Here is a 72,089-nt window from a genome sequence, read left to right on the forward strand (position 1 = left end):
TGACAACCCACTTCACTATTCTTGCCTGGGAAATCCCTGGCCAGGAGCCTGACAAGCTACAGTCCATGGGTTGCAAAAGAGTTGGACACTACTGAAAGACTAACCAATAACAACAACAATCAATCACTCAGCATGGCTGCTGTACATCTATATCTATGTATAGTATGTCAAATTTCCCACTTTCAAACTATGTAATTTAACAAAATGTATTAAGTAATATTTTCATATGTTATGAACCAAAAATATAATTTAATTATAAATATTAGCATACCATATATTTAAGTAATTTGGTGGCTCTGATCATTTAAAAAGTTGCATAATTTTATATTTACCATTTTTAATATTGACAGATTAACTGATAAACACATATTCATAAATGTTTGGGGCAAGCCCCTGTGAAAAGCAGATTAGCAGTTTTAGTTCTTAGGGCTTCTAAAATAGGCTTATACATTTATCATAATTAAAATAAATATAATAAGTGCTATAAAAATCTGTCAGACTATATGATTTAAATATTTCATGAGCAGCATCTACAGCAAGTGAAATATAAAATATCTTCAGATCATGGATACATGATTATTTTATTTTAAGAATTAAAATACTTTCTCCTGTTTTGAGTAAAGAATAGGATTTTATTAATTAGTTTATTAGACTCTTCCCTGTTCTTGAAGCACCCATACTCTTTTGCACCCAAAATACTAACATACTTTTAGCACTGCCTAGAATGGCTTTTATTCTCAACAACTTGACTTTCAACCTGAACTTTTACTTATCTTTTAAGGTCCCACTGAAGTATTGCTTATGTTTCACTATTTTCATATCTACAAAGCCAACTCAATATTAGAGAAAAAAAAAAAAGAAATAGAACTTCAAACAGCTTTGAATGAAAGAAAGATGAGGTAATGGAAACCAAGATTCAAACCTCAGATGAAATAAATAAAATAAAATAGAAAGGGGAATACTTCATGATGACATAAGTAAACATAAGCATAAGAACAAAGCAGAATGATAGCAGGATTTAACTAAGTTAATATGAACTTAATTATAAAGCAGATGGAATAAGAAAATTACGAAACAATAGTTTAAAAAGAGAAATCTGAAAAAAACACTTTTTTTTTTTTGAGGAAAGCTGAATCTCTCATATGTATTTTTAATTTCCAACTAGAGTATAGTTGATTTTCAATTTATGTTAGTTTGTATGTACAGCAAAGAGATTCAGATATATATTTATACTATATGTATGAAAATATGTATTTGTTTTTCAGATTCTTTTCCATTATAGGTTATTTCCACAAGGTATTAAATATAGTTACCTGTGCGGTTTATCTATTATATATATAGAAGTGTGTATATGTTAATCTGAAACTCCTAATTGATTCCTCCTTCCATTTTTCCCATTGGTAACTATAAGTTTGTTTTCTGTATCTGTGAGTCTGTTTCTGTTTTGTAAATAAGGTCATTTGTATCATGTTTTTTAAGATTCTGAACATAAGTGATATCATATGATACTTGTCCTTGTCTGATTTACTTCACATAGTATGATAATCTCTAGGTCCAACTATGTTTATACAAATGACATTGTTTCATTCTTTTTTTATGGCTGAGTAAATATTCCATTATATATATATAGTAAGTGTGTGTGTGTGTGTGTGTTTATATGTACAACATATCTTTCTATTCATTCATCTGTCAATGGACATATAACTTCCATATCTTGGCTACTTTAAGTAGTGGTGCTATGAACATTGGGATTTAATGTGTTGTTTCAAATTAAATTTTTCTCTTGATATATGCCCACGTGTAGCATTTCTGCATCATATGGAGAGTCTATTAAATTTTTAAGGAATCTCTATATTGTTCTCCATAGTGTCAACACAAATTTACAACCACACCAATAGTATAGGAGGGTTCCCATTTTTCCACACCCTCTAAGCATTTGTTATTATAGAATTTTTGAGATAGTTATTTTGATGGTGTGAAGTGATAACTCACTGTAGTTTTGATTTGCATTACTCTAATAATTTCTGCTGTTGAACATATTTCCAAGTTCTTGTTGGCCATCTGGAAAGTCTTTGAACATACTTCTATTTAGGACTTCTGCCCATTTTTTGTTTGGATTGTTTTCTGTTGTTATAAAGTTGTATAAGCTGTTTGCATATTTTGAAAATCAGGCCCTGACAGTGAGATCCTTTGTAAATACATTCTCCCATTTTGTAGGTTGTTTTTCTGTTTTTTATTTCTTTGCTTTGCAAAAGCTTATAAGTTTGATGAGGTGCATTTGTTTATTTTTGCTTTTATTTCATTTGATTTGGAAGACTGACTTAAGTAAATATTGCTAAAATTATGTCAAAAGTTTTGTCTATGTTCTATTTAAGAGTTTTATGGTGTCATGTCTTATATTTAAATTGTTAAGATATTTTGAATTTATTTTTGAATATGGTCCAAACAGGTAAAGGAGTACATCAAGGCTGTATATTGTCACCCTGCTTATTTAACTTATATGCAGAATACATTGTGAGAAACGCTGGGCTGGAAGAAGCACAAGCTGGAATCAAGATTGCCGGGAGAAATATCAATAACCTCAGATATGCAGATGACACCACCCTTATGGTAGAAAGTGAAGAGGAACTAAAAAGCCTCTTGATGAAAGTGAAAGAGGAGAGTGAAACAGTTGGCTTAAGGCTCAACATTCAGAAAACTAAGATCATGGCATCTGGTCCCATCACTTCATGGCAAATAGATGGGGAAACAGTGGAAACAGTGTCAGACTTTATTTTTGGGGGGCTCCAAAATCACTGCAGATGGTGATTGCAGTCATGAAATTAAAAGATGCTTACTCCTTGGAAGGAAAGTTATGACCAACCTAAATAGCATATTAAAAAGCAGAGACATCATTTTGCCAACAAAGGTCCGTCTAGTCAAGGCTATGGTTTTTCCAGTGGTCATGTATGGATGTAAGAGTTGGACTGTGAATAAGGCTGAGCACCGAAGAATTGATGCTTTTGAATTGTGGTGTTGAAGACTCTTAAGAGTCCCTTGGACTGCAAGGAGATCCAACCAGTCCATTCTAAAGGAGAGCAGTCCTGGGTGTTCATTGGAAGGACTGATGCTAAACCTGAAACTCCAGTACTTTGACCACCTCATGCGAAGAGTTGACTCATTGGAAAAGACTCTGATGCTGGGAGGGGTTGAGGGCAGGAGAAGAAGAGGATGACAGAGGATGAGATGGCTGGATGGCATCACTGACTCGATGGACATGAGTTTGAGTGAACTCTGGGAGTTGGTGATGGACAGACAGGCATGGCGTGCTGCGATTCATGGGGTTGCAAAGAGTCGGACACAACTGAGCGACTGAACTGAACTGAACTGATGGTGCAAGGGATCTAATTGCCAACAGGGATCTAATTGCCAACAGATATCAAATTGCCAACATCTGTTGGATCATAGAAGAAAGAAAGAGAATTCCAGAAAACATCTACTTTTGCTTTACCTACTGTGCCAAAGCCTTTGTTTTTGTGGATCACAACAAACTGTGGAAAATTCTTCAAGAGAAGGGAATACCAGATCACATTACCTGTCTCCTGTGAAACCTGTATGCAGATCAAGAAGCAACAGTTAGAACTGGACATAGAACAGACTGGTTCCAAATTGGGAAAGGGGTACATCAAACCCTGCTTATTTAACTTATATGCAGAGTACATCATGTGAGATATCAGATTGGAGAAAGCACAAGCTGGAATCAAGATTGCCAGGAGAAATATCAAAACCACAGATATATGGATGACACCACCATTATGGAAGAAGGTGAAGAGGAACTAAAGAACATCTTGATGAAAGTGAAAGAGGAGAGTTAAAAAGCTGGCTTAAAACTCAACATTCAAAAATGAAGATCATGGCATCCTGTCACATCACTTCATGGCATCCTGTCACATCACTTCATGGCAAATAGATGAGGGAACAATGGCAATAGTAACAGATTTTTTTTTCTTGGGCTCAAAAATCACTGCATATGGTGAACTGCAGCTATGAAATTAAAAGATACTTGCTCCTTGGAAGAAAAGCTATGACCAACCTCAGTTCAGTCACTCAGTCATGTCTGACTCTTTGCGACTCCATGGACTGCAGCACACCCAGGCCTCCCAGTCCATCACCAACTCCTGGAGTTTACTCAGACTCATGTCCATTGAGTCAGTGATGCCATCCAACCATCTCATCCTCTGTCATGCCCTTCTCCCACCTTCAATCATTCACAGCATCAGGGTCTTTTCAGATGATTCAGCTCTTTGCAACAGGCAGCCAAAGTGTTGAAGTTTCAGCTTCAGCATCAGTCCTTCCAATAAATATTCAGGATTAATTTCCTTTAGGATGGACTGGTTGGATCTCCTTGCAGTCCAAGGGACTCTCAAGAGTCTTCTCCAACACCACAGTTCAAAAGCATCAATTCATCCACACTCAGTTTTCCTTATAGTCCAACTCTCACATCCATACACGACTACTGGAAAAACCATAGCTTTGACTAGATGGACCTTTGTTGGCAAAGTAATGTCTCTGTTTTTTAATATGCTGTCTAGGTTGGTCATAACTTTTCTTCCAAGGAGTAAGTGTCTTAAAAGACACATGAAATTAAAATTTCATGGCTGCAGTCACCATCTACAGTTATTTTGGAGCCCCAAAAAGTAAAGTCAGTCACTCTTTCTACTGTTTCCCCATCTATTTGCTATGAAGTGATAGGACCAGGTGCCATGATCTTAATTTTCTGATTGTTGAGTTTTAAGCCAAATTTTTCACTCTCCTCTTTCACTTTCATCAACAGGCTCTTTAGTTCTTCATTTTCTGCCATAAGGGTGTTGTCATATGTGTATCTGATGTTATTGATATTTCTCCTGGCAATCTTGATTCCAGCTTGTGCTTCATCCAGCCCAGCATTTCTCATGATGTACTCTGCATATAAGTTAAATAAGCAGGGTGACAATATACAGCCTTGATGTACTCCTTTCCCTATTTGGAACCAATCTGTTGTTCCATGTCCAGTTCTAACTGTTACTCCCTGACCTGCATACATATTTCTCAAAAGGTAGGTCAGGTGGTCTGGTATTCCAATCTCTTTCAGAATTTTCCACATTTTGCTGTGATCCACACAGTCAAAGGCTTTGGCATAGTCAATAAAGCAGAAATAGATGTTTTTCTGGAATTCTCTTGCTTTTTCAATGATCCATAGGATGTTGGCAATTTGATCTCTGGTTCCTCTGCTGTTTCTAAGTCCAGCTGAACATCTGGAAATTCATGGTTCACATACTGTTGAAGCCTGGCTTGGAGAATTTTTAGCATTACTTTACTAACATGAGAGATGAATGCAATTGTGCAGGAGTTTGAGCATTCTTTGGCATTGCCTTTCTTTGGGATTGGAATGAAAACTGACCTTTTCCAGTCCTGTGGCCACTGTTTTCCAAATTTGCTGGCATATTGAGTGCAGCACACTCACAGCATCTTTTAGGATTTGAAAGAGCTCAACTGGAGTTTCATCAGCTCATTAGCTTTGCTCTTAGTGATGCTTCCTAAGGACCACTTGACTTTGTGTCCAGGATGTCTGGCTCCAGGCAAGTGATCACACTATTGTGATTATCTGAGTCATGAAGATCTTTTTTGTATGGTTCTTCTGTGTTATTCCCATGTCCTCTTAATATCTTTTGCTTCTGTTAGGTCCACACCATTTCTGTCCTTTATTGTGCCCATCTTTGCATGAAATGTTCCTTTGGTATCTCTAATTTTCTTGAAGAGATCTCAAGAGATCTATTATTTTCTTCTATTTCTTTGCTCTGTTCATTAAGGAAGGCTTTCTTATCTTATGACCAACATAGACAGCATATTAAAAAGCAGAGACATTACTTTACCAACACAGGTGTGTCTGGTCAAAGCTATGGTTTTTCCAGTAATCACATACGTATGTGAGAGTTGGACTATAAAGAAAGTTGAGAGCCGAAGAATTGATGCTTTTTAACTGTGGTGTTGGATAAGACTCTTGAGAGTACCTTGGACTGCGAGGACAGCAAACCAATCAATCCTAAAGGAAATCAATCATGAATATTCATTGAAGGACTGATGCTGAAGCTGAAGCTCTGATACTTTGGCTGCCTAATGCAAAGAACTGACTCATATGAAAAGACCCTGATGCTGGGAAAGATTGAAGGCGGGAGGAGAAGGGCACAACAAAGTATGAGATGGTTGGATGGCATCACTGGCTCAATGAACATGAATTTGGACAAGCTCCAAGTGATGCTGAAGGACAGGAAAGCCTGGCATGCTGCAGTACATGGGGTTGGAAAGAGTTGAATACGACTGAATGACTGAACAACACAACAAATGGTTCAAGGTGGGTGTTTTAACTTCATTGATTTACGTTCAGCTGTCCAGATTCCCAATGCCGCTTGCCAAAGAGACTTTTTCTCTGTTGTTTATTCTTGCCGCCTTTGTGAAAGATTAATTAACTGTAGGTTTGAGGGTTTGTTTCTGTGCTCTCTGCTCAGTTGCATTCATCCATATATCTTCTTCTGTGCCAGTATCACACTGGTTACTGTAGCTTTGTAGTATTTTTTGAGTTCTGAGAAGGATCTGCCTCTAGATTTGTTCTTTTTCCTCTGGATTACTGGGTCTTTTCTGGTTCCATACAAATTTTAGAATTATTTGCTATAGTTTTGTGTAAAATGTCATGGGTAATTTGATAGGAATTACATTAAATCTGTAGATTGCTTTGGTGTAGTATGGCCATTTTTTTTTTTTTTTTTTTTCTCCAATTTTATTTTATTTTTAAACTTTACATAATTGTATTAGTTTTGCCAAATATCAAAATGAATCCGCCACAGGTATACATGTGTTCCCCATCCCGAACCCTCCTCCCTCCTCCCTCCCCATACCATCCCTCTGGGCCGTCCCAGTGCACCAGCCCCAAGCATCCAGCATCATGCATCAACAGTATTAATTCTTCCAATACAAGAGCACCTTTCCACTTCTTTAAATCATGTTTCTTTTTATCAATATTTTACAGTTCTCAACCTTTAGATCTTTCACATCCATGGTTATATTTATTCTTTGGTATTTTTTGATGCATTTAAAGCAGGATCATTTTTACTTTCCCTTTCTGATAGTTAATTGTTAGTGTAAAGAAATGCAACAGATTTCTATGTATTAATTTTACATCCTCCTTCTTTGCTGAATTTATTACTTCTAGTGGGTTTTGTGTGCAGTCATTAGGGTTTTCTATATATAGTGTCATGTCATCTGCATATAATGACATTTTTGCCTCTTCCTTTCCAATCCGAATGCATGTGTGCCCAGTTGCTTCACCGTGTCCAACTTTGCAATCCTATGAACAGTAGCCTTCCAGGCTCCTTTTTCCATGGGATTCTCCAGGCAAAATACTGGAGTGAGTTGCCATGCTGTTTTCAGGGGATCTTCCCAACCCAAGAAGCAAAACTGCTTCTCTTATGTCTCGTGCACCACCTGCTAAGCTCCCAATTTAGATACAATTTATTTGCTTTTCTTGTCTGACTACTATTGGCAGTACTTTGAATACTATATTGAATAGAATTGGTGAGAATGGGCACCCTTGTCTTGTCCTAGATTTTATCTGGATGGCTTTCAGCTTTTCATTGTTGAGCATTATATTGACTATGGATTTGCTATAAAAAGTTTATACTGAGGCATGTTCCCTTTTTCCCACTTTGGTGAAAGTTTTTATCATGAATGGATGTTGAATTCTATCAAAGACTTTTCTTCATCTATTGAGATGATAAGTGTTTGTTGTCTTTTCTTTTTTTATTGTGGTGTATCATGTTAATTTATTTGTATATGATGAACCATTCTTGGGACCCTGGAATGAATTTAATTTGATCATAGCATATGATCTCTTTACTTATTGCTGCATTCATTTTTCTAATATTTTGTGAGGAATTTTCCATTTATATATCAAGGATATTGGCCTTTAATAATTTTCTCTTTTTTTCTTTCTTTTTTTTTTTTTTTTCCCAGTATCTTTGTCTGATTTGACATCAGGATGCTGGTGGCTTCTTAGAATGTCTTTAGGAGTGTTCCCTCCTTTTCAACCTTTTAGAATAATGCAAGAAGAACTAATATAAATTTTTTCTTTGTATATTTGGTAAAATTCCCCAGTGAAGCCATCCAGACCTGAACTATTATTTGTAGGGAGTTTTTTAAGATGACAGATTCTATTTCACTTCCAGTGATCATGCTCTTCAAATTATCTTTTTTTTTTTTTTCATAACTCACTTTGGAAGGTTGTACATTTCTAGAAGCTTGTTCATTTCCTCTAGGTTGTCCAATTTATTGACATAAGGATTCATAGTATTTTCTTATTTTTTAAAATTTTCTCTGGTATTGGTTGTTATTTCTCATTTTTATTTTTTAATTTCTTTTTTTAAATTCAAGCTCTCTTTTCTTCTTGGTGAACTTGGCTTGATTTTCTTTACATCTCAAAAAAATTTTATCTTTATTTCCTCTATTGCTTTTAATTTCTTATTTATTTCCTCTCTTATCTTTGTTATTTCCTTCCTTCTGATGACTTTTGGGTTTGTTTGTCCCTCTTTTTCTAGTTTTTTTAAGTGGTAGGTTAGGTTGTATATTTGAGATTTTCTTCTTTAAGAAAGTTCTGTATCCCTATGACCTTCCATTTTAGAACTGCTTTTGCTCAGTCCCATAGGTTTTATAAGGTTGTCTTTTCATCATCATTTATCTCTAGGTATTTTTCTGATTTTTCTCTTTCATTTCATTGCTGACCCATTGGGTTTTAGTATTGTGTTTTTAGCTTCCATGTAATCATTCTTTTATCATTTTATTTTATTTCTTATTTTATTTCTATTTACAGAGTTGTGGTCAGAAAAGATGTGTGAAATAATTTCTACCCCTTAAGGCATATTTTGTGTTCTAGTATGTGGTCTATCCTTGAGAATGTTCTATGTGCACTTAAAAGGATATTCTGGGGTTTTTGTATGTAATGTCCTGTAGATATCAATTAAGTTCATCAGTTCTATTGTGTCACTTAGATTCTCTGCTGCCTTATGGATTTTATGTCCAGAAGATCTGTCCAGTGATGTCAGTGCAGTGTTAAAAAGCTCCTACTATTATTGTATTCCCTTCAATCATTATTTTTATGTCTGTGGTGTTTGTTTTATGTATTTAGGTCCTCCTAAATATATTGGGTGGATATATGCTAACAAGTATAATATCCTTTTCTTATATTGATCTCCTTATCATTACATAGTGTCCTTTGTCTTTCATTATGAAATTTGTTTTAAAGACTATTTTATCTGATATGAATATTGTTATACCTGCTTTCTTATCATTTGCATTTGCATGTGCCATTTATCTTGTGGCTTATGTCTTCTTTTCCTCCCCTTCCCATTGTTTTGTTAGATATGTTTAAAAATTACCTTTTCTTGAACTGCAAAGTTTGACTTGGGTTTATATTGTGATATAAATATTCCTAGTGAAATATAGACAACTAGGCATGATTGAGGATTGGAGGATGAATTCATGACCGATTTGATGTGTGTGTTAGTCTCTCATTTGTGTCCAACTCTTTGTGACCCTACTGTAGCCCACAAGGCTCCTTTGTCCATGGAATTCTCCAGGCAAGAATACTGGAGTGAGTTTTCATTTCCTACTCTGACAGCATATTGGACATCTCTTGACATTGCCAATAGTTTTCTTCCAATCTTAGTCACATCACAAACCTCTATGACCCTGCCTCAATTTCATCCTAAGTTTCTGTTTTGAGCACTCAGGAAAATGCTGGATTGCAAGTAGTCTGAAGGTGGTTCAGTTTGGGGGTAAGAACTGACATTTTTCATATTGTAAAGACTAACAAAGTGAATCCTAAGGAGAAAACAGAAGTGGGAAGAAACTAGGAAAGTAAAACAAACTGATGGTGATCAACAGTGGACATGCCTGTGGTGACTCATTTAGTCTCTAAAGGTAGGAATGGGTGGATAAAAATTAAAATTACTAATGTTTCCTTCATTATAACAAAAAGAGAAGGGATGATGAGAATGTAAAATTTGAAGGTGTGTAGCTGGGAAGTGATGAGTTATCTGATATGATGAGTAGTTATTTAATATCTCAACCTATGTCATGATGATACATTTAATATTGTTTATATTTATCCTTTCAAAGGGAATTTATTTTTATCAGAGGAAATTTATACATTAAAATATTTATTTAATAAGATTAAAGCTGAATGTAAGAACTAAGGCAGAGAAAGGGAGATGGTATTTTGAAAATGATGGACTCTGTGCCAGGTACACTATGGTTGGCAATGCAGTAATTTCTCAGAATAATTAGGGACAAATATCTTTAAATATTTATTGAAAATGGGATTATGATTCATAGAACTTCTTTAATGACAATGGAAATGAAGTAATAAAGGATGTGAGGAAAAGGCATATGTACTGCCAAGATTTAGCAATCTAGTTTTAAAAGAAAAACTTGAAGTATTCTAAGTTTGCAATGTATATGATTGAGATGGAAGCAAGATAACTGCATGGGTGGTTAAACCTCAGTGTCCTCAGATCTTGTAGAATATGGAAATAATTTCTCAGAGGCATTTGAAAATTGAAAATATAAATAGCACACTTAGAGGTCCATCTGTCCTTTCAATTGGAGTCCAAAGTTTCCTATTTTCTGGAGGTGTGTGATAAGCTAAACTCTTTTCAAATAGCCCAAATGTGAGAATTTCCTGTTCAAACCTGAAGTGACACATTGATGACAAATCAACTTTTTCCACTCTCACTTCACTCTGAGCCTTCAAAGGGCAGTATGTGAAGGTCACAGACATTGTTTATTCTTGTCCTGGATTTATGTTTTTAAATTTCTCCTTTTATTACACAGCTATAGCAGGCCTCTTTTATGAGAGTAACCTGACCTCCCCACTAAAGGATGCACGACTTTCTGGCCAACAGAAGGTATGTGTCCCTTCTCGCCTGTCTCTCTACTAGACCATCTCACTTAGTGGGAACTAGCAAATGTTAGATGTGAAGTAACTGAAGTATAGTTAATATACAACAAAATCAAAGTATAATATTAGCTTAAAAAAATAACTCAGGGTAAAAAACAACCATAAAATATCAAATACGATGGAAGATTTCTCCAAGTATTCAAATTAGTGTCTGTAGAATGCTAGTCAAGTGCATATTTGGATTTGTATATCATTCTTAAGTGAAAGCTGCAGGCATCTTGACAGAGAACAACTAGTTTGGGATTTTATAATCAGTAGAAGGTAGGTTTCTTGTATAATAATATGTTAATATATATTTCTCTTGACTTCTATAAATAGATTCTTGGGAAAGAATTCATTGCATAAAAAGGCCAAACATAATTCTTTATATATGCACTTAGATTGAATAAAATCAGTTTTATTTTTAATAAAAATCGAGATGAAGTAGCTTCCTAAATACTAATATAACCTTAACTGTAAATAATGACAGGATTTTAAAAAATATTGAACAAACATTTCAGAAAAGATGTACTATACTAATTAAAGATACTCTTGTTTAAACAAATTGCTTTCCAGGCTCTAACTGATATGAATCAGAAATAGTAACACAGAAATTGTAACACAGAAATTGTAACTTAAACAGTAGTTAAAAACTAATATTTATAGAACATATAGGTACCAGATTGAGTGCTCAGTGTAACATGCATTATATATTACATATTATTTCCATGTTAGATTAATAATATAGGTTACTAGACACTAAGTAACTTTTAAAGAACACACTTCTTTAAGTTTCAAATCCATAATTAATTTCCAGATCTTTCTGACTAATGCATCCATTGACTGAATTATTAAGCTATGTTTTCTGGATTTTATAAGCAATTATCATCACTTATACAAATATAATGACCTTTACTAACTTTGACATCTATAAGATCTTTCTGGAAGTTTGAACCAACAGTGTTCTTCCATAAATGTCCTATATTTGTTTATCATTTTGTGAATTCATACCTTAGTCACTAAATCAATTATCAATTAGGTTTGTAAAATAAATATTTTTTAGTCTTTTTCTATTGTTTTATTTTTAATATTGTTTAGGTTATGTTTAGTTTGTCACGTAATATTTTTCAATATATGAAGTAGTACCTCAATTTTGAAAGTTTTCTAAGAATTCCTCAACCATTCAAAATAAAGAGCATTTGGTACCCTTTTTAGTAAATAAATGTCACCATATACTATAATTTAGTACAGGAAATGCCAACTTTATCCTCATCTTTAAAGTACTTCGTCTATAACCAGTGTTGGATTTCAAAATAATCAAAATTATAGTTGAATCTCTGTTGTATTACAAAATATTTTCATTTTAATACAAGCACTGTAATGCTGTTAAAATATTTCTGTGGAATCTAACTTAATAAGGATATTATTAGTCATGAACTTCTTTATTATTCCCTGATTTATTGCTTTTCATTGTTTAACCAATAATATATTGTCAAATATAAAATATCTTTTTTTTTAAAAAAGTGTTCTATCATGAAATCCTTGTTTGAAGTTCCAAGGAATTTAGAACCAGGCTTTAAGTTTGTTCAGCTGCAAAGTGAACACTAAGCTCTTTGCCCCGCCCCATGTTATTGCAGTAGGATTCTTGTCTTATATACACCATTCATTCCTCAGTTCACTTAGAGCACAGTCCTTGACATCACTCAGCTTCAGAGATGAATAACCAAGGAGTAATCTATGCAGAACTGAAGGGAGTCAAGAACTCAAAGAGACAGCGAATAAAACCTAAGGGCTCTAAAGGTTCCATTTCAATAGCTCCACAGGAATTAACATATGCTGAATTAAATCTTCAAAATGCTTCTCAGAATCTTCAAGGGAATGAGGAGAACTACCACTTCAAAGGTAAAACATTACCAGTCACTAGGTGGAACTGTTACAGGATATGCAGTTGGGGTGCAAAAGTGTGGAGAAGGAGTAAGGGATAAGTCACATATTTTTCATTTTGAGGAAGAGAGCTTAAAATCGGGTATGGTATTTAATGTGAAATCAGAGAACTACTTTCATTCTGGCATTGCTGAAATTTGTAGTCTTTAATCAACAACTAATGCAGCATTATATTTGCTGAAAATGCAATGGTATATTTTGAGAGAATATATATTTCTACATGGTATATTTCTACAGTTGTAGAAATTGAGTTTGGGGTCCAAGTTTATATACATAACTCTCTGTTTACATGGGTTCTAGTGTAGGCTGCTGTCTATGGGGTTGCACAGAGTCGGACACGACTGAAGCAACTTAGCAGCAGCAGCAGTGTTATGTCTACTCTAAACAATTGCTCCCATCACTCCTTTCTCAGTAGTTACTTTCGGCAGGTTCACCATCACCTCCAGAGAAGCTCATTGCTGGGATCCTCGGAATCATCTGCCTTGTCCTGATGTCCACTGTGGTAACAATGATCGTTATTACTCCCTGTAAGTACATTTTTTAAAAACTGTAAGGGAACTTTTCACTTTAATGATGGTCAGTCTTCTAAACATTTCATAATATTATAGAATGTGCCTATCATTAAAAAATATGCATTTAGACTAAATGTGGAATGGTAATTCTGAATCTGTCAAAAATATACAACACAGAATATTTACAGAGGGTACATATTTGTATATTCTAATTTCATAACTCAAAAACATGTATTAGGAGACTGAAATAACTTATTGATAAACATAAATTAATTCTTAATTGATTAAAACAAATACTGTAAGAGGTGGTGGCATCTGTTACTTTTGGTTTTTGAAATATTTTTTTTCCACCAAATCTTCATTGCTTAATTAATTTTTCTAGGTAAAATCAGTTTTATTTTAGATTACTCTAATCATAAATAATAAACCAAATTTTAAACTCAGAAACTAAAATCATTATGATTTATTTAGAGCAATATTAACTTTTGTAATGATTAATTTTGTAGCTACTCTAAAACAGGAACGGAATAATTCCTCTCGGATAACAAGGCTCCAGAAAGGTACATAATGATTTTAAAGCTCTGGCATACATACAGTTGGTATTTTGTCTCTGTCTTAGGCTAATGAAAATAAGAATAGATTATGGGGTAGAACATAAATTGGAAAATAGAGCAACAAATATTTATAAGTAATGATTATAGGAGAATGCTTCTGCCTATACAACAATATGATCAATATGAACAATACAATTGTTTAAAACTGGTTCTAATTTCCTTCTGCTATAATATGATAAGAGACAAATAATTTTATTATTCTAAAGCAGAGGTTTCGTTTCTTGATTTTCAGCATGTGTAAAGAGTGGGTATTTCTTTGTCCTTGCTTTATATGGAGACATAAATTGGGTTATGAGAGACTAACCCTTTCTGTGAATGTATGTGTTGGTTTGTTTAATATGTACCAACCTTGAGGATGCATAGATACATTGTCTAAACACGTATATACATATATATATGTTTATATCTATGCATATATGTTGGAGAAGGCAATGGCAACTCAGTCCAGTACTTTTGCCTGGAAAATACCATGGATGGAGGAGCCTGGTAGGCTGCAGTCCATGGGGTCACTAGGAGTCGGACATGACTGAACAACTTCACTTTCACATTTCACTTTCATGCATTGGAGAAAGAAATGGCAACCCACTCCAGTATTCTTACTTGGAGAATCCCAGGGACAGGGGAGCCTGTTGGGTTGCCATCAATAGGGTCTCAGAGTTGGACACGACTGAAGTGACTTAGCAGCAGCAGCAGCATGCATATATGTAAATTGACTTTTATTTTCTAAAATTCAATATTTTTTGGCTAGTAATTCACAATCTTTCTTCAGAATGCCATTGTGGTCATTCAAAAGACTGGTTTACATATTCCCACAACTGCTATTGTATTATTTTTGAAGAAAAAACGTGGAATGGGAGTTTGACAGCCTGTGCTTCTAGGAACTCTACTCTGCTTTATATAGATAATGAAGAGGAACTGGTAAGATATCCAATGTTTCCAACATTTTGTTAAAGGCTTGATTCAGTCAGTGTTATATTTGTTGGAATTCACTTGTATTTTTGTATGTATTTGTAGTTTGTTTAAGGCCTGTTATTTTACTAAATAATGGAATACAACCTTATGATACTTTATTAATATTTATCCTATGAATTCATGCTTGATTATTTCCATTCTTGCTTTTCACTGAAAACCACACTGCTACAAGTGCTATTATATTCTAAGATAAACTGTGCTATTTAATTTTAATATATATCAAGGAAAGTATACATATCATACATTTTCATATAGATCACAAAATAAATAGAACCATGTAATTACACATCAGATCATGGATTAGAAGTTTCAACTTTCCAGCACCCCATCCTCTGTAACTTGTCATCACTTATGTGTCCTCCTTATTTACCCACTGTCGTGGCATTTGATGTTATATAATCTCTTTGTATGTTTTTGCTCTTCGTGTACATAGAATCAAACAGTATGCATTTTTCTTTCAGTCTCCGCACACTCCCATGTACTGGTTTTGCAATTCATCCATATTCTTGCATTTACATGGTGTTTGTTAATGTCTATTACTCATTATGTAAATATAACATTTAAAATCCATTCTATCCAGTGTCTCTGAATGGAGATGGAGTTTTATGCCTTCAGGGAAAAGAGGCTTCCTGGGTTCAGTACTTTTAGATATGAGACCCTCTTTCCAGGCCCCACCTCCATCTCAGCCTCCCAACTTTAGTTCTCTTTGTGGAAGCAGGAGGAGAACTTCCTCTAACTGCTCCTTGTTAGCAGGTGTCCTGATGGGCACTTTGTAAGGCTCACATGGCATTGTCGACAGGATTCCCCTCAACACACTGAAAGAATGGAATGGCTTATCTGTGCCCCCTCCTACAGCTAGGCTGGTAAGTCATTTAGCAGGTCTAGGTCATTTTCTTCTTTGGGGGAAGATATAAGATGCCCCTAATTGTTGTTCCCTAACCTCTCACCTTGTTCTCTCATCCTGGAGAAGTGATGAGAGATTACAGAAGAGTCAAGCTGCTGTTAAGTCTCCAACCACATCACCCTTCTCTTTCCACCTTTCAGAGTTCTCCATTCTTCTGTCTTTCATTAGTTCCCATGTTTACAGTTGTACTTAGCAGGGAGGAGCAGAGAGAAATGAGTCTCTGACCCTTTGTCTTGCCCACTGGATTCCAGCAATAGAGAAAAAAGATTGATTTGGGGTTCATCTAGGCAAAGAATGGTGTGGGTCCTGGAAAATCAAAACTTTATCTTTCATGTCACTTATTTTTTCAATTTCAATCCCTTAATTTCCTTCTAACGCTGAAACTCAGAAAAATAGTAGTGAAATCCAGTGATATAATCACAGTATCTAGAAAAACAAATGTCACAGAATCTGAAAACATTTAAACCCTTGCTATGTTTAATTTGACATCATGGGTAGCAATTAAACTGCATGAATCAGACTTCTACTTATTAACATGAGAAAAGCAATGAAATTGATAAACATAAATGTTTGAGTTTATTTTTAATCACAAGTACTGACATTTGTTAATGCTTTGACAAATATTAAAACTTTCAACTTTGTATTTTTAGTGTTAGATTAGATTCTAACACTCATCTTGTTCAGAAAACTCAAGGTCCTATGAAAGAGCACACTATTTGCATTTTAAGAATTAATAAATTCTTTCATAGTGATTAAATGAAAATACTTTTGTGTAGACATTTCTGAAGTCCCTATCAATTATGTCATGGATTCCAGTCTTTCGTGAAGGCCGTGGTCATCCGTGGATGTGGCAAAATGGCTCAACTTGCAAACTACAGTAAGTTTTTAAAAACAATACTATATAGAGGAGGAACATATTAAAAATATGTATTTTAAGAATATTATTAAAACATTTGTTTTGGTTGAATTACACAATGATGAAGGAAGATGTTGAAAGCTAATAAAATGTTGATAGAACTATTAGAAAATGGGATACTCAGTATTCCATTTTCCTAATAACAAACTCTGCCTGAAATTATGTTAAAAACACAATTACCCACTTTCAAAATATCTTTTTTATTACTGTTATACAGAAATTTTATAACTTCATGAGCTGTCCTCATATATCATAACAGAATTATGCAATGCTTTCCATTACAGGGTATTAGACGTCTTACCTGAGAAAGGAAACTGTGCAGTGCTATCCTCGGGGGACATAAAGTCAGATGACTGTGAATTCCCAAATTTTTATACTTGCAAGCACAAGCTTGAGAATTAAAAAGTAAGTTTGGCTGCTGTTGGGTAACTTCATCTCTTATGAAATGGAAATAATAGTATGATTGCATAAACTTCAAAATGCATTATATTCTTTTTTCTAATAATGGAAGTTTAAAAAAAAAAAAAAAAAAAACTCTTGAAATTTAATATGCACACCAGAAAGTACGGATATCATTCCTTTGGTGTCTGACTTTTTCGCTCAATAATATATTTATGGCAATCAAACTTTCTAAAGGATCACATGGTATATAGGATCATTTACATGAAATACCAAAAATAAGAAAAGAGAGACCAGAAGCAGATTAGTGATGACCAAGAGCTGTGGGGAGGTGGGGATAGAAAATGACTGCTAGCTGAACAGTGATGAATACTTTCTAGATTTTGATGGTGGCAAAGGTCGCAAATTGGAAATGTACATAAAATAACTGATTATACACTTTAAATGGATGAATTTTATGCTATGTAAATCACATCTCAATAAAGCTATTTTAAAAAATTGCTTGGGACTGCATTTAATATTTAAAGTAAATTGTAAAGAGAGTAATCTTTGCAATATTGATTCTTCCAATCAGTACCATGCTTTATCCTTCCAATAATTTAGGTTTTCTCTTAATTTCTTTCTATTTTATTTATTTAATTATTTTTGGCCACTCCAGGTGGCAGGTGGAATCTTAGTTTCCAAGCCAGGAATCCAACCTGCACCCCCCACGCTGGGGAGCACAGAGTCCCATCCACTGACTGTCAAGGAAATCCGCTTAGCATGTTTTACATTTTTCAATATTGAAATCTTAGAGAAATATGGATATTTCATATCCATGCTTTTGTAAATGTCATCGTTGCTTTTTAAATTTTTGGTAATTTTTGCTCCTGCAGCAGAAATAAACAAAGAAAAAGGTTTACAGGCTGATCTTATGTCCAATGACCTCTCTGATTTTATGTATTAATTCTATTGTTTCAAATTTACATTCTTCTGGATTTTTAAAATAAAAACAGATATTGCAACTATAAATAATCATGTTTTATTTCTTCTCTCCAGGTACAATTGCTTTGTTTTTTTCTTGACTTATTTTTACACTGCAAGCTTTTATCTTCAATGTCAAATAGAAGGTACTGTAAAGGTCCTTTATGTATCATTCCTATATTATGGGAATATATTTCAATACTTTATCTTCAAGTATGAGGTTTAAGGATTTTTTGATCATACTTTTTTACTATGAAAGCAATTCCATATTATTTATTTTTTCTTATAAATTTTGTAACCAATCAGTAGTGTTTCAGTTTTATTTTTTCTTCAATAGAATGAGAAATTTTTTTAAAAATAATGCTTATGTATGAAAAAACTACCACAATATTGTAATTAGCCTCCAATTAAAATAAATAAATTAATTTTAAAAATAAAGTTTTTCCTCCAAATATTCCTATTTACTTCAAATATTAACCAGTCAAACATTGCTGAAATGAAACCACAATGATCATTCTGTATTTTCTTTCTCTTAAAATCAGTGCATATGTCATACTTAGATTAAAATATTTTCTTCATCAATTTTCACAAAGAGACAGGACTGAGTTCCTTAATATTATGTAAGCTGGCAAGTTTTGTTCTCAAGGCTCTATTGGGAAGCGTTCCTTTTTTTTTTTTTTTTATCTTACCTGGAGACTTTGTGAAAGACCTGGTATAATTTTAAGTGTTATTATTCACTACTGTTATCATTAGAGTTTCTAGAACTTTTTTTGTAGGAACTTCATGCAATGAATGCCATATCTTTAGCACATATTAAGTTTATTCAGGATCCAAGTTGTACTGCATTTGGTAAATTGCATTTTTTAGGCATTTCATATAGATAGTAGAATATATTCATAGTATGGTTTTCTTATCTATTTAACATCTATAAAAACAATAATGGTGTTGTCATATTTATTATAGATGTAAAAGATTTATGTCTCCTCATTTTTTCTTTAAACGTCTTTTATCAATTATACTGCCTTTCAAATGAAAATGACATTGACCATTTTATTCCTTTCTAATATACTTGCTTTCTTTGTCATGATTTTGCATCATTTATTTTCCTTTTACTTCTTTATTTGGACTATGCTAAGTCACCTCAGTCGTGTCCGACTCTGTGCGACCCCAGAGACGGCAGCCCAACAGGTTCCCCCGTCCCTGGAAATCTCCAGGCAAGAGCACTGGATTGGGTTGCCATTTCCTTCTCCAATGCATGAAAGTGAAGTCGCTCAGTCAGGTCCGACTCTTAGCGACCCCATGGACTGCAGCCTACCAGGCTCCTCCATCCATGGGATTTTCCAGGCAAGAGTACTGGAGTGGGATGCCATTGCCTTCTCCTATTTGGACTATACTTGAATTTAATTTCACCCAGATTGCTTTTTAAGTTTTAGTTTCTAGTGGCACCTCCTCAAATTTATTCTTTCTTATTTTTTTGTTTGCAATGTATGCATTTAAGGCAATTGATATTTCACAAGGCAGATTTTACTATTGCATTTTCCTTCAAAATCATATAAAAATTGAGAACTTTGTGGATTTTTCTTTGGCTCATATGTTATTTACAAATGTGTAATTGAAATTAAAACTAGATAAAGGTTTTCACATTTTTGGTTATTACCTTCTAGCTTAGATTGTAAAGAATTTCTATGAATCTGGAAGCAATCTGTATCTCTATTATATGCTGCTGGTGTGAATGAGGAGGAAATCTTAAATTTTTATTTTTTTATAATAAATTAAAAATTAAATTTGAATACTCACATTTCAAGTGTCCATCTGCCAAACTTGACTTATGGCTGTTATAGTGACACTACAGTTCTATATACTTCATATTAATGTAATCAGGATTATGAATATACAATGAATTTTTGGAAAATTTGAGTGTAATTAAAAGTGTGAGTATTCTATACGAGTATATAAGTGTGTGTGTGCACAAATATTTTGGTTAATTGTCTAGTTTAGATCTATCTATAGCCTTACTGGTATATCTGCTTGCCAGATGAGCAGTGAGAAGTAATTATTTAAATCTCCATTTATGATTATTTAACCTACATACTTTTCTCAAATCTTTGTTGAACTTGTACTATTAAGTACATGCAGTTTTTTTGTAATTGCTAATGGCTTGGATCCTCAGTATATTGTTTTGAAACATACTTCATCTTTTCTAACAAGATTCTTCCCTCGTATTGTGACAGCACATTAACTTTATTAGTTCTACCATCTTGTGTTGCATCATATCATTTTTCAGGTTTTTAAATTTCCTCTTTATTTCTAAAATAATTATAACTAGGACAGCAGTTATTAAAATAACTCTTCTATATATATAGCTGTATTAAACAAAATGTTTTAAATTATGAACATTCTTAGAAGTGGAAGGCTATTTCATATATATTTAACCTAATTTTAAAATTATTGTAAACTTTACATATTTTATTTGTATGCAAGTATATATAATTAATTTTTAAGTACAATATATTGTTTCTTTGAATTGTACTTTATTTTTTCTTATTTTTCAAAATAAATATTTTTTACACTCATCTGTAAGAATTTATTCACTTAATATGCCTTAGTTTAATTCATGCCCTACATTTTGCAGCTTGTATTCTTTACTCAATAAAGTCCAAGTTAGTACTTTCACCCACTTCTCAAACAATGAAAGGATATATTTATTCTCTACTTTTATTTACTACTCATGCTGTATTCACTTCCTTGAATTCTAATACAAATATGTGTTTACAATTTGAAATTTTATCATTAATATTTTACCCCTCAATATCTATTTGGATGTAGTCACACAAGTTCTTTTCTTCAAATCATCTTATAAAATTTTACCTAGATTAAGAGTTCCTTCTTTAGAAGACCCTAAATATTTCCTTTTATAGAGTCAGTTGGTAATTTCTCTCCATTTAAAAACTTCCTTGAAAATGAATTGATCTTGTCGTTAGGTGAAAAGGACATTTTCACTTGTTATTGACTTCCAATTTATCTCTCTCTCTTAGGTCACTAAGTATGGCCATTAATAGACATAGTTACAAATCGATATATTCATATCACAAAAAGTAAATTCAAACTACTTTTAGTGTTTTGAGTAATTTTATCTTTGCTGTATGTTGTCTGAACATAGATTTTATTAAAGTTAAATGCCAGAGAAAGTGAAAATGAAAATGTACTCACTCAGTTGTATCCGATTCTGCAACACCATTAACTGTAGCTTGCCAAACTCCTCTGTCAACGGAATTCTCCGGGCAAGATTACTGGAGTGGGTAGTCATTCCCTTCTCTAGTGGATCTTCCCAACCCAAGGATCGAACCCATGTCTCCTGCGTGGAGGGCAGTTTCTTCAGATTAAACTCGTATTTTTACATATAACAAAGAACCTGACATGTGTAACATTATTGAAAACAGCAAAGGCTATGAAAGTAGTAGATATAACTGCTTCAAATTTTAAAAATAAACATTAGTATATTTTACATTGTGTGACATCTCTAATAAATGTTTCAATAACTATAATTCTAGGATGTGAGTAATAGAGAAAATTATCAATTTAGTTTATGTAAATAAAATATAATGGATAGATAAACCATATAGGTAGCCATTAGTCACTGTTTTAGAAGGCTCAAGTATTAGTCTTCATTACAAGGACATAACTGAGTTTACATTACATTTGTATAGATTTCAGAAAGCAAAAAATAGTGGTTCCCTCAACTCAATGTTCTAGAAGTGATGCTGAAAGAGAATATCCTTAGGAATGGTAGATAAACGTTTATCCTTTTCTTGATACAAGTGACAACTGATGAAAAAAAATCCATTTGAGGCAAATTTGATAGTTTATTTAATATTTTATATGTGTGTTTTGCAAAAAGGTCAACATTTTCTGCCTTCCCCATTTTCTTGTGAAGTGAAAATTTAAAAGCTTATTTTTCCCCTATGGAAACTTGGGCTTTTGTTATTTACAACAAATATTCCTATTAAAAATATAGATAACGTTATGATTTGAGGATCATCAATGAATCATATGGTGAGTATTCAATATTTCAATCTCTGCCATGGTGATATAGCTGGATCAAAAGGAGAAAGTCAAGAGATACCTGAAGTAACAGGCAAGTTTGGCCTTGGAGAACAAAATAAAGCATGGCAAAAGCTAACAGAGTTTTGCCAAGAGAACTCACTGGTCGTAGCAAACACCTTCTTCCAACAACACAAGAGATGACTCTACACAGGGACATCACCAGATGCTCAATACCAAAATCGGATTGATTATATTCTTTGCAGTCAAAGATGGAGGAGCTCTATACAGTCAGCAAAAACCATCATACAGAGGAAGTGGCAAATAGATCCAAGGCATTAAATCTGATAGCCACAATGCTTGAAGAACTATGGACAGAGGTTCATGAAATGGTTCAGGAGGCAGTGATCAAGAACATTCCCAAGAAAAAAATGCAAAATGGTTATCTGAGGAGGCTTTGCAAATAGCTAAGAAAAGAAGAGAAGCTAAAGGCAAAAGAGAAAAAGATATACCCATTTAAAAACAGAATTCTAAAGAATAGCAGGGAGAGATAAGAAAGACTTCCTCAGTGATTAATGCAAAGAAACAGAGGAAAACAATAGAATGGGAAAGACAAGAGATCTTTTCAAGAGAACTAGAGATACCAAGGGAACATTTCATTCAAAGATGGGCACAATAAACGACAGAAATGGTATGGACCTAACAGAAGCAGAAGATACCAAGAAGAGGTGACAGAATACACAAAACAAATATACAGAAAATACCTTCATGACCCAGATAACCATGATGGTTGATCACTCACCTAGAGCCAGACATCCTGGAATGCGAAGTCAAGTGGGCCTTAGGAAGCATCATTACGAACAAAGCTAGTGGAGGTGATGGAATTCCAGTTGAGCTATTTCAAATCCTAAAAGATGATGCTGTGAAAGTGCTGCACTCAAAATGCCAACAAATTTAAAAAACTCAGCAGTGGCCACAGGACTGGAAAAGGTCAGGTTTCATTCTAATTCCAAAGAAAGGCAATGACAAAGAATGTTCAAACAATTGCACAGTTGCACTAATCTCACATGCTAGCAAAGTAATGGTCAGAATTCTCCAAACAAGGCTTCAACAGTATGTGAACCATGAACTTCCAGATGTTCAAGCTGAATTTAGAAAAGGCAGAGGAACCAGAGACCAAATTGCCAACATCTGCTGGATCATCGAAAAGCAAGAGAGTTCCAAAAAACCGTCTACTTCTACTTTATTGACTATGCCAAAGCCTTTTACTGTGTTGATCACAACAAACTGTGGAAACAAACAGAGCATGAGATGGTTGGATGGCATCATTGACTCACTGGGCATGAGTCTGAGCAAAGGTTGATAGTTAAGGACAGGGAAGCCTTGAATGCTACAGTTCATGGGGGAGGGGAGATGTGAATTATCCAACACTACTTAGCAACTGAAAAACAACAACCCTTAAATAACTACTGTTAATAGATTATGATTGTTTTCATTACAACCAAAAAGACATAATGCTAATATAAGGAAAAGAAATATGTAATGCCATGTAGTAAATCTTCTGAATTCATGATGTGTTGTATGTGCTAAGTCGGTTTAGTCGTGTCTGACTCTTTGTGACACTATGGACTGTAGCCACCAGATTCCTCTCTCCATATGGATTCTCAGGCAAGAATAGTGAAGTGGATTGCCATGACATGCTCCAGGGGATCTTCCCAGGGATTGAAGCCACATGTCTTTTGTTTCCTGCATTGGCAGGAGGGTTCTTTACCACTAGCTATAAGTGGGAAGCCCTAGTGACAAATATTGTTAATAGAATTATGACTTATTCCACAACAGGAATGAAAACATGAGAGTATAAGGAAATGAAAAATACAATGCCAAGATTTAGAAACTTTATATAAAAGTAGAACTTAAAACATTGAAGGCACCCTTAGCAAAGCCTAAGTTTGTAGTATGTGTGATTGAGATAAAAACAAGTTAACAAGTTAAAGGCGTAGTCATCTTTTCCCCAGTATCTTTTAGAAAATGAAAAAAACTTCTCAGAGGCACTTACCAAAGGGCAGACTAAATGACACACTACACACCCAAAGTCTCCTATATTCTGGAGTTGTGTCATGAGATAAATTGTCTTGAAAATACTCGTGTAAGAATTTCCTGTTTAAACTTTGTGACATGATGATGAGAAATCTACCTTTTCTACTATTGCTTCGCTGTGGCCCTCACAGGGCAGTCTGTGAAGACCACAAATACTGTTTGCTACAGTAACTTGGTCACCCACAAGAGGAATCAGGACTCTGGCATACAGAAGGTACGTGTCTCTCTCCTTTGTAATTCCTCATCTCATTTGGTAGGAGGTTACCCATGCCTAGATATGGTTCAATTTAGGGACAATTGATATGAAGCCAAATCAAGGATATACTGGTAGATTTATTTGAATAATTCTGAGAATTATGTAAGCATAAAATATGAAATATTATGGAGGATTTTGTAAAATATTCAAATTCTTGCCTGTTTATTATTCAAGTGCATATACACATGTGTAAATGAGTTTCTAAATCAATGCAATTTAAAGTGAAATCTCATAATCACTATGACAAGGAACAGTTACTGCTGTATTTTGTCATCAGTAGAGATACATTTATATACGTCATTAAACATTTCACTCAGCTTTTAAGAATAGATTCTTTTTTTTAACTTGTTGAATTAATGCTTTTATTTTATTTTTTTTCAGTTTTATGAAAGTTATTTTTTATTTTTTTTTATGAACTACTCAAATTTATTTTTTTTGTCCTGAATTCTTTTTTTTATATGATATTATACATGTTTTAATGCCATTCTCCCAAGTCATCCTTCTTAAAGGGGATTCATGAAATTGTGAACGCCAGTGTAATTCTTCACAGATCTAGATAGAATAAAAGCAGTTGAGTTTTAATAAAAATAAGACTGATACAGCTTCAATAAAATCCTAATTTAAATCCAATTATAAACAACCAAATGCTTTTTAAAACCTTGAACAAAACATTGAATAAGAAAGAAAAATGACACAGATACAGAGATCCTGTCTAAGAAATTATGTTACATTTTCCTGACTGATATGAATGGTATTATGGCAATTATATTAAAATAATAAAATAAAATATAAAATTTAACATGACTTTTATATGATCTATGTAATACATATTTTATTAAAATTTTGGATTTGCAAACTAGTTTCTACATACTAAATAATTTTTAAAGGTCACACCTTGTACACTTCAAAGCCAGAAATAATTCTAGTTCTCACTAACTACTGACTCCAGTGACAGAATTATTAATGTGCATTATCTGACATTTAATTGCTGATACAGCCAAAGCTATCCTCGTTGATTTGACACCTATAAGATTTTTCTGGACGTCTGTGTCAGTATCACTCTTCCATAATTGATTGACACTTTTATTTATCATTTTATGATTTCATATCTCAGCCATTATCAATTGCTAATTACTTTTGTAAAGTAATTATTTTAAAATCTTTTAATATTATTTTATTTTTATTGTTTACTAAGCTTTGGATAGTTTAATATGTCATGTAACATTTTTAACATGTGAAATATTTCTCTAAACTTCTAATGATTTCAAAGAACTTGCAGTCAATCAAAATAAAATAAAATAAAACTATTTGATAGCACTTCATTTTCTTTTAATAAATGATACCACTAATTAAAGTAGTTTAGTGCAGGAAATATTTCATATGCCAATACTATTATTCTCTCTTCTTTAGAAGGTTCAATCCTTAACCATTAATGGGTTCTAAAATTATCACAAAAATTGGCATATTGGTGCATCTGTTTTTTCCAGTATGGCATTTTAATTTCAACATAGTTACTGTAACAGTTTTAAAATGTTTCTTTGCAAATTAACTGTAAATTGATAAGGACATTATTCTTTATGAACTTTATTTTTCACCAATTTATTAATTTCATTGTTCCAATGATAAATAACATTATTTCAAACATTTTTAAAACTTAGTCTATCTTGAAACACTTACTTATACCCTGTGGAAAGGAGAACCAAACATGCACCTTGCTTAACTGCAAAATGAGTGCTGTCACTCATCTCACACACCACCCACTTCAGGCTTCTTGTGATTTTATACACCATTTATTAACTACCTAGGTACAGTTTTCATAAAGCACCATCCTTGACATTACACAGCTGCGGAGATGAACAATCAAATGCAAAACTACCCAGAACCAAATCTGACTAAGGACTCCAGGAAACAGCAAGTTAGAGGTAAGAGCACGCAAAGTTCCATTTCAGTCATTGAGCAGGAGAAAACCTACATGGAATTAAAATTTCAAAATGCTTCTCACTATCCTCAATGGAATGACAGGAGCTACCAGTGCAAGTGTGAGAATTTAATAGCTCACATACTTTTTATTTATGAGGATCAGAGCTTGAATTTGAAATACAGTACTCTAGTGTGAGCTTCCTGGTGGCTTCGTGATAAAGAATCCACCTGCCAATGCAGGAGACGTGGGTTGGATCCCTGGCAAATCCCATGGACAGAGAAGCCTATCTATTCCAGGACTGTTGTAATATATAGTCTTTGATATACAACTTGTGAAGTGTTATATTTGCTGAAAATGTATATATTCTGAGAGGAGGATTACAATGTTTCATATGGATTTGGGGTCCAAGTTGATGTCTATGAATTCTCACGGATGTGGAATCTTTTATTCTTCTAAAACAACTGTCTCCATTGCTCCTTTCTCAGTGTTTCCTTTTCTCTCCCTGCAGGCTTACCATCACCTCGAGAGGAGATTGTTGCTGTGATCCTGGGAATCATCTGTTTTGTCTTGATGTATACTCTAGTGAGAGTGATAACTTTTATTCCACGTAAGTATATTTTTGAAATTGTGATTGAACTTTTCACTTTAATGATCATCAGTGCCTCTCAAAAATCATATGATGAAATAAAACTGTGCATTCAGCCTAAATGTGGAATAGCTATTCTCAGATTGTCCAAAGTATAAATAACACAATGATTCTAGAGAACATTATATATATATATATATGTATATATTTGTATATAGGTTTACATGTATATATATGTTTTTCTGATTTCATAACTCAAACACAGACTTTAGGAAGATGAAAGACTATATTGAGAAACACAAATCAGTTCTTGAGATTGGTTAAACCAAATACTATAAGAGGTGGTGGCATCTGTTCCTTTTTGTTTTTTAATTTTTTCTTTTCCATCAAATCTTCATTGCTTAATTTATTTTTCTTGGTAGAGTCAGTTTTAGTTTAGATTATTTAATCTTAAGCAATTAACCAAATTTTAGACTCATAAACTAAAATCATTATGGTTTATTTAGAGCAATATTAACTTTTGTAATGATTAATTTTGTAGCTGCTCTAATACAGGAACAGAATAACTCCTCTCGGATAACAAGGCTCCAGAAAGGTACATAATAATTTTAAAGTTCTGGCATATATACAATTGGTATTTTGTCTCTATTTTAGGCTAATGAAAATAAGAATAGATTATAGCATAGAACATAAATTGTAAAATGGAGCAACAAATATTTATAAGTAATGATTATAGGAGAATGCTTCTGTCTGTGCTACAGTATGATCACCATATGCTTTGTTGACAATTGGTTCTAATTTCCTTCTGCTATAGTATAATAAAGGCAAATAAGTTTGCTATTCTAAAACAGAGGTTTCATTTCTTGATCCTCAGGACGTGTAAAGAGTGGGTATTTCTGTGTCTTTGCTTTATATGGAGACATAAATTGGCTTATGAGAGACTGACTCTTTCTGTGAATGTATGTGTTGGTTTGTTTAATATGTACCAGCCTTGAGGGTGCATATATATATATGTTGTATAAGCATGTATATACATAAATATATTTATATCTATGCATATATGTAGTTTCTTTTATTTTATAAAATTCAATTTTTTTTTGGCTAGTAATTCACAATCTTTCCTCAGAAGACCATTGTGGTCGTTTTCCAAAAGACTGGTTTACATATTCCAACAACTGCTATTATATCATCTTTGAAGAAAAAACATGGAATGGGAGTTTGACAGCCTGTGCTTCTAGGAACTCTACTCTGCTTTATTTAGATAATGAAGAGGAACTGGTAAGATATCAAATGTTTCCAACATTTTGTTAAAGGCTTGATTCAGTCAGTGTTATATTTGTTAGAATTCACTTGTATTTTTGTATGTATTTGTAGTTTGTTTAAGGCCTGTTATTTTACTAAATAATGGAATACAACTTTATATTTTATTTATATTTTTATCCTATTAATGCATGCTTAATTATTTCCATTTGCTTTTTCACTGAAAACCATGCTTCTCCAAGTGCTATTATATTCTAAGATAAACTGTGCTATTTAATTTTACCATGTATCAAGGATAGTACACATATCATAAATTTTCACAAAGATCACAAAGTAAATAGAACCATGTAATTACACATCAGATCATGGATTAGAAGTTTTCACTTTCCAGCAGCCTATTCTTTGTAATTTCTCATCATTCTGTGTCCTCCTTATTTACCCACTGTCATGACTTTGATGTTATAGAATCTCTTGGCATGTTTTGCTTTTCATGTACGTAGAATCACACTATATGCATTCTTCGTTCAGTCTCTGCACCCTCCATGTACTAGTTTTGTAATTCATCCATATTCTTGTATTTATGTGGAATTTGTTAATTTCCATAGTTCATTATGTAAATATAACATTTAAATCCATTCTATCCAATGTCACTGAGTGGAGATGGAGTCTTATGCCCTTAAGGAAAAGAGGCTTCCTAGGTTCAGAACTTTTAGTCATGGGATCCTCTTTGCTGGCCCCACCTCCACCCCTGCCTCCCAACTCTAGTTCTCTTTGTGGAGGCAGGAGAAAAACTTCCTCTAACTGCTTCTTGTTAGCAGGTGTCCTGACGGACACTTTGTAAGGCTCATGTGGCATTGTCGACAGGATTCCTCTCAACACACTGGAAGAATGGAATGGCTTATCTGTGCCCCCTCCTACAGCTAGGCTGGGTAAGTCATTTAGCAGGTCTAGGTCATTTTCTTCTTTTAGGAAAGATATAAGATGCCCCTAATTGTTGTTCCCTTGTTCTCTCATCCTGGAAAGTGATGAGAGATTACATGAGAGTCAAGCTGATGTTAAGTCTCCAACCACATCACCCTTCTCTTGCCACCTTTCAGAGTCCTCCATTATTGTGTCTTTCATTAGTTCCCACGTTTACAGTTGTACTTAATGGGGAGAAGCAGAGAGAAAATAGTCTCTGACACTCTGTCTTATCTGCTGGATTCCAGCAATACAGAAAAAGATTGACTTGGGGTTCATCTAGGCAAAGAATGGTGTGGGTCCCAGAAAACCAAAGTTTGTCTTTTGTGTCACTTTTTTTCTCAATTTCAATCCCTTAATTTTCTTCTAAAACTGAAACTCTGAGAAATATAGTAGTGAAATCCAGTGATATAATCACAGTATCTGGAAAAATGAATGTCACAGAATCTGAAAACATTTAAAACCTTACTATGTTTAATTTGACAACATGGGTAGCAATTAAACTGCATGAATCAGACTTTTCTTTAATAACATAAGAAAAGCAATGAAACTAATAAACATAAATGTTTATTTTTAATCAAAAGTACTGACATTTGTTAATGCTTTGACAAATATTAAAACTTTCACCTTTATACTTTTAGTGTTAGATTAGATTCTAATACTTTCATCTTGTTCAGAAAACTCAGGATCCTATGAAAGAGCACATTATTTGCATTTTAAGAATAAATAAAATCTTCCATAGTGATTAAATGAAAATACTTTTGTGTAGAAATTTCTGAAGTCCCTATCAATTATATCATGGATTCCAGTCTTTCGTGAAGGCCGTGGTCATCCGTGGATGTGGCAAAATGGTTCAACTTGCAAACTACAGTAAGTTTTTAAAAACCATACTATATAGAGGAGGAACATATTAAAAATAAATATTTTAAGATTATTAAAACATTTGTTTTGGTTGAATTACACAATGATGAAGGAAGATGTTGAAAGTTAATAAAATGTTGATAGAAATATTAAAAATAGAAATCTCAGTATTCCATTTTCCTAATAACAAACTCTGCCTGAAATTATGTTAAAAACACCATTACCCACTTTCAAAATATCTTTTTTATTACTGTTATACAGAAATGTTATAACTTCATGAGCTGTCCTCATATATCATAACAGAATTATGCAGTGCTTTCCATTACAGGGTATTAGACGTCTTACCTGAGAAAGGAAACTGTGCAGTGTTATCCTCGGGGGACATAAAGTCAGATGACTGTGAATTCCCAAATTTTTATACTTGCAAGCACAAGCTTGAGAATTAAAAAGTAAGTTTGGCTGCTGTTGGGTAACTTCATCTCTTATGAAATGGAAATAATAGTATGATTGCATAAACTTCAAAATGCATTATATTCTTTTTTCTAATAATGGAAGTTTTTTTAACAAAACTCTTGAAATTTAATATGCACACCAGAAAGTACAGATATCATTCCTTTGACATCTGGCTTTTTTTGCTCAACTATATATTTACAGCAATCAAACTTTCTAAAGGATTGCTTGGTACATTATTTACATGAAATATCAAAAATAAGAAAAGAGAGACCAGAAGCATATTAGTGATGACCAAGAGCTGTGGGGAGGTGGGGAAAGGAAATTAATGCTAACTAAACAGTGATGAATACTTTCTAGATTTTGATAGTGGTGATCATTGCAAATTAAAAATATATCTAAAATCACTGATTGTACACTTTAAATGGATGAATCTTAGGCTGTGTAAGTTACATCTCAATAAAGCTGCTTTAAAAAACTGCTTGGGACTGCATTTAATCTTTAAAATAAATTGCAGAGAGTCATCTTTGCAATATTGACTCTTCCAATCAGTACTATGCTTTATCCTTCCAATAATATAGGTTTTCTCTTAATTTCTTTCTATTTATTTATTTATTTTTGGCCATGCCAGGTGGCATGTGGAATCTTAGCTTCCCAACCAGGAATCCAACCTGCACCCCTCACAATGGGGAGCACAGTCCCAATCACTGAACTGCCAAGGAAATCCACTTAGCATATTTTACCTTTTTCAATATCGAAATCTTAAAGAAATACGGATATTTCATAGCCATGCTTTTGTAAATGTAATCTTTATTTTTTAAATTTTTAGTAATTTTTGCTCTGCAGCAGAAATAAACAAAATAAAACTCAGAGGTTTACAGGTGTATCTTATGTCCAATGACTTCCCTGATATTATATATTAATTTATTGTTTCAAATATATATTCCTCTAGATTTTTAAAATAAAAAGAGCTATTAGAACTATAAATAGTCACATTTTATTTCTTTTCTCCAGGTGCAATTGCATTTTTTTTCATGACTTATTTTTACACTGCAGGGTTTTACTTTCAATGTTGAATAGAAGGTACAGTAAAGGTCCTATATGAATCATTCCTATATTATGGGAATATATTTAAATACTTCAAGTATGAGGTTTAAGGATTTTTTCCATCATACATTTTTACTATGAAAGCACTTCCATATTATTCATATTTTTCTCATAGAGTTTGTAAACAATCAGTAATGTTACATTTTTATTTTTTCTTCCATAGAGTGAGAAATATTTTTTAAAATAAGGTTTCTGTATGGCAAAAACTACCACAATATTGTAAAGTAATTAACCTCCAATTAAAATAAACAAATTAATTAAAATATAATGTTTATGTTTTTCTTTCTAATATTCCTATTTCCTTCAAATATTAACCAGTCAAGAATCCCTGAAATGAAACCACAATGATCATTCTGTATTTTCTTTCTCTTAAAAATCACTGCACATATCATATTTAGATTAAAATATTTTCTTCATCCATTTTCACAAAGAGACAGGACAGAGTTCCTTAACATTATGTAAGCTGACAAACTGTGTTATCAAGGCTCTACTGGGAAGCATTCCTTTCTTTCATCTGACCTGGAAACCTTGTGAAAGACCTAGTATATTTTTAAATGTTATTATTATAGTGAATTTTTGGAAAATTTAAGTGCAATTAAAAATATGAGTATTCTATATGAGTATATAAGTGTGTGTGTTCACCTATATGTTGGTTAATTGTTTAGTTTAGAAATATTTATAACCTTACTGGTATATCTGCTTGCCAGATAAGCAATGAGAGGTAATTGTTTAAATCTCCAATTATGATTCTTTAACCTACATACTTTTCTAAAATCTTTGTTGAACATTTAGTATTAAGTACATGCAGTTTTTTTTTTATTTTTTGCAATTGCTAATGGTTTGGATGCTCAGTATATAGTTATGAAACATGCTTCATCTTTTCTAACATAGTTCTTGCTTTGTATTGTGACAGTATGTTAACTTTCTCAGCTTTATCATCTTGTGTTGCATGATATCATTTTCCATCTTTTTAAATTTCCTCTTTATTTCTTCATCTAAAAAAGTCTCACTAAGACAGCAGTTATTAAAATAACTCTTTTATATATATAGCTGTATTAAACAAAATGTTTTAAATTATAAAGGGGCTTCCCTAGTGGCTCAGAGGGTAAAGCGTCTGTCTGCAATGCAGGAGACCCGGGTTCAATCCCTGGGTTGGGAAGATCCCCTGGAGAAGGAAATGGCAACCCACTTCGGTACTCTTGCCTGGAAAATCCACGGATGGAGAAGCCTGTAGGCTACAGTCTATGGGGTCGCAAAGAGTCGGACATGAATGAGCAACTTCACTTTCTTTCTTTAAATTATAAATATTTTTAGAATTTAGTTCAGTTCAGTTGTTCAATGGGTCTGACTCTTTGCAACCCTGTGAACCACAGCACTCCAAGCCTCTCTGTCCATCACCAACTCCTGGAGACCACCCAAACCCATGTCCATGAGTTGGTGATGCCATCGAATCATCTCATCCTCTCTTGTCCCCTTCTCCTCCTGCCCTCAATCTGTCCCAGCATCACGGTTTTTTCCAATGAGTCAGCTTTTCGTATTAGGTGGTCAAAGTATTGGAGTTTCAGCTTCAACATCAGTCCTTCCAAAGAACACTCAGGACTGATCTACTTTAGGATGGATTGACTGGTTGGATCTCCTTGCAGTCCAAGGGACTCTCAAGAGTCTTCTCCAACACCGTTGTTCAAAAGCATCAATTCTTCAGCACTCAGCTTTCTTCACCATCCCACTCTCACATCCATACATGACCACTGGAAAAACCATAGCCTTGACAAGACAGACCTTTGTTGGCAAAGTAATGTGTCTGCTTTTTAATATGCTGTCTAGGTTGGTCATAACTTTCCTTCCAAGGAGTAAGCGTCTTTTAATTTCATGGCTGCAATCAGCATCTGCAGTGATTTTGGAGCCCAGAAAAATAAAGACAGCCACTGTTTCCACTATTTCTTCACCTGTTTGCCATGAAGTGATGGGACCAGATGCCATGATCTTAGTTTTCTGAATGTTGAGCTTTAAGCCAACTTTTTCACACTCCTCTTTCACTTTCAGCAAGAGGATCTTTAGTTCTTCTTCACTTTCTGCCACAAGGGTGGTTTCATCTGCATATCTGAGATTATTGATATTTCTCCCGGCAATCTTGATTCCAGCCTGTGCTTCTTCCAGCCCAGCATTTTTCATGATTAACTCTGCCTTTTCTAAAACCAGCTTGACAAGTTTAGGTTGGTCATAACTTTCCTCCCAAGGAGTAAGCGTCTTTTAATTTCATGGCTGCAGTCACCATCCGCAGTGATTCTGGAGCCCCCAAAATGAAGTTTGTTGCTGTTTCCCCATCTATTTGCCATGAAGTGATGGGACCGGATGCCATGATCTTAGTTTTCTGATTGTTGAGTTTTAAGCCAACTTTCTCACTCTCCTCTTTCACTTTTGTCAAGAGGCTCTTTAGTTTTTCTTCACTTTCTGCAATAAGGGTGGTGTCATCTACATATCCGAGCTTAATGATATTTGGCCCAGCAATCTTGATTCCAGCTTGTGCTTCATCCAGCCCAGTGTTTCTCATGATTTACCCTGCTTATAAGTTATATAAGCATGGTGACAATATAAAGCCTTGACATACTCCTTTTCCTAATTGGAACCAATCTGTTGTTCCATGTCCTGGTCTAACTGTTGTTTCCTGACCTGCATACAGATTTCTCAAAAGGTAGGTCAGGTAGTCTGGTATTCCCATCTCTTTAAGAATTTTCCACATTTTGTTGTGATCCACAGAGTCAAAGGCTTTGGCATAGTCAATAAAGCAGAAATAGATGTTTTTCTGGAACTCTCTTTCTTTTTCGATGATCCAGTGGATGTTGGTAATTTGTCTCTGGTTCCTCTGCCATTTCTAAAACCAGCTTGAACATCTGGAAGTTGACGGTTCACATATTGCTGAAGCCTGGCTTGGAGAATTTTGAGCATTACTTTGCTAGCACGTGAGATGAGTGCAATTGTGCAGTAATTTGAACATTCCTTAGCATTCCCTTTCTTTGGGATTGGAATGAAAATGGACCTTTTCCAGTCCTGTGGCCACTGCTGAGTTTTCCAAATTTGCTGGCATATTGAGTGCAGTACTTTCACACCATCTTTTTAGGATTTGAAAGAGCTCAACTGGAGCTCACCTCCACTAGCTTTGTTTGTAATAATGCTTCCCAAGGATAATTTGACTTCACATTCCAAGATGTCTGGCTCTAGGTGATTGATCACACCATCGTGATTATCTGGGTCATAAAGATCTTTTTTGTACATTTCTTCTGTGTATTTTTGCCACCTCTTCTTAATATCTTCTGATTCTGTTAGGTCCCTACCATTTCTGCCCTTTATTGAGCCCATCTTTGCATAAAATGTTCCCTTGGTATCTCTAATTTTCTTCCTATTCTATTGTTTTCCTCTATTTCTTTGCACTGATCACTGAGGAAGGCTTTCTTATCTCTCCTTGCTATTCTTTGGAACTCTGCATTCAAATGAGTATATCTTTCCATTTCTCCTTTGCTTTTCACTTCTTTTCTTTTCACAGCTATTTATAAGGCCTCCTCAGACAGTCATTTTGCTCTTTTGCATTTCTTTCTCTTGGGAATGATCTTGATCCCTGTCCTCTGTACAATGTCACAAACTTCCATCCATACTTAATCAGGCACTCTGTCTATCAGATCTAGTTCCTTAAATTTATTTGTCACTCCCACTGTATAATTGTAAAGGATTTGATTTAGGTCATACCTGAATGGTCTAGTGGTTTTCTGTGCTTTCTTCAATTTAAGTCTGAATTTTGCAGTAAGGAGTTCATGATCTGACCCACAGTTAGCTCCTGGTCTTGTTTTTGCTGAATGTATAGAGCCTGTCCATCTTTGGCTGCAAAGAATATAATCAATTTGATTTCAGTGTTGGCCATCTGGTGTTGTCCATGTGTAGAGTCTTCTCTTGTGTTGTTGGAAGAGATTTTTGCTATGACCAGTGTGTTCTCTTGTCGAAACTCTATTAGCCTTTGCCCTGTTTCATTCTGTACTCCAAGGCCAGATTTGTGTGTTACTGCAGGTGTTTCTTGACTTCCTACTTTTGCATTCCAGTCCCCTATAATGAAAAGGACATCTTTTTGGGGTAGTAGTTCTAAAAGTTCTTGTAGGTCTTCACAGAACCATTCAAGTTCAGCTTCTTTAGCATTACTGGTTGGGGCATAGACTTGGATTATCATGATATTGAATGGTTTGCCTTGGAAACGAACAGAGATCATTCTGTCGTTTTTGAGATTGATTCCAAGTATTGCATTTCAGACTCTTTTGTTGACTATGACGGCTAATCCATTTCTTCTAAAGGATTCTTGCCACAGTAGTAGATATAATGGTTATCTGAGTTAAATTCACCGATTCCAATCCATTTTAGTTCGCTGATTCCTAAAATGTCGATGTTCACTCTTGCCATCTCCTGTTTGACCACTTCCAATTTGCCTTCATTCATGGACCTAACATTCCAGGTTCCTATACAATGTTGCTCTTTATATTTGTGTGTAAGTATATATAATTAATTTTAAGTATAGTATATTGTTTCTTTGCATTCTACATTATCTTTTTCTTATCTTTCACTATAATAGCTGCATTAAATAAAATATTTTAAATTAAAACATTCTTAAAATTTAACTGGCAAGCTATTCCATATATATTTAACCTAATTATAAAATTATTGTAAACTTCATATGTATTATTTGTATGTAATCCTATTTAATCAATTTTAATTATAATATATTGCTTCTTTGCATTCTACATTATCTTTTTCTTATCTTTCACAATAAATATTTTTACTTTCCTCTAGAATAACTTATTTATTTAATATGCCTTAGTTTTATTAGTGCCCTACATTTTACAGCTTGTATTCTCTACTCAATAAAGTCCAAGTTAGTATTTTCACTCATTCTCAAACAATGAAAAGACATATTTATTCTCTAAAGTATACTGTTATTTACTGCTCATGCTGTATTCACTCCCTTGAATTGTAATACAAATATGTTTTTACATTTTGAAATTTTATCATTAATATTTTACCTCTCAGTATCTATTTGGATATAGTCACACACGTTCTTTTTTTCAAATTTTTTCTTATAAAATTTTACCTAGATTAAGAGTTTCTTCTTTAGATGAATGTAAATATTTCCTTTTTGGAGTCATTTGGTAATTTCCCTCCATTCAAAAACCTCCTTGAAAATGAATTGATCTTGTTATTATGTTAAAAGGACTTTTTCACTTTTTATTGACTTTCAGTTTATCTATCTCACTAGCTATGGCCATTAATAGACATTGTCACAAATAGATATATACATATCATAAAAAGTAAACTACTATTAGTAAAACTACTAAGCGTATTTTGAATAATTTTATCTTTGCTGTATGTGTCTGAAAATAGATTTTATTAAAGTTAAAGGCCAGAGAAAATGAAAATGAAAGTGTAGTCACTCAGTTGTATCTGACTCTTTGCAACCCCATAAATTGTAGCCTACCAAGCTCCTCTGTCCATGGAATTCTCCAGGCAAAATTACTGGAGTGGGTAGTCATTCCATTCTCTAGGGGATCTTCCTAACCCAAGGATCAAACCTGGGTCTCTGGCATTTCAGGCAGATTCTTTAGAATAAACCCATATTTTGACATATAAAAAAGAACCTGACATGTATAACATTATTTAATTAAAAATAGCAAAGTATATGACAGCAGTAGACATAAGTACTTCAAATTGTAAAAGCCAACATTAGTGTATTTTACATTGATCTCTAATGAATGCTTCAACTGCTATAATTCTAGGATGTGAGTAACAGAGAAAATTATCAATTTAGTTTATGAAAATAAAATATGATTGATAGATGCAACCATATAGGTAGCCATTATTAGTCATTGTTTTAGAAGACTCAAGTATTAGTCTTCATTACAAGGACATAACTGAGTTTACATTTGATTTTTCTAGCTTTTAGAAAGCTAAAAAATAGTGTTTGCTTGAATTCAGTGGTCTAGAAGTTATGCTGAAAATGAATATCCTTAGGAACGGTAGATAAACATTTACCCTTTTCTTGATACAGTGATAATTGATGAAAAAATGCATTTGAGGCAAATTTGATCTTTTATTTAATGTTTTACATTTTTGAATGTTCATATGTGTTTTGGTAAAAGGTCAACTTTTTATGCATTCCCCATTTTCTTGAGAAGTGACAATTTAAAAGCTTATTATTCCCCTGACAGAAACTTGGGCTTTTGTTATTTACAACAAATATTCCTGTTAAAAATACAAATAACAAGTTATGATTTAAAGATCATCAATGAATGATATAGCGAGTATTCAGTATTTCAATCTCTGCTATGGTGATATAGCTTGATATTGTTCGATGTTTTACCCTTCCCAAAGACATTTATTTTTTCAGAGGAAACCTGAATAACTTATTTAAGAATAATAAAATTAGGTGTAGCTCTTTTAAGAACTAGAGTGAAATTGAAAAGTAAGATTAGGCATTCATCTCTTTTTAACAGTTATTTTAATGTAGACAAGGTAGTAAGTCTTCTGAATTAGTGACAAATGGTATGGAGTAGCCCTCATAGTCAACAAAAGAGTCCAAAATGCAGTACTAGGGTGCAATCTCAAAAATGACAGAATGATCTCTGTTCCTTTCCAAGGCAAACCATTGAATATCACTGTAACCCAAGTCTGTATCCCAACCAGTGATGCTGAAGAAGCTGAAGTTCAACGGTTCTATGAGGAACTTCTAGAACTAACACCCAAAAATGATGCCCTTTTCATCATAGGGGACTGGATGCCAAAGTAGGAAGTCAAGAAATACCTGGAGTAACAGGCAAATTTGACATTAGAGCACAAAATGAAGCAGGACAAAAGCTAACAGTTTTGCCAAGAAAACATATTGGTCATAATAAGCACTTTCTTCCAACAACACAAGAGATGAATCTAAACATGGACATCATCAGATGGTCAATACTGAAATCAAAATGATTATATTCTTTGTAGCCAAAGATGGAGAAGCTCTATACAGTCATCAAAACAAGATGGAAAGCTGAATGTGGCTCAGATCATGAACCCCTTATTGCAAAATTCGGGCTTAAATTGAAGAAAATAGGGAAAACCACTAGACCATTTTGGTAAGACCTAAATCAAAGCCCTTACTGTTATACAGTGGAAGTGACAAATAGATTCAAGGGATTAATCTGATAGACTGACTGCCTGAAGTACTATGGATGGGGGTTCATGACATTGTACAGGAGGCAGTGATCATGACCATCTCCAAGAAAAAGAAATACAAAAAGGCAAAATGTTTCTCTGAGGAGGTCTTTAAAAAGTAGAGAAGAAAAGGCAAAGGAGAAATAGAAAGAGATACCCACTTGAAAGCAGAGTTCCAAAGAATATCAAGGAGAAATAAGAAAGCCTTCCTTAGTGATCCATGAAAAGAAATAGAGGAAAGCAATGGGAAATACTAGAGATCTCTTCAAGAGAACTAGAGATACTAAGGGAATACTTCATGCAAAGATGGGCACAATAAAGGACAGAAATGGTAATGGTATGGACCTAACAGAAGCAGAAGATATTAAGAAAAGGTGGCAAGAATACACAGAAGAACTATACAAAAAAGATCTTCATGCCCCAGATAATTATGGTTGTTGATCACTCACTTTTCCTGGAATGAGAAGTCAGGATGGATATCATAACTATAAACAAAGCTAGTGGAGGTGATGGAATTCCAGTTGAGTTCTTTCAAATCCTAAAAGATGATGCTGTGAAAGTGCTGCACTCAAAATGCCAGCAAATTTGGAAACTCAGCAGTAGTCACAGGACTGGAAAAAGTCAGTTTTCATTCCAATCCCAAAGAGAGGTAATGCCAAAGAATGTTCAAACTACTGCACAATTGCACTCATCTCACATGCTAGCAAAGTAATGCTCAAAATTCTCCAAGCCAGGCTTCAACAGTACATAAATTGTGAACTTCCAGATGTTCAAGATAGATTTAGAACAGGCAGAGGAATCAGGTAAAATTGCCAACGTCCACTGGATCATTGAAAAAGCAAGAGTGTTCTAGATAAACATCTATTTCTGCTCCATTGACTATGCCAAAGCCTTTGACTGTGTGGATCACAACAAACTGTGGAAAATTCTTATTGGAATACTAGACCACCTTACCTACCTCCTGAGTAAGCTGTATGCAGATCAAGAAGCAACAGTTAGAACCAGACATGGAACAAGAGACTGCTTTCAAATCAGGAATGGAGTATGTCAAGGCTGTATATTGTCATCCTGCTTATTTAACTTGAGTATAGATTACATCACGTGAAATGCTGGGCTGGATGAAACACAACCTGAAGTCAAGATTGCTGGGAGAAGTATCAATAACCTCAGATATGCAGATGAGAACACCCTTTGGCAGAAAGCAAAGAATAACTAAAAAGCCTCTCAATGAAAGTGAAAGAGGAGAGTGAAAACGTTGTCTTAAAACTCTATACTCAGAAAACTAATGAAGGGGAAAAAAAAAAAAACCAAGATCATGGCAGCTAGTCCCTTCATAGCAAACAGATGAGGAAACAATGAAAACAGTGAAAGACTCTACTTTTGGGGGCTCCAAAATCACTGCAGATGGTGACTGCAGCCATGAAGTTAAAAGATGCTTGCTCCTTGGAAGAAAAGTTATGACCAACCTAGACAGCGTATTAAAAATCAGAGACATTACCAACAAAGGTCCATCTAGTCAAAGCTATGGTTTTTCCAGTAGTCATGTATGGATATGAGAGTTGGACTTTAAGGAAAGCTGAGCGCCGAAGAATTGATGCATTGGAACTCTGGTGTTGGAGAAGACTCTTGAGAGTCCTTTGGCTGCCAGGAGATCAGATCAGTCAATTCTAAAGGAAATCAGTCTTGAATACTCATTAGAATGACTGATGCTGAACCTGAAACGCCTATACTTTTGCAACCTGATGAGAACTGACTCTTTGGAAAAGACCCTAATTCTGGGAAAGATTGAAGCCAGAAGGAGAAGGGGATGACAGAGGATGAGATGGTTGGATGGACATGAGTTTGAGTAAGCTCCATAAGTTGATGATGGACCGGGAAGCCTGGTGTGCTGCAGTCCATGGGGTCACAAAGAGTGGACATGACCAGGGACTGAACTGAACTGAACTGGTATGGTCACTCAGCAAAATCCTGACATCCTGGAGTGTGAAGTCAAGTGGGCCTTAGGAAGCATCATTACGAACAAAGCTAGTGGAGGTGATGGAATTCCAGTTGAGCTATTGCAAATCCTAAAAGATGATGGTGTGAAATTGCAACACTCAATATGCCAGCAAAATGGAAAACTCAGCAGTGGCCATAGGACTGAGAAATGTCAGTTTTCATTCCAATCTCAAATAAAGGCATGCCAAAGAGTTTTCAAGCTACTGCACAATTGCACTCATCTCACATGCTAGTAAAGTAATGCTCAAAATTCTCCACGCCAGGCTTCAAGAGTACATGAACCGTGAACTTCCAGATGTTCAAGCTGGATTTAGAAAAGACAGAGAAACCAAAGATCAACATCCTCTGGATCATCAAAAAGCAAAAGAGTTTCGTAAAACATCTACTTCTGCTTTATTGACTATTCCAAAGCCTTTGACTGTGTGGATCACGACAAATTGTGGAAACAAACAGAGCATAATATGCTTGGATGGCATCACTGATTCAATGGGCATAAGTGTGAGCAAAGGTTAATAGTGAAGGTCAGTGAAGCGTGGAATGCTACAGTTCACAGAGTGTTGAATTATTGAACATGACTTGGCTACTGAAAAACTACAATCCTTAAATAATTATTGTTAATGGATTATGATTTTTTTTTCATTATAGCATAAAAGACATAATACAAGGAAAAGAAATATGTAATTCCAAGTAGTAAATCTTCCGAATTAGTGACTGGTATGTACTATGTCTCTTCAATCATGTCTGACTCGTTGCAACACTATGGACTGTAGCCCACTGGGTTCCTCTCTCCATAGGGATTCTAGTGGAGTGAATTGCCATGCTCTCCTCCAGGGGATCTTCTCGACCCAGGGACTAAACCAGCATCTCTTGTCTCCTGCCTTGGCAGGTTTCTTTACCACTAGCTTCACCTGGGAAGCCCTAGTGACAAATATTGCTAATAGAATTATGATTTTTTTCCACAACAGGAATGAAATCATGAGTATAAGGAAATGAAAAATGTAATGTCAAAATTTAGCAATTTTATGTAAAACTTAAACATTGAAGGTACCCTTAACAAGGCCTTAGGTTGTAGTATGCGTGATTGAGATAAAAACAAGTTAACAGTATTGTTGTCATCTTTTCTTCCCCAATATCTTTTAGAAATTTAAAAAAAAAAAAAAAAAAAAAAAAAACTTCTCAGAGGCATTTGCCAAAGGGCAAACTAAATGACACACTACATACCCAAAGTCTCCTATATCCTGGAGGTGTGTCATGAGATAAACCGTCTTCAAAATACTCAAGTGTAAGAATTTCCTGTTTAAACTTTGTGACATGTTGATGAGAAATCTACCTTTTCTACACTTGCTTCACCATGGGCCTTCACAGGGTAGTCTGTGAAGACCACAGATACTGTTTACTACTTGGGTAGTAACTTGGTCACCCACAAGAGGAGGCAGGATTCTGGCCTGCAGAAGGTATGTGTCTCCCTCTCCATCCTAATTCCTCATCTCATTTGGTAGGAGATTACACATGCCTAGATGTGATTCAATTTATGGACAATTGATATATAGCCAAATTGGATATATTGGTAGCTTTATTTGAATAATTCTGAGAATTATGTAAGAATAAAATATGAAATATTATGGAGGATTTCTAAAACATTCAAATTCTTGCCTATTAGTCAAGTTCATATACACATTTGTAAATGAGCTTGTAAATCAATGCAATTTTAAGTGAAATCTCAATAATTTTTAAAAGTCACAAATTGTAAACTTCAAAGCCAGAATTATTTCTAGATCTCACTAACTACAGGCTCCAGTGACAGAATTATTAATGTGCATTATCTGACATTTAATTGTTGATACAACTAAAGCTACCCTCACTGATTTGACACCAATAGGATCTTTCTGGAAGTTTGTATAAGAATTGCTCCTCCATAATTGATTGACACTTTTATTTATCATTTTATGATTTCATATCTCAGCCATTATCAATTGCTAATTACTTTTGTAAAGTAAGTATTTATTTTAAAATCTTTTTAATATTGTTTTCTTTTATTATTTGTCAAGTTTTGGATAGTTTAATATGTTTCATGTAACATTTTTAACATGCAAAATATGTGTCTAAATTTCTAATGATTTCAAAGAACTTGCAGTCAGTCATAATAAAATAAAAAAAGTATTTGATAGCACTTCATTTTCTTTTAATAAATGATATCACTAATTAAAGTAGTTTAGTGCAGGAAATATTACATTTGCCTATACTATTATTCTCTCTTCTTTAGAAGGCTCAATCCTTAACCGTTAATGGGCTTTAAAATTATCATAAAAGTTGTTATATTGGTGCATCTCTTTTTTCCAGTATGGCACTTTAATTACAACACAGTTGTTGTAACAGCTTTTGAATGTTTCTATGCAAATAGATGGTAAATTGATAAGGATATTATTCTTTATGAACTTTATTTTTCACCAATTTATTAATTTCATTGTTCCAATGATAAATAACATTATTTCAAACGTAGAATATTATTGTTAAAACTTAGTCTATCTTGAAACACTTACTAACACCCTGTGGAAATGAGAACCAAACATGCACCTTGCTTAACTGCAAAATGAGTGCTGTCACTCATCTCACACACCACCTACTCCAGGCTTCTTGTGATTTTATACATCATTTATTAACTACCTAGGTACAGTTTTCATAGAGCGCCATCCTTGACATAACACAGCTGCAGAGATGAACAATCAAACGCAAAACTACCCAGAACCAAATCTGGCTAAGGACTCCAGGAAACAAGCAAATGAGAGGTAAGAGCAGACAAAGTTCCGTTTTAGTCACTGAGCAGGAGAAAACCTACATGGAATTAAAATTTTAAAATGCTTCTCACTATCCTCAATGGAATGACAGGAGCTACCAGTGCAAGTGTGAAGCATTTAATAGCTCATATATTTTTATTTATGAAGATCAAAGTTTGATTTTGAAATACAGTACTCTAGTATGAGCTTCCTGGTGGCTTCGTGATAAAGAATCCACCTGCCAATGCAGGTTGGATCCCTGGCAAATCCCATGGACAGAGGAGCCTATCTATTCCAGCATTGTTGTAATTTGTAGTCTTTGATATACAACTTGTGAAGTGTTATATTTGCTGAAAATGTATATATTCTGAGAGGAGGATTACAATGTTTCATATGGATTTGGGGTCCAAGTTGATGTCTATGAATTCTCACGGATGTGGGATCTTTTGTTCTTCTACAACAACTGTCTCCATTGCTCCTTTCTCAGTGTTTCCTTTTCTCTCCCTGCAGATTTACCATTATCTTGAGAGAAGTTCGTTGCCGTGATCCTGGGAATCATCTGTTTTGTCTTGATGTATACTCTAGTGAGAGTGATAACTTTTATTCCACGTAAGTATATTTTTGAAATTGTGATTGAACTTTTCACTTTAATGATCATCAGTGCCTTCTCAAAAATCATATGATGAAATAAAACTTTTATTTTAATATGTTCATTCAGCCTAAATGTGGAATCCAAAGTATAAATAAGAGAATGATTGTAGGGAATATTTTATATATATATATATATATTTGTCGGAGAAGGCGATGGCACCCCACTCCAGTACTCTTGCCTGGAAAATCCCATGGATGGAGGAGCCTGGTAGGCTGCAGTCCATGGGGTTGCGAAGAGTCGGACACGACTGTGCAACTTCACTTTCACTTTTCACTTTCATGCATTGGAGAAGGAAATGGCAACCCACTCCAGTGTTCTTGCCTGGAGAATCCCAGAGATGGGGGAGCCTGGTGGGCTGGCATCTACGGGGTCACACAGAGTCGGACACGACTGAAGCGACTTAGCAGCAGCAGCATATATATATTTGTACATATGTGTGCATGTATATATACATGTATTTTCTGATATCATAACTCAAACACAGGCTTTAGGAAGATGAAAGACCTGATTGAGAAATACAAATTAGTTCTTAAGATTGGTTAAACCAAATACTGTAAGAGGTGGAGAATCTATTTCTCTAGGCTTTTGTTAATATTCCCCCCTCCTCCCAATTTTCATTACTTTATTAATTTTTCTTGGTAAAAACAATTTTATTCCAGATAATTCTAATTCTAAAAAACACCACACTTAAACTAAGAAACAAATTATTATGATTTATTTAGATCAGTGTTAATATTTTAAAAGATCATTTCAATGTTTTCTAGGTACTAAAATACCAGAGCAGAACAATTCCTGTATGATAACAAAGCTCTGAAAAGTTACATAATAATTTTCAAAGTTCTGATATTAAATACACTTAGTTTTGTCTCTGTCTTAGATTAGACAAAGATAATAATAGTCTTTGACATGAAAGCATAAATTATAAAATCAAATGATGAACATTCATAAATGATCATAGAAGTGTGTTCCTTCTTAGACAACAATACATAGAAATATTCAGTTACAATCACCATACCTACTGCTGCCAATTGGCTTAAATTTCTTCCTGTGATAATACAATTAAATAATTTTACATTCTACAAAAGGAGTGTCATTGATTATCAGATTATGTAGAGAGTACATATTTTTTTTGTCTGTTTGCTTCCTATGGGGACATTGGGGAATGAGAGGTTGACCTTTCTCTGTGAGTGTGTATATGAGTATGTACCAGCCTGTGAGAATGCATAACTATGTTATGTACATATATTTTATACTTAGCAAATATGTAAATGAATTTTAATTTCTTTAAGATTAATTTTTTTGGATAATAATTCATAACCTTTCTTCAGAATGACATTCTGGTCATTGTCCAAGAGACTGGTTATATATTCCAACAACTGCTATTATATTATGTTTGGAAAAAAAAAAAACATGGAATAGGAGTTTGATAGCCTGTGCTTCTAGGAACTCTATTCTGCTTTATATAGATAATGAAGAGGAAATGGTAAGATATTAAATGTTTCCAACACTTTGCTAAAGGCTTGATTCAGTCAATATTATATTTGTTAGAATTCACTTGTGTTTTTGTACATATTTGTAGTATGTTTAAGGCTTGTTATTTCATTAAACAATGGAATACAACTTAATGATATTTTATTTATATTTTTCTCTTATTAATGCATGCTTTATAATTTCCAGTTTCTGCTTTTTTTGAAAACCATGCCTCTATAAATGCTATTAAATTCTAAAATAAACTGTGCTATTTAATTTTACCATATATGAAGGAAAGTATACATATCATAATTTTGCATATTGATAAAAAATAGAACCATGTAATTGCACATCAGACCATGGATTAGAAATTTTCAACTCCCAGCTGCCCTGAAAAGTGAAAGTGCTAGTCGATCAGTCGTGTGGGACCCTTTGCAATCCAATGGACCGTAGACCACCAGGCTCCTCTGTCAATGGAATTTCCCAGGCAAGGATACTGGAATGAGTAGCCATTTCCTTCTCCAGGGGATCTCCCTGACCTGGGGTTAGAACCCTGTCACTTTGCACTGTAGGCAGATTCTTTACCAGCTGAGTCACCAGAGAAGCCCAGTGGCCCCATCCTCTGTAATTTCTCATCACATCTATGTCCTCCTTATTTACCCACCATCATGACTTTTGATATTACAGAATCTCTTTGCATGTTTTTGCACTTCATATACACAGAATCATACAGTATGCATTTTTCTTTCTATCTCCGCTCACTCCCATATGCTATTTTTAAAATCATCCCTATTCTTGCATTTACCTGGAGTTTGTTAATTTCTACTACTCATTATGTAAAATCCATTCTATGCAATGTCTCTGACTGGAGATGGTCTTACACCTTCAGCAATAAAGAGGCTTCCTGAGTTCAATACTTTAAGTCATGGAATCATGAGCTAATTCTAGTGCCTATTGGTGGAGAAAGGACAAGCACTTCCTCTGACTGCTCCTTGTTAGCAGATGTTCTGATGGATCACCTCGTAAGGCTCACTGGGTGCTGCTCACAGGATTCCCCTCAAAACGCAGGAGGAATGGCTTATCTGCGCCACCTCCTACAGCTAGGCTGGGTGTTGGGTATTGGGAAGCAGCAGGCCTCCATCACTTTCTTCTGTTGGGGAAGGGATATAAATTGCCCTAATTTTTCTGTTACCTCAGGGTCTCAAACCATTTCACTTTTCTCTTCCTCCCCTTCAGCATTCTACTTTCTTGTGTCTTTCATTAGTTCCCTTGTTTACAGTTGAACTTAGCAGGGAGGAACAGAGAGAAATGAGTCTCTGATCCCTTGTCTGGTCCACTGGATTCCACCAATACAGAAACAGATTGCTTTGGGGTTTATCTAGTCAAAGAATGGCGTGGGACCTGGAAAACAAATCTTTGTCTTTCATGTCATTTATTTTCTCAATTTCATTCCCTTAATTTCTTTCTAAAACTGAAATTCTGAGAAACTTAGTAGTGAAATCTGGTGATATGATCACAGTATCTGGAAAAAAGAATGTCACAGAATCTAAAAATATTTAAAATCTTGCTATATTCAATTTGACAACATGGGTAACAATTAAACTACATGAATCAGATGTTTCCTTATTAACATAAGAAAGCAATGAAACTGCTAAACATAAATGTTTGAGTTTATTTTAAATCAAAAGTACAGACACTGGTTAATGCTTTGACAAATATTAACTTTCAACTTTGTACTTTTAGTGTTAGATTAGACTGAACTCTCATCTTGTTCAGAAAACTAAGAATCCTTGATTTCTTTCATCAGTGCTTTATAGTTTTCTATATATAGATCTTTTGTTTCGTTAGGTAGACTTAATCTAAGTATTTTATTTTTTTATCACTATGGTGAATGAAATTGCTTCCTTAATTTCTCTTTATGTTTTCTCATTGTTAGTGTATAGGAATTCAAGGGATTTCTGTGTATTAATTTTATATCCTGCAACTTTACTATATTCATTGATTAGCTCTAGTAATTTTCTGGTGGTGTCTTTACAGTTTTCTATGGAGAGGATCATGCCATCTGCAAACAGTGAGAGTTTTACTTCTTCTTTTCCAATCTGGATTCCTTTTATTTCTTTTTTTTCTCTGATTGCTGTGGCTAAAACTTTCAAAACTATGTTGAGTAGTAGTGGTGAGAGTGAACATGCTTGTCTTGTTCCTGACTTTAGGGGAAATGCTTTCAAGTTTTCACCATTGAGGATAATGTTTGCTGTGGGTTTACCATATATGGCTTTTATTATGTTGAGGTATGTTCCTTCTATGCCTGCTTTCTGGAGGGTTTTTATCATAAATTGATGTTGAATTTTGTCAAACACTTTCTCTGCATCTATTGACATAATTGTATGGTTTTTATCTTTCAATTTGTTAATGTGGTGTATCACATTGATTGAATTGTGAGTATTGAGAATCCTTGCATCCCTGGGATAAAGCCCACTTGGTCATGACAAAAGATCTTTTTAATATATTGTTGGATTTTGTTTGCTAAACTTTTGTTGAGGATTTTTGCATCTATGTTCATCAGTGATATCGGTCTGTAGTTTTCTTTTCTGTGGCATCTTTGTCTGGGTTTGGTATTAAGGTGATGGTGGCCTCATAGAATGAGTTTGGAAGTTTACCTTCCTCTTCAATTTTCTGGAAGAGTTTGAGTAGGATAGGTGTTAGCTCGTCTCTAAATTTTTGTAGAATTCACCTGTGAAGTCATCTTGTCCTGGGCTTTTGTTTGTTGGAAGATTTTTTTTATCACAGTTTCAATTTCTGTGCATGTGATAGCTCTGTTAAGATTTTCTATTTGTTCCTGGTTCAGTTTTGGAAGCTTATACTTTTCTAAGAATCCGTCCATTTCTTCCAAGTTGTCCATTTTATGTGAAATAAGTCAAAGATGACATAAATAGATGGGAAAATATACCAAGTTCATGGATTGGAAGAATATAATGAATATTTAAAATACATATTTTAAATATAGTGAAAATAAGTGTACTACCAAAAGCAATCTATAGATTCAATGCAATCCCTATCAAGCTACCAACAGTATTTTTCACAGAACAAATAATTTCACAATATGTATAGAAATACAAAAAAAATCTCAAATAGTCAAAGCAATTTTGAGAAAGAAGAATTGAACTGGAGGAATCAACCTGCCTGACTTCAGACTATACTACAAAGCTACAGTCATGAAGACAGTATGATACTGGCATAAAGACAGAAATATAGATCAAAGGAACAAAATAGAAAGCCCAGAGATAAATCCACACACCTATGAAAAACTTATCTTTGACAAAGCAGGCAAGAATATACAATGGAGAGAAGACAAACTCTTTAACAAGTGGTGCTGGGAAAACTGGTTAACCACCTGTAAAAGAGTGAAACTAGAACACTTTCTAACACCATAAACAAAAATAAACTCAAAATGAAATTAAAGATCTAAATGTAAAACCAGAAGCTAGAAAACTCCTAGAGGAAAACATAGGCAAAACACTCTCTGACATAAATCATAGCAGTAATCTCTATCACCCACCTCCCAGAGTAATGCAAATAAAAGCAAAAATAAACAAATGGGACCTAATTAAACTTAAAAGCTTTGTGCAAAGAAGAAAACTATAAGCAAGGTGAAAAGACAGATGAGAATGGGAGAAAATTATAAAAAATGAAGCAACTGACACAGAATTAATCTCAAAAATATACAAGCAGCTCATGCAGCTCAATTCCAGAAAAATAAAAGACCCAATCAAAAAATGGGCCAAAGAACTAAACAGACATTTCTCCAAAGAAGACATACGGATGGCTAACAAACACATGAAAAGATGCTCCACATCACTCATTAGCAGAGAAATGCAAATCAAAACCACAATGAGGTACCATTAAACACTAGTCAGAATGGCTGCTATCAAAAAGTCCTCAAACAATAAATGCTGGAGAGGATGCAGAGAAAAGTGAACCCTCTTACACTATTGGTGGGAATGCAAACTAGTACAGCCACTATGGAGAAGCGTGTGGAGATTCCTTTAAAAAATGGAAATAGGAGGCGGTCCTAAGATGGCAGAGGAATAGGATGGGGAGACCACTTTCTTCCCCACAAATTCCTTGAACTATCACTTGAACACTGAGCAAATTCCACAAAACAACTTCTGAAAGCTGGCAGAGGACACCAGGCACCCAGAAAGGCAGCTCATTGTCTTTGAAAGAAGTTAGGACAAAATATAAAAGATAAAAAGAGACAAAAGACTTAGGGATGGAGACCCATCCTGGGAAGGGAGTCGTGAAAGAGAAGTTTCCAAACAACAGGAAACCCTCTCACTGGCAGGTCTGTGGGGAATTTTGGAATCTCAGAGGGTAACATAACCAGGAGGAATAAATAAATAAATAAAACCCACAGATTACACGCCTAACTCCCAGCAGAGAAGTAGCCCAGACACTCGCATCTGCCACCAGCAAGCCAGGGACTGAACATGGAGGTGCAGGCTGCATTGCTTAGGGTAAGGACTGGGCCTGAATGCCCTGAGGACAATCTGAGGGAGCTAACATGAGATAGCAACCCAAACTGTGGGATAACCAGAGACAAAAAAAGAAAAAGAGAGAGAGAGAAAGAGAAAACTTTCCTGCAAAAAGCTCTAACCTAAGGCACTGCCAGGTGCGCACACAGAGCAAAGGACTGAGCGGATACCAGAGGATGGCTAGCAGGCTGCTGACCAGCCCATCCTCCACTGGAGGCAGAGAGACAGGCAGGCGACAGCCAGAGCTGGAGGGAGAGGGGCAATCTTGGCCCCAGAGACAGCAGCCTCCACCAAACTGTGAGCAGGCCCCAAGTTGCTAATCAAGTCTACCTGGGATTCTGGATGGTTGACATCCACCAGGAGGGTCACTGCCAGAGATCAGCTCCCCAGAAGAGACACATGGCACATCTGAGATGGTGCTCCTGCTGCACACCCAGGAAACCAAGCAGCTGGGACCACGAAGGTGATAAGATGCACCGCTCCACCTGGGGAGAGTGTGCTCACCAAGCACCTGTTTACCTGAGCTGCTTGGACCTGGGAAGGGCAAAAAACGCAGGCCCAACCGAGTCTGTGCCTTTATGGAGTACCCAAGAACCTGAACCTGAGCAGCTTAGACCTGGGAAGTGTACCCAACCCAAGGTCTGCTTTAGACAGATCCCCTGAAGAACAACCTGGAGCCTGAGCAGTGTAGACTGGGACACGCTGTGAGTAGGGGCAAACCCAGTGTGGCCTAGACACTGTGAGCACTCCCCACACACGTCAGTGATATTTGTTTGCAGTGTTCCTCCCTCCCCACAGCACAACTGAACAAATGAGCCTAAATAAGTGACCACCTCCTCCCCCTTGTGTCAAGGTGGAAAGTAGACACTGAAGAGACTTGCAAACAGAAGAAGCCAAAATAAACAGAGGGAACTGCTTTGGAAGTGACAGGTGCAACAGATCAAAACACTGTAGTTAGCACCAGCTACATTGGAAGGGGCCTATAGACCTTGAGAAGAAGTATAAGCTGGAACAAGGAACTATCTGAAACAGAACTGACTGCACACACCCACACTGCCTGCAACAGCTCCAGAGAAATTTCTAGATATATTTTACTATTATTTTTTTAATTTAATTTTTTTAAATTTTAAGTCCTTTATTAGTCCCTTAATTTTCATTTTTATAACCTACTATTACCTTGCAAAAAAAAACCCTATTTTTAAAGCAAATTTCATATACATTTTTTATAATTTTTGTGATTTTTTAAAATATTTTATTTTTGGGAGTATAACCTCTACTCTAGATTTTCAATCTTTGCTTTTTTGTATTTGTTATTAATTTTGTACCTTTAAGAATCCAATCTTCAGTACCCATTTTTACTTAGGAATGAGATTACTGGCTTGATTGCCCTCTCCCCCTTTTGACTCTCCTTTTTCTTCCCCAGGTCATCTCTATCTCCTCCCTCCCCCTTCTCTTCTCTACCCAACTCTGTGAATCTCTTTGGGTATTCCAGGCTGTGGAGAACACTTAGGGAACTGATTACTGGCTAGACCTGTCTCTCTCCTTTTGACTCCCTCTACTCTCCTCCTGGTCACCTCTATCTCCTTTCTCCCTCTTCTCTTCTCTACATAACTCTGTGAACCTCTGTGAGTGTTCCAGGCTGTGGAAAGCACATAGGGAACTGATTACTGGCTATATTGCTCTCTCCCCTTTTGATTCCCCCTTTTTTCTTCCTGGTCACCTCTATTTCCCTCTTCCCTCTTCTCTTCTTAATGTAATTCTGAGAAGCTCTCTGGATGTCCCTTACTGTGGAGAATCTTTTCTCCATTAACCTAGATGTTTTATCATTGGTCCAGTATGGATGGAGAAGTCTTTAGGCTACTGTAAGACTGAAAACCAGAGGCAGGAGGCTTAAATCCAAAACTTGAGAACACCAGAAAAGTCCCGACTCTAGGGAACATTAATCGACAAGAGCTCATCCAAAAGCCTCCATACCTACACTGAAACCAAGCTCCACCCAAGAGCCAACAAGTTCCAGAGCAAGATATACCATGCTAAGCTTCCCTAATCATGAAACCTTGACAAGCCACTTGTCCAAGCCCAACCACAAGGAGGAACCCCCACAATAAAGAGAAACCACAAACTTCCAGCATACAGAAAGGCCAACCCCAAGCACAGCAATCTAAACAAGATGAAAAGGCAGAGAAATACTCATCAGGTAAAGGAACATGATAAATGCCCACCAAACCAAAGAGGAGGATATAGGGAGTCTACCTGAAAAAGAATTCAGAATAATGATAGTAAAAATGATCCAAAATCTTGAAAACAAAATGGAGTTACAGATAAATAGTCTGCAGACAAAGATTGAGAAGGTGCAAGAAATATTTAACAAGGACCTAGAAGAAATAAAAAAAGAGTCAATCAATAATGAATAATGCAATAACTGAGATCAAAAACACTCTGGAGGCAACCAACAGTAGAATAACTGAGGCAAAAGATAGGATAAGTGAGGTGGAATAGGATAGTGGAAATAAATGAAGCAGAGAGGAAAAAAGAAAAAAAGAATTAAAAGAAATGAGGACAACTTCAGAGACCTCTGGAACAATTTCAAACACCCCAACATCTGAATCATAGGAGTCCCAGAAGAATAAGACAAAAAGAAAGGCCATGAGAAAATACTTGAGGAGATAATAGTTGAAAATTCCCTAAAATGAGGAAGGAAACAGCCACCCAAGTCCAAGAAACCCAGAGAGTCCCAAACAGGATAAACACAAGGTGAAACACCCCAAGACACATATTAATCAAATTAACAAAGATCAAACACAAAGAACAAATATTAAAAGCAGCAAGGGAAAAACAACAAATAAAACACAAGGGGATTCCCATAAGGATAACAGCTGATCTTTCAATAGAAACTCTTCAGGCTGGAAGGGAATGGCAGGACATACTTAAAGTGATGAAACAGAAAAACCTACAGCCCAGATTACTGTACCCGGCAAGAGTCCCATTCAAATATGAAGGAGAAATGAAAAGCTTTACAGACAAGCAAAAGCTGAGAGATTTCAGCACCACCAAACCAGCTCTTCAACAAATGCTAAAGGATCTTCTCTAGACAGGAAATACAGAAAAGGTTTATAAACTCTATCCAAAACAACAAAGTAAATGGCAATGGGATCATACTTATCAATAATTACCTTAAATGTAAATGGGTTGAATGCCCCAACCAAAAGACAAAGACTGTCTGAATGGATACAATGGATCCAATGGATCCAAAACAATGGATACAAAAACAAGACCCCTATATACTGTCTACAAGAGACCCACCTCAAAACAAGGGACACACACAGACTGGAAGTGAAGAACTGGAAAAAGATATTTCACACAAACAGAGATCAAAAGAAAGCAGGAGTAGCAATACTCAAATCAGATAAAATAGACTTTGAAATAAAGGTCGTGAAAAGAGACAAGGACAGTACATAATGATCAAAGGGTAATCCAAGAAGAAGATATAACAATTGTAAATATGTATGCACCCAACAGAGGAGCACCACAATATGTGGCAAATGTTAACAAGTATGAAAGGGGAAATTAACAGTAGCACAATAATAGTGGGAGGCTTTAATATCCCACTCACACCTATCAACTAAATAGAAAATTAGCAAGGAAACACAAACTTTAAATGATACAATGGGCCAGTTAGACCTAATTGATATCTATCGGACATTTCACTCCAAAACAATGGATTTCACCTTTTTCTCAAGTGCACATGGAACCTTCTCCAGGATAGATCATATCCTGTGCCATAAATCTAGCCTTGGTAAATTCAAAAAAATTGAAATCATTCCAAGCATCTTTTCTGATCACAATGCAGTAAGATTAGACATCAACTACAGGAAAAAAACTATTAAAAATACAAAAATCTGGAGGCTAAACAACATGCTTCTGAATAACCAACAAATCACAGAAGAAATAAAAAATGAAATTAAAATATGCATACAAATGAGTGAAAATGAAAACATAACAACCAAAAACCTATGGGATTCAGTAAAAGCAGTGCTAAGGGGAAGGTTCATAGCAATACAAGCTTACCTCAAGAAACAAGAGAAAAGTCAAATAAGTAACCTAACTCTACACCCAAAGCAACTAGAAAAGGAAGAAATGAAGAACCTCACGGTTAGTAGAAGGAAAGATATCATAAAAATTAAGGCATAAATAAATGAAAAAGACAAAGGAGATCATAGCAAAAATCAACAAAGCTAACAGCTGGTTCCTTGAGAAGATAAATAAAATAGACAAACCATTAGCCAGACTCATCAAGAAACAAAGGGAAAAGAATCAAATCGACAAAATTAGAAATGAAAATGGAGAGATCACAACAGACAATACAGAAATACAAAGGATCATAAGAGACGGCTATCAGCAACTATATGCCAATAAAGTGGTTAACTTGGAAGAAATGGGAAAATTCTTAGAAAAGTATAACTTTCCAAAACTGAACCAGAAACAAACAGAAAATCTTAACAAACCCATCACAAGTACGGAAATCAAAATTGTAATCAGAAACATTCCAGCAAACAAAAGCCCAGGACCAGACGGCTTCACAGCTGAATTCTACAAAATATTTAAAGAAGAGTTAACACCTATCCTACTCAAACTCTTCCAGAAAATTGCAGAGGAAGGTAAATTTCCAAACTCATTCTATGAGGCCACCATCACACTAATACCAAAACCAGACAAAGATGCCACAAAGAAAGAAAACTACAGGCCAATATCACTGATGAACATAGATGCAAAAATCCTTAACAAAATTCTAGCAAACAAAATCCAACAATATATTTAAAAGATCATACATCAAGACCAAGTAGGCTTTATCCCAGAGAATGCAAGGATACTTCAATATCCACAAATCAATCAATGTGATACACCACATTAACAAATTGAAAGATAAAAACCATACAATTATGTCAATAGATGCAGAGAAAGCGTTTGACAAAATTCAACATCAATTTATGATAAAACCCCTCCAGAAAGCAGGCATAGAAGGAACATACCTCAACATAATAAAAGCCATATATGATAAACCCACAGCAAACATTATCCTCAATGGTAAAAAACTTGAAAGCATTTCCCCTAAAGTAAGGAACAAGATAAGGGTGTTCACTCTCACCACTACTATTCAACATAGTTTTGGAGGTTTGAGCCACAGCAATCAGAGAAGAAATAAAACAAAAGTAATCCAGATTGGAAAAGAAGTAAAACTCTCACTGTTTGCAGATGACATGGTCCTCTAAATAGAAAATCCTAAAGACTCCACAGGAAAGTTACTAGACCTAATCAATGAATATAATAAAGTTGCAGGATATAAAGTTAACACACAGAAATCCCTTGCATTCCTATACACTAACATTAAGAAATTAAGGAAACAATTCAATTCACTATTGCAATGAAAAGAATAAAATACTTAGGAATAAATCTACCTAAAGAAACAAAAGATCTATATATAGAAAACTATAAAACACTGATTAAACGAGTCAAAGATGACACAAATAGATGGAAAAATACACAAAGTTCATGAATTGGAAGAATCAATATAGTGAAAATAAGTATACTACTGTAAGCAATCTATAGATTCAATGCAATCCCTATCAAGCTATCAACAGTATTTTTCAGAGAACTAAAACAAATAATTTCACAATTTGTATGGAAATACAAAAAACCTTGAATAGCCAAAGCAATCTCAAGAAAGAAGAATGGAACTAGAGGAATCAACCTGCCTGACTTCAGACTATACTACAAAGCTACAGTCATCAAGACAGTATGGTACTGGCACAAAGACAGAAATATAGATCAAGGAAACAAAATAGAAAGCCCAGAGATAAATCCACACACATATGGACACCTTATCTTTGACAAAGGAGGCAAGAATATACGATGGAGAAAAGACAAACTCTTTAACAAGTAGTGCTGGGAATACTCGTCAGCCGCCTGTAAAAGAATGAAAACAGAACACTTTCTAGCACCATACACAAAAATAAACACAAAGTGGATTAAAGATCTAAACGTAAGACCAGAAACTATAAAACTCCTAGAGGAAAACATAGGCAAAACACTCTCTGACATAAATCATAGCAGGAATCTCTATCACCCATCTCCCAGAGTAATGCAAATAAAAGCAAAAATAAACAAATTGGACCTGATTAAACTTAAAAGCTTTGTGCAACGAAGAAAACTATAAGCAAGATGAAAAGACAGCCTTCAGAATGGGAGAAAATAATAGCAAACGAAGCAACTGACAAAGAATTAATCTCAAAAATATACAAGCAACTCCTGAAGCTCAATTCCAGAAAAATAAACGACCCAATCAAAAAATGGGCCAAAGAACTAAACAGACATTTCTCCAAAGAAGACATACAGATGGCTAACAAACACATGAAAAGATGCTCCACATCACTCATTATCAGTTCAGTTCAGTTCAGTCACTCAGTCATGTCCGACTCTTTGCAACTCCATGAATGGCAGCATGCCAGGCCTCCCTGTCCATCACCAACTCCCAAAGTTTACCCAGACTCACATTCATTGAGTCAGTGATGCCATCCAGCCATCTCATCCTCTGTCGTCCCCTTCTCCTCCTGCCCCCAATCTCTCCCAGCATCAGAGTCTTTTCCAATGAGTCAACTCTTCGCATGAGGTGGCCAAAGTACTGGAGTTTCGGCTTTAGCATCATTCCTTCCAAAGAAATCCCAGGGCTGATCTCCTTCAGAATGGACTGGTTGGATGCCCTTGCAGTCCAAGGGACTCTCAAGAGTCTTCTCCAACACCACAGTTCAAAAGCATCAATTCTTCTGTGCTCAGCCTTCTTCACAGTGCAACTCTCACATCCATACATGACCACAGGAAAAACCATAGCCTTGACTAGATGAACCTTTGTTGGCAAAGTAATGTCTCTGCTTTGGAATATGCTATCTAAGTTGGTTATAACTTTTCTTCCAAGGAGTAAGCATCTTTTAATTTCTTGGCTGCAGTCACCGTCTGCAGTGATTTTGGAGGCCCCCCAAATAAAGTCTGACACTGTTTCCCCATCTATTTCCCATGAAGTGATTGGTCCAGATGCCATGATCTTCGTTTTCTGAATGTTGAACTTTAAGTCAGCTTTTTCACTCTCCACTTTCACTTTCATCAAAAGGCTTTTTACTTCCTCTTCACTTTCTGCCATTAGGTTGTGTCATCTGCATATCTGAGGTTATTGATATTTCTCCTGGCAATCTTGATTCCAGCTTGTGTTTCTTCCAGTCCAGCGTTTCTCATGATATACTCTGCATATAAGTTAAACAAGCAGGGTGACAATACACAGCCTTGATGTACTCCTTTTCCTATTTGGAACCAGTCTGTTGTTCCATGTACAGTTTTTACTGTTTCTTCCTGACTTGCATACAAATTTCTCAAGAGGCAGGTCAGCTGGTCTGGTATTCCCATCTCTTTCAGAATTTCCCACAGCTTATTGTGATCCACACAGTCAAAGGTTTTGGCATAGTCAATAAAGCAGAAATAGATCTTTTTCTGGAACTCTCTTGCTTTTTCCATGATCCAGGGGATGTTGGCCATTAGATCTCTGGTTCCTCTGCCTTTTCTAAAACCAGCTTGAACACGTGGAAGTTCACGGTTCACATATTGCTGAAGCCTGGCTCGGAGAATTTTGAGCATTACTTTACTAGCTTGTGAGATGAGTGCAATTGTGTGGTAATTTGAGCATTCTTTGGCATTGCCTTTCTTTGGGATTGGAACGCAAACTGACCTTTTCTAGTCCTGTGGCCACTGCTGAGTTTTCCAGATTTGCTGGCATATCGAGTGCAGCACTTTCACAGCATCATCTTTCAGCATTTGAAATAGCTCAACTGGAATTCCATCAACTCCACTAGCTTTGTTCGTAGTGATGCTTTCTAAGGCCCACTTGACTTCACATTCCAGGATGTCTGGCTCTAGGTCAGTGATCACACCATCGTGATTATCTGGGTCATGAAGATCTTTTTTGTACAGTTCATCTGTGTATTCTTGCCACCTCGTCTTAATATCTTCTGCTTCTGTTGGGTCCATACCATTTCTGTCCTTTTTCGAGCCCATCTTTGCATGAAATGTTCCCTTGGTATCTCTAATTTTCTTGAAGAGATCTCTAGTCTTTCCCATTCTGTTGTTTTCCTCTATTTCTTTGCATTGATCGCTAAGGAAGGCTTTCTTATCTCTTCTTGCTATTCTTTGGAACTCTGCATTCAGATGCTTATATCTTTCCTTTTCTCCTTTGCTTTTTGCTTCTCTTCCTTTCACAGCTATTTGTAAGGCCTCCCCAGACAGCCATTTTGCTTTTTTGCATTTCTTTTCCATGGGGATGGTCTTGATCCCTGTCTCCTTTACAATGTCATGAACCTCATTCCATAGTTCATCAGGCACTCTATCTATCAGATCTAGGTCCTTAAATCTATTTCTCACTTCCACTGTATAATCATAAGGGATTTGATTTAGGTCATACCTGAATTGTCTAGTGGTTTTCCCTACTTTCTTCAATTTCAGACTGAATTTGGCAATAAGGAGTTCATGATCTAGGCCACAGTCAGCTCCTGGTCTTGTTTTTGTTGACTCTATACAGCTTCTCCATCTTTGGCTGCAAAGAATATAATCAATCTGATTTCGGTGTTGACCATCTGGTGATGTCCATGTGTAGAGTCTTCTCTTGTGTTGTTGGAAGAGGGTGTTTGCTATGACCAGTGCATTTTCTTGGAAAAACTCTATTAGTCTTTGCCCTGCTTCATTCCATATTCCAAGGCCAAATTTGCCTGTTACTCCAGGTGTTTCTTGACTTCCTACTTTTGCATTCCAGCCCCCTATAATGAAAAGGACATCTTTTTTGGGTGTTAGTTCTAAAAGGTTTTGTAGGTCTTCATCGAACCATTCAACTTCAACTTCTTCAGCGTTACTGGTTGGGGCATAGACTTAGATAACCGTGATATTGAATGGTTTACCTTGGAAATGAACAGAGATCATTCTGTCATTTTTGAGATTGCATCCAAGTACTGCATTACGGACTCTTTTGTTGACCATGATGGCTACTCCATTTCTTCTGAGGGATTCCTGCCTGCAGTAGTAGACATAATGGTCATCTGAGTTAAATTCACCTATTCCAGTCCATTTGAGTTCCTGATTCCTAGCGGCTGCGACCAATGCACTAAGCACAGGCGGCTGCGAACAGAGCTACCCCATGTCTGAGGTCAGGGGCAGAAGCCGGGAAGACCACATGCCCGAAGGGCTGCGGCCAAGAGGAGTTACCCCACGTCCGAGGTCAGGGGCGGCGGCCGGGAGGACGAACCCCACGTCCAAGTTGCTGTGGCTGCGTGGGCACAGGAGGGCCTAGAGGAGCTATCCCACGTTTAAGGTCAGGAAGGGAGGCGGTGAGGAGATACCCCTAGTCCAAGGTAAGGAGCAGGGGCTTCACTTTGCTGGAGTAGCCGTGAAGAGATACCCCACGCCCAAGGTAAGAGAAACCCAAGACGGTGGGTGTTGCAAGAGGGCATCAGAGGGCAGACACACTGAAACCATACTCACAGAAAACTAGTCAATCTAATCACACTAGGACCACAGCCTTGTCTAACTCAATGAAAATAAGCCATGCCCGTGGAGCAACCCAAGATGGGCGGGTCACGGTAGAGAGATCTGACAGAATGTGGTCCACTGGAGAAGGGAATGGCAAACCACTTCAGTATTCTTGCCTTGAGAACCTCATGAACAGTATGAAAAGGCAAAATGATAGGATACTGAAAGAGGAACTCCCCAGGTCAGTAGGTGCCCAATATGCTACTGGAGATCAGTGGAGAAATAACTCCAGAAAGAATGAAGGGATGGAGCCAAAGCAAAAACAATACCCAGCTGTGGATGTGACTGGTGATAGAAGCAAGGTCCGATGCTGTAAAAAGCAATATTGCATAGGAACCTGGAATGTCAGGTCCATGAATCAAGGCAAACTGGAAGTGGTCAAAAAAGAGATGGCAAGAGTGAATGTGGAAATTATCAAAGAAATGCAAATCAAAACCACAGTGAGGTACCATCTCATGCCGGTCAGAATGGAGGCTATCCAAAAGTCTACAAACAATAAATGCTGGAAAGAGTGTGGAGAAAAAGGAACCCTCTTACACTGTTGATGGGGATGCAAACTAGTACAGCCACTATGGAGAACAGCATGGAGATTCCTTAAAAACTGGAAATACAAGTGCCATTTGACACAGCAATCCCACTGCTGGGCATACACACTGAGGAAACCAGAATTGAAAGAGACATGTGTACCCCAATGTTCATTGCAGCACTGTTTACAATAGCTAGGACATGGAAGCAACCTAGATTTCCATCAGTAGACAAATGGATAAGAAAGCTGTGGTACATATCCACAAAGGAATATTACTCAGCCATTAAAAAGAATGCATTTGAATCAGTTCTAATGAGATGGATGAAACTGGAGCCTATCATACAGAGTGAAGTAAGTCAGAAATAAAAACACCAATACAGTATACTAATGCATGTATATGGAATTTATAAACATAGTGATAATGACCCTATATGTGAGACAGCAAAAGAGACACAGATGTAAAGAATAGTCTTTTGGACTCTGGGAGAAGGCCAGGGTGGGATAGTTTGAGAGGGTAGCATTGAAACGTGTATATTATCATCTGTGAAGTGGATTGCAGGTCCAGGTTTGATGAATGGGACAGGGTGCTCATGGCTGGTGCACTGGGATGACCCTGGGGGATGGGATGGGGAGGGATGTGGGAGAGGGTAACACATGTGTGCCCATGGTTGATTCATGTCGACGTTTGGCACCACTACAAAATTGTAAGTCAGAAAGAAAAATACCAATACAGTATATTAAGGCATACATATGGAATTTAGAAAGATGGTAATGATGACACTATATGCGAGACAGCAAAAGAGACAGATATAAAGAACGGACTTTTGGACTCTGTGGGAGAGGGCGGGGTTGGGATGATTTGGGAGAATAGCATTGAAACATATATGTTACTATATGTGAAATAGATCGATCACCAGTTCAAGTTCAATGCATATAATAGGGCACACAAAGCCAGTGCACTAGGACAACCCTGAGGGATGGGATGGGGAGGGAGATGGAGGGGGGATCAGGATGGGGGACACATGTACACCCACAGCTGATTCATGTCAGTGTACGGACAAAACCACTACAATATTGTAAAGTAATTCAGTTCAGTTCAGTCTCTCAGTGGTGTCCAACTCTTTGCAACCCCATGAACCACAGCATGTCAGGCCTCTCTGTCCATCACCAACCCCCAGAGTCTACCCAAACCCATGTTCATTGAGTCAGTGATGCCATCCAACCATCTCATCCTCTGTCATCCCCTTCTCCTCCTGCCCTCAATCTTTCCCAGCATCACAGTCTTTTCAAATGAGTCACCTCTTCACATCAGGTGGCCAAAGTATTGGAGTTTCAGCGTCAACATCAGTCCTTCCAATGAACACCCAGGACTGATTTCCTTTAGGAGGGACTGGTTGGATGTCCTTGCAATCCAAGGGACTCTCAAGACTTTTCTCCAACACCACAGTTCAAAAGCATCAATTCTTCGGTGCTCAGCTTCTTTATAGTCCAACTCTCATATACATACATGACTACTGGAATAACCAAAGCCTTGACTAGATGGTATTTTGTTGACAAAGTAATGTCTCTGCTTTTGAATATGCTATCTAGGTTGGTGATAACTTTCCTTCCAAGGAGTAAGCATCTTTTAATTTCATGGCTGCAGTCACCATCTGCAGTGATTTTGGAGCCAAAAATAAATAAATAAATAAAGTCAGCTACTCTTTCCACTGTTTCCCCATCTATTTGTCATGAAGTGATGGGACCAGATGCCATCTTAGTTTTTTGAATGTTGAGCTTTGAGCCAAGATTTTCACTCTCCTCTTTCACTTTCATCAAGAGGCTCTTTAGTTCTTCTTCACTTTCTGCCATAAGGATGGTGTCATCTGCATATCTGAGGTTATTGATATTTCACCAGCAATCTTGTTTCCAGCTTGTGCTTCTTCCAGCCCAGCGTTTCTCATGATGTACTCTGCATATAAGTTAAATAAGCAGGGTGACAATATACAGATTTGACATACTCCTTTTCCTAACTGGAACCAGTCTGTTGTTCCATGTCCAGGTCTAACTGTTGCTTCTGGACCTGCATACAGATTTCTCAGGGGGCAGGTCAGGTGGTCTGGTATTCCCATCTCTTTCAAAATTTTCCACAGTTTGTTGTGATCCACACAGTCATTGGCATAGTCAATAAAGCAGAAATTTATGTTTTTCTGAAACTCTTTTGCTTTCTCGATGATCCATTGGATGTTGGCAATTTGATCTCTGGTTCTTATGCCATTTCTAAAGCCAGCTTGAACATCTGGAAGTTCGTGGTTCATGTGTTTCTGAAGCCTGGCTTGGAGAATTTTGAGCAGTACTTTACTAGCGTGTGAGATGAGTGCAATTGTGTGGTAGCTTGAGCATTTTTTGGTATTGCCTTTCCTTGGGAATTGAAATGAAAACTGACCTTTTTCAGTCCTATGGCCACTGCTAAGTTTTCCAGATTTGCTGGCATATTGAGTGCAGCACTTTCACAGCATCATCTTTTAGGATTTGGAACAACTCAGCTGGAGTTCTAGTTGTAGTACATTGATAATTTTATTTTTTAGGCATTTTTTACTTAATACAGATATTCAAATAAATTCATAGCATGGCCTTATTATGTATTTAACATCTGTAAAAACCATAATGGTGTGTCATATTTAGTATAGATGTAAAAGATTTATGTTGATGCTTTTGAACGGTGATGTTGGAGAAGACTCTTGAGAGTCTCTTGGACTGCAAGGAGATCCAACCAGTCCATTCTAAAGGAGATCAGCCCTGGGTGTTCTTTAGAAGGAATGATGCTAAAGCTGACACTCCAGTACTTTGGCCACCTCATGCGAAGAGTTGACTCATTGGAAAAGACTCTGATGCTGGGAGGGATTGGGGGCAGGAGGAGAAGGGGACAACAGAGGATGAGATGGCTGGATGGCATCACCAACTTGATGGGCGTTAGTTTCAGTGAACTCTGGGAGTTGGTGATGGACAGGGAGGCCTGGCGTGCTGTGATTCATGGGGTCGCAAAGAGTCAGACAGGACTGAGCAACTGAACTGTACTGAACTGAAAAGATTTATGTCTTCTCATTTTTTTCTTCAAATATCTTTTATCAATTATAATGCCTTTGAAATGAAAATGACTCTGGCCATTTTACTCCTTTCTAATGTAGTTGCTTTCTTTGTCATGATTTTGTATCACTTATTTTCCTTTTACTTCTTTATTTGGACTACTTTAATTTAATTTTACCTAATCCCTTTTTAATATTTGGTTTCTTGGGAAACCTCACCAAATTTATTCTTTCTTATTTTTTGTTTGTGATGTGTGCATTTAAGGCAATCAATATTTCACAAGACAGCCTTTTGCTATTATATTTTCCTTTTAAATCATATAAAAATTGAGAACTTTCACTGTGGATTTTTCTTGGGTTCATATGTTATTTAGAAATGTGTAACTGAACTTAAAATCAGATAAAGATTTTCACATTTTTGGTTATTGCTTCTAGTTTAAATTGTAGAGTATTTCTATGAATCTGGAAGCAATCTCTATCTCTATTATATGTGGCTGGTGTGAATGAGGAGGGATTATTAATTTTTTATTTCTTTATAATTAATTAAAAATTAAATTTGAATACTCACACTTTAAGTTCCCTCTGCCAAACTTGACTGAAGGCTATTATAGCTATAATATAATCTATATTATAGATTATATATTATAATCAGGGTTATGAATATCTAGTGAATTTTTGGGAGATTTAAGTGTAATTAAAAATGTGAGTATTCTATATGAGTATGTAAGTGTGAGCATGCACATATGTGTTGGTTAATTGTATAGTTTAGATCTGTCTATAGCCTTACTGGTATATCTGCTTGCCAGATAAGCAGTGACTGGGAATTTTTTAGATCTCCATTTATGATTGTTTTTTTTAATATTTTTGAAATTATATTTAACTTATTGATGATTGCTTTACAAAATTGGTTTTGATTTCTGCTGTATATCAACATGAATTAGCCATACCTATACATATGTCCCCTCCCTCTTGAACCTCCCCCCACTTCCCCCCCTTTCCCACCCTTGTAGGTTGTTACAGAGCCCTGGTTTGAGTTTAACCTACATACCTTTCTCAAATCTTTCTTGAAGTTGTACTATTAAGTACATGCAGATTTTTTTTTTAATTGCTAATGGTATGATCCTCAATACATTGTTATGAAACATGCTTCATCTTTTCTAACATGGTTCTTGCCTTATATTCTGACAGTTAATGTACAGACAGAACTGACAGTACAGTTAGTGTACTGACAGTTAACTTTAGCAGTTCTATCAGCTTGTGCTGCATGATATCATTTTTCATCTTATTAAATTTCCTCTTTATTTTTTCATTTTAAAAAGTCTCGTTAAGACAGCAGTTATTAAAATAATTCTTTTACATATATATAGCTATATTTAATAAAATGTTTTAAATTATAAACATTCTTAGAATTTAAGTGGAAAGCTATTCCATATATATTTAACCTAATTTCAAAATTACTGTAAACTTTATATATGTTATTTGTAGATAAGCATATATAATTAATTTTAAGTGTAATATATTGTTTATTTGCATTATGCTTTATTTTTTTCTCATCTTTCACAAGAGATATTTTTTACTTTCCTCTACAGGAACTTAATCATTTAATATGCCTTAGATGGTGCAAGAATACACAGAAGAACTGTACAAAAAAGATCTTCATGACCCAGATAATTACAATGATGTGATCACTCATCTAGAGCCAGACATCTTGGAATGTGAAGTCAAGTGGGCCTTAGGAAGCATTACTACAAACAAAGCTAGTGGAGGTGATGAAATTCCAGTTCAGCTATTTCAAATCCTAAAAGATGATGCTGTGAAAGTGCTGCACTCGATACACCAGCAAATTTGGAAAACTCAGCAGTGGCCAACAGAACTGGAAAATGTCAGTTTTCATTCTATTCTCAAAAAAGAACAATGCCAAAGAATGTTCAAACTACCGCACAATTGCAGTCTTTTCATATGCTAGCAAGGTAATGCTTAAAATCCTTCAAGCTAGACTTCAACAGTATGTAAACCGAAAACTTCCAGATGTTCAAGCTGGATTTAGAAAAGGCAGAGGAACCAAAGAAAAGCAAGGGAATTCCAACAAAAAAATCTACTTCTGCTTCATTGACTACACTAAAGCATTTGACGGTGTTGATCACAACGAACTGTGGAAAATTCTTCAAGAGATGGAAATATCAGAGCTCCTGTCCTTCCTCCTGAGAATCCTGTATGCAGGTCAAGAAGCAACAGTTAGAACTGGACATGGAACAACAGACTGGTTCCAAATTGGGAAAGGAGTATGTCAAGGGTGTATATTGTCACCCTGTTTATTTAGCTTGTATTCAGAGTATATCATGTGAAATGCCAGGCTGGATGAAACTCAAGCTGGAATCAATATTGCTGGGAGAAATTTCGGTAACTTGAGATATGAAGATACACCACCGTTATGGCAGAAAGTGAGTAGGAACTAAAGAGACTCTTGATGAAAGTGAAAGAGGAGAGTGAAAAAGCTGGCTTAAAATTCAAGAGTCAAAAAACTAAGATCGTGGCACACACTCCTATCAATTCATGGCAAATAGATGTGAAAAAATGGAAACAATGACAGACTTTATTTTCTTGGGCTCCAAAATCACTGCGATGGTGACTGCAGCCCTGAAATTAAGACTCTTACCCCTTGGAAGAAAAGCTATGATGAACTTAGATAGCATATTAAAAAGTAAAGACATCACTTTGCCAACAAAGATCCATATAGTCAAACTACAGTTTTTCCAATGGTCATGTACAGATGTGAGAGCTGGACCACAAAGAAGGCTGAGTGCTGAAGAATTGATGCTTTTGAATTGTGGAGCTGGAGAAGACTCTTGAGAGTCCCCTGGACAGCAACGAAATCAAACCTGTCAATCCTTAAGGAAACCAACCCTGAATATTTATTGGAAGGACTGATGCTGAAGCTGAATCAGGATTGATGCTGAATATCATTTGGAAGCCACCTGATGTGAAAAGCCGACTCACTGGAAAAGACCCTGATGCTGGGAAAGACTGAGGGCAGGATAAATTTCTCCTATAGGTCATTCCTGAGTAGAGCCACCTGTACTAAACAGTAGTTTTATTAATTATTTATTTTTTATATTGTAGTGTTATATGTCGATCTCAATCTCCCAATTTAATTCAAAGCAATACATACACTGCAATGCTAATTGCAACACTATTTATAATACAACAACAACCAGGACATGGAAACAACCTAAATGTCAATTAACAGATGAATGGACAGAGAAGATGTGGTCCATTTATGCAGTGGAGTATTACTCTGCCAGAAAAAGAATGAAATAATACCATTTGCTGCAACATGGATGGACCTGGAGATTGTCACTCAGTAAAGTAAGTGAGACAAAGACTCACACTCAATTCTTGTCATTCTAGACTGTTCCATGTTCTATCCATCTCCAGATATTCATAACCTCACTTAAGCCAACAATACTAGACTACACATAGCTCTCTTTATTCATGTTAATGCCTCTTTCTTCTAAGTCTTCATCATTTCTATCATCAATTCTTGGTGCATCTTAGCCCCATTCAACTTGATATCTAACATGTATGTATAAGAGTTGCTCAGCCATGTCTGACTCTTTAAGACCGCATGGAATAGGTAGTCCATGGAATTCTCTAGACCAGAATCCTGGAGTGGGCAGCCTTTCCCTTCTCCAGGGCATCTTCCCAACCCAGGCATTGAACCCAGGTCTCCTGCATTGCAGGTGGATTCTTTACCAGCTGAGCCACAAGGGAAGCCAATATGAGACATATTGTTTTAAATATACTCCTTCCAAATCACCTAATCCAGGACATCTTCCTAACACTATTCCTCACAATTTATACTGATAATCCATTATGAAATTGTCAGATATAATTCTCTCTTCTATAATACCTAGTAATTGTGTTTACCATTGTAAATTACATGTTAATTTAAAACCATATGCTTATGTCTATAAACAGACTGTGAACAATTAGATAATAGGGACTGTGCTTTGTATTTTTTAACTATATATATATAACTGGAAAAGGTCAGTTTTCATTCCAATCCCAAAGAAAGGCAATGCCAAAGAATGCTCAAACTACTGCACATTTGCACTCATCTCACATGCTAGTAAAGTAATGCTCAAAATTCTCCAAGCCAGACTTCAGCAATACGTGAACCGTGAACTTCCAGATGTTCAGGCTGGTTTTAGAAAAGGCAGAGGAACCAGAGATCAAATTTCCAACATCCACTGGATCATCGAAAAAGCAAGAGAGTTCCAGAAAAACATCTATTTCTGCTTTATTGACTATGCCAAAGCCTTTGACTGTGTGGATCACAATAAACTGTGGAAAACTCTTCAAGAGATAGGAAAATTCTTCAAGAGAAATTTGTATGCAGATCAGGAAGCAACAGTTAGAACTGGACATGGAACAACAGACTGGTTCCAAATAGGAAAAGGAGTACGTCAAGGCTGTATATTGTCACCCTTTTTATTTAACTTATATGCAGAGTACATCATGAGAAATGCTGGACTGGAAGAAGCACAAGCTGAAATCAAGATTGCTGGGAGAAATATCAATAACCTCAGATATGCAGATGACACACTCTTATGGCAGAAAGTGAAGAGGAACTCAAAAGCCTCTTGATGAAAGTGAAAGTGGAGAGTGAAAAAGTTGGCTTCAAGCTCAACATTCAGAAAACAAAGATCATGGCATCTGGTCCCATCACTTCATGGGAAATAGATGGGGAAACAGTGGAAACAGTGTCAGACTTTATTTTGGGGGGCTCCAAAATCACTGCAGACGGTGACTGCAGCCATGAAATTAAAAGACGCTTACTCCTTGGAAGAAAAGTTATGACCAACCTAGATAGCATATTCAAAAGCAGAGACATTACTTTGCCAACAAAGGTTTGTCTAATCAAGGCTATGGTTTTTCCAGTGGTCATGTATGGATGTGAGAGTTGGACTATGAAGAAGGCTGAGCACTGAAGAATTGATGCTTTTGAACTGTGGTGTTGGAGAAGACTCTTGAGAGTCCCTTGGACTGCAAGGGCATCCAACCAGCGCATTCTGAAGGAGATCAACCCTGGGATTTCTTTGGAAGGAATGATGCTAAAGTTGAAACTCCAGTACTTTGGCCACCTCATGCGAAGAGTTGACTCATTGGAAAAGACTCTGATGCTGGGAGGGATTGGGGGCAGGAGGAGAAGGGGATGACAGAGGATGAGATGGCTGGATGGCATCACTGACTCGATGGACGTGAGTCTGAGTGAAGTCCGGGAGTTGGTGATGGACGGGGCGGGGGGGGGGGGGGGCTGGTGTGCTGTGATTCATGGGGTCGCAAGAGTCAGACATGACTGATGACTGAACTGAACTGAACTAATATATATATCTATTGCCAAACAATATACTTGACACACAGAAAGACTAGCTCAGACCAAAAATAGGATAGAATTGTCATGAAAGTACAAGTAGTTTTCTATTTGTGTGTGTGCCTATATATATTCTATTGTGCTTTGATGTTATTAATTCTGTATATTATAATGGAGAAAAAATAAGCCAGTATAAAGAGGCTCCAGAAGGTTGGCTACTACCATAGAAGTAACATTGCAAGGTTTCAGTAGATATTTTCAAACTCTTCAAGAGGATAATGTAAGAATTGTAGAGTTTAAACAATGCATTTTTATTCCTGTGTATGTAAATGAGTCTACTAACAATAAATGAAGAGACAATAAATAAATTAGAATTTGACAGACTGCTATTAGTTACACTTAAAAAGTGATTTGAGAGACTTTGATTCTACCTACATCTGCAACTAATGACCCATTTTCCTTGGAAAAAGTGCTGCCTTATTCCTAGATCTATTTCTTTGTGTACCTGGGGTAAGTAATATCCACATTTCATGATACTGACAAAATCCTAGTATTCTTTGATATTGAAACTGCATTTGGATTCAAAATGCAGAAGTTGTAAATGGCATATTTCTTTTTTTCCATGAATGTGGATATTACCATTGTGGCATAAAAGTTAAGATTAAATGCCAAACAAAAAAGCAAACAAATAAGGAAAATAACTAGAATGCTAATAGTAATTTGAAGACATCTAACTTGTAAATCTGTTGTTCCATGTCCAGTTCTAACTGTTGCTTCCTGACCTGCATACAGATTTCTCAAGAGGCAGGTCCGGTGGTCTGGTATTCCCATCTCTTTCAGAATTTTCAACAGTTTATTGTGATCCACACTATCAAAGGCTTTGGCATAGTCAATAAAGCAGAAATAGATGTTTTTCTGGAACAGAACAACAGACTGGTTCCAAATAGGAAAAGGAGTACGTCAAGGCTGTATATTATCACCCTGCTTATTTAACTTATATGCAGAGTACATCATGAGAAACACTGGACTGGAAGAAACACAAGCTGGAATCAAGATTGCTGGGAGAAATATCAATAACCTCAGATATGCAGATGACACTACCCTTATGGCACAAAGTGAAGAGGAACTAAAAAGCCCCTTGATGAAAGTGAAAGTGGAGAGTGAAAAAGTTAGCTTAAAGCTCAACATTCAGAAAACGAAGATCATGGCATCCGGTCCCATCACTTCATGGGAAATAGGTGGGGAAACAGTGGAAACAGTGTCAGACTTTATTTTTCTGGGCTCCAAAATCACTGCAGATGGTGACTGCATCCATGCAGAAATTAGAAGATGCTTACTCCTTAGAAGGAAAATTATGACCAACCTAGATAGCATATTCAAAAGCAGAGACATTACTTTGCCAACTAAGATCTGTCTAGTCAAGGCTATGGTTTTTTCCTGTGGTCATGTATGGATGTGAGAGTTGGACTGTGTAGAAGGCTGAGCACCGAAGAATTGATGCTTTTGAACTGTGGTATTGGAGAAGACTCTTGAGAGTCCCTTGGACTGCAAGGAGATCCAACCAGTCCATTCTGAAGGAGATCTTTCCTGGGATTTCTTTGGAGGGAATGATGCTGAAGCTGAAACTCCAGTACTTTGGCCACCTCATGCGAAGAGTTGACTCATTGGAAAAGACTCTGATGCTGGGAGGGATTGGGGGCAGGAAGAGAAGGGGATGACAGAGGATGAGATGGCTGGATGGCATCACTGACTCAATGGACGTGAATCTGAGTGAACTCTGGGAGTTTGTGTTGGACAGGGAGGCCTGGCATGCTGCGATTTATGGGGTCGCGAAGAGTCGGACACGACTGAGCGACTGAACTGAACTGAACTTGTAAGTCATGCATATTTTTCACTTCAGAGTGATTTTGAAAAGAGTTACTATTTACATGGCCATTTATTCACAAATTATAAGTTAATACTACAGCAGGGGAAAGCTCTTATGTTTCACTACATCAAATAGATTGATATTAAACAAAACAAATATGAAATCTTCTAGCATGGGCTAAGTTAATGTAATGAAGACACTTCTTTGTTGAAGAAATGATCCCTCAGTAGAATTGTTTATTTTTTAAATTACAGAATGCTTCAGCTAAGATGGGGCTAAGGAATTATTTATCTGTTACTAACTCAGGAAACCATGCCAATCAATAGTATTTGCCAAGTTGGTGATCTAGTCTCTTCCTCTTCCTGCTGAAGTATACATTCAAGATTTATGAAATCCCTGCCTTGTGTTCATTCTACTACAATATACTGGTTGACTTTATATGTGCCTTGCCAAGTATGTAACACCTAGCTGTGTTCTGAATTTGTATTAAGTTCTGAATAATCATTTCTTCAAGTTTGTTTGCCAATCTTTCACTTTGTCACTGGGCATTTCACTTCTGGGCCAACATGCCCGTGAGTATCCAGATTCAACTCTGTTTCTTCCAGTCAGATTTATTTACTTCATTGCTCTAGTTATGAATTTTAGAATCTTCTTGCCCTGTCTCTTCGATTCAAACACATTTATGGAAAAGTCAAGACTAGAAAAGTTTCTGTTGGTCATGGTCATACAGCTTATGCTTGCATTTCCAGGCAACTGTCCTGCAAACACCCCTGACCACATCCACTTTTAGTATCACAGCTTGAGATGAGTATCCTGCCCCAAGGACAGCTTCCCACCACAAAGTTGCACTGTGGCCTCACCACCTCCGCCCCTTATTGTACACAGGAAGAGCTTAACACAGGCTCAGTCATGTAAGCCAGACTGCACCTTACTGGCCAAGAAGACCTGTTGATTAGCTGCCCTGGTTATTCTCACTTAACAAATTTAATTTTGAAGAGCTTGTTGAGGTGGCAGTGGTTATTCTCAGATGACTTGAACACAGGTTGTTTGCAAAGCATTGTAAATTTCTATCTCCAGTAGTTTTAAAATGTCAGATAAATATGTCCCTATAAAACCTATACATGTATTTTTGTAGTCAAATTACTCCATCTGCATAAATTAATTTTGTTGGTCCAATAAAATACCATTTATTAGAAAGTATGTCTTCTGAAAGCAATGTCA

At 35.8% G+C, this 72,089-nt stretch overlaps 1 protein-coding gene across 1 annotated transcript; it reads left to right on the plus strand.

The window, feature by feature from the left end:
* The first annotated feature begins 7,094 nt into the window (after positions 1-7,094).
* On the plus strand, positions 7,095-30,769 carry LOC109558579 (NKG2-A/NKG2-B type II integral membrane protein-like). The gene is made up of 12 exons (XM_070788779.1): positions 7,095-12,907; positions 13,378-13,476; positions 13,968-14,021; positions 14,845-14,993; positions 16,728-16,828; positions 17,152-17,267; positions 26,468-26,545; positions 27,053-27,151; positions 27,672-27,725; positions 28,236-28,408; positions 30,120-30,220; positions 30,540-30,769. The coding sequence occupies exons 1-12, from the start codon at positions 12,721-12,723 to the stop codon at positions 30,655-30,657; spliced, it is 1,329 nt and encodes a 442-aa protein (XP_070644880.1). The 5' UTR covers positions 7,095-12,720; the 3' UTR covers positions 30,658-30,769.
* The last annotated feature ends 41,320 nt before the right edge of the window (positions 30,770-72,089 follow it).

The sequence above is a fragment of the Bos indicus genome, chromosome 5 (genome assembly GCF_029378745.1).
Source record: "Bos indicus isolate NIAB-ARS_2022 breed Sahiwal x Tharparkar chromosome 5, NIAB-ARS_B.indTharparkar_mat_pri_1.0, whole genome shotgun sequence".
Classification (NCBI taxonomy): Eukaryota; Metazoa; Chordata; class Mammalia; order Artiodactyla; family Bovidae; genus Bos; species Bos indicus.

Bases quoted from the DNA above. Each gene is read 5' to 3' on its own strand.
- LOC109558579 (XM_070788779.1), top strand. From the start codon at position 12,721: ATGAATAACCAAGGAGTAATCTATGCAGAACTGAAGGGAGTCAAGAAC. The intron at 13,477-13,967 runs GTAAGTACATTT...TTAATTTTGTAG, and splicing joins AATGATCGTTATTACTCCCT to CTACTCTAAAACAGGAACGG. The intron at 16,829-17,151 runs GTAAGTTTTTAA...TTTCCATTACAG, and splicing joins GGCTCAACTTGCAAACTACA to GGTATTAGACGTCTTACCTG.